Below are 72089 nucleotides of genomic sequence, written 5' to 3'. Positions count from 1 at the left end.
GGCTGTCACACTTTCTCAGCCATTTTAGCGGCCGTTGGCATCTTGTGGCCTATTGTGAAAATTAGTTGCTTATCAGCCATGAGCAAATCAAAGATTTGCTCAGCTTTAGAGATGTTGATAAGCGCCGAATATTGTATATTCAAGCGCCCTAAATTGCATTAGTTAAGTCCATCGTTTGATTATTTAAGTAGATTATCTTCATTTGTGTGTATGTATATATTTTCAGGTCCATTTGGAAAAAAAGGAGCAAAATCAAGGCTTTGTGGAGTTTTGGCCATCAAAAGGCACAAGGCTGAATTTCTGGCAGCAGTGGATCCTGAACTTTGCTTGCCATTTTGACCTTAAAAAATTGAGAACTGGACTTCCATCATAACATGACATATTTAGAGCTCTGAATTATCTTTTCAAATCTTCAAGTGGTTCATCATTCGGAGTTCGGAGCAGAGAGTTATGATCTTCTTATCATAGGTGCTCAGAACTGCCTGGCAGCAATGAATTTCTGCGTTTCTCTTCAATTTTGACCAGCCAGACTTGAGAATTGGATCTCAACTAAAACATAAAGTTTTTAGAGCTCTGAATTAGCTTTCCAAATCTTCAAACGGTTCATCATTCGGAGTTTGGAACAAAAAGTTATGTCCATTTTACCAAAGTAGGTTTGGGCAGAGCAAGGCAAGAATGGAGCATTCTGCTCCAATTTCGAGTGCTCGAGCCCTTATTTCGAGTGCTCGAAATTAGGGCAGAATTGCATCCGGAAATGGCCCATTTTCAGCCACTTGTATCTTAGGTTCCTCAATTCTAATTTCCCTCTTTAATGGTTGGTTGGAGATGTTGGTTGGTGGGGGTTTTTAGAGGCTTATCTCTAGAAGATAAGGGAGGGAGGCCACACATATCATTATGCTTCATTTTTACATAATAGAAGGGAGAGAAGAGAGCAAGAAAGGTGTGTTCTTGAAGCAAAGGAAGGAGCACGAAAATGAAGTCTTTCTTCAAGCTTCCTCCTTCCTCTAGTGCATCAATGGGTAACTAAACTCTATCTAGGGAGGTGATGAAGCCTCCCCTTGTTGTTCATGTTCTAGATTAGGTTCTATTTTGGGGATTTTAATGTATAGATTTTGGTCTTTTCATAGTTTAGAGCATATTACTTCTTGTAATGAACTCTATTATGTTTAAATGATTGATGTAAGTTATTTAGCTTGACTTGATGATTCTTACATTAATCTTATTGCTTGTATTCTCATGGTGACAATGGGGAGAAAACTATGAAATGTTTTCAAGGCATGTTAATAGAAAAATGGATAGTCCATTGCTTAGGAACTTCCTTTGATGGGTTATGCTAGTTTCCTACTTCATGTGCTTTTTCATTTGCTTGAATGCTTGATGGTCTTTAGCTTAAGATAATATATTTGACTCTACATCCTAGTTTAGGTAGTTCAATGTGTTAGCTTTTGAAGGATCATTCTTGTGCCAATTTAATGGATCTCTTAACAAATATATGGTAACTAAGTGCTATCATATATTTCTTGACCATTGCATATATTGTCCATCCCCAATTTAGACTTAATCTAGCATGTGCTTAGGGTGTAGTGTGAATTCATCTCCTTAGTCTTCTCTACCTAGATCTCTCTTTCTAAATTTCTTACAATTTTATTGTTAATGTATCTTTGAATTCCTAGTTTAGTGACAAACAAACAAACCTTTATAAACCCCCTTATCATTCTAAGAATGATTCTAGACATTTAGGTTGCCTTAGACTAGCGCAGTCCCAGTGATTCGACTTACCCGACCAATAGCCCTATTTTACAATGATTCGTGCTATTGCGAAGGTTGATGTTTAATTAACCAACCGATCAATTTTTGGCGCCGTTGCCGGGGACTGCAAACGGTTTAGTGACCAAAGTTCTAGGGTTAATTTTAGTTTGATTGTGAATATTGTGTCTTGTGAATACTCCTTGTGTATTTTTTATCATCTTCGTGTTTGTGAGATTCTAGGGACTCGAAACTCGCCGTGGGAACGCTAGCAATTTGTAAGTCTAGAGGCCCCCAGGTAAGTCTCGTGACTTCTAGTTTCACATTGTGAATATTGTGTATGTGTTTAATTTAGCTTATGAAGCCCTTGTCGAGGCTATTTTTGTTTTACTATATTGCAAAGCATCGGTCCTTGTCATGGCCATTTATTTCCTATCATGTTGATAATTGAGGAGAAAGGGATCATTGTATGTGGAGTTGATGATAAAGAATTGTTGTGTTGATTATGTTGTGTGTTGTTGATGTTTAAGTCCTAGATGGAGGGTAGTTATCTTCTAACTCAATTCTACACACCACATGAGTTTTGTGCATTTTGCTCTAGTCATACACATCTTACAAGAGAATGTCTTCTAACGAGACAATTCTCGGACTTCTATCTAGAGCAACCAAATGAGAATTTCTCTGAACCGGGTAGTGATCCATACTTCTTCAATGGTTATGACTCGAGTAAGGGAGATCACCAAAATTTCTTGTGGCATGACATGGAAAATTCAGCCCCACAATCTCATGGGCAACATTTTCAAGCCAATTTTTAACCCAATGATCATTATTTCCAGCCCTCTTCTCCTTTTCCACCGTCTCCATTGGATGAGCTAATTGTTGCTAACAAATAAATGATGGAGTCTATGCACACGCAAATGATGGACTCCAATAATCAACTATTGGCTTCCCTTGCTAGCATGCAATCCACAGTAGAGTCTATCAATCAAGTGGTACCATATCACCAGTCCCAAGTTAGTGCAATGATAGATGACCAAATATCTCAAATTCAACAAAGGATTAATGCTAAAAATCATGAAGAGGAGGAAACATTTTCATTTGAATTTATGGCCAATCCAAAAGAAAATTCTATGAATGATGAGATTACTTCTAGTAATTTTCATCACGAGAATGTTCAAGTGGTTACCGCATGTGAAAATGAAGAAATAGTGGGTGAAGATCAAATTGTAGCCACACAAAAAATTGAAGAATTTGTGGTTCAAAATGAGGAAATTAATGATGATGAGATTGTATCCTATAAAAATCTAGCACAGCCCCTACATAATCCCTTGCTTGATGCACCTCCTTTAATGGAGGATCCTCTAAAAACATGCTTAGCTCATTTTAATTTTGAGGATTTTGATGTTGCCAATTCTGTTTGCGAGGTCAATTCTTTGCTTGATATTCCTCCTATTCATTCTCTTCCTTTGTCAACATCAAATGTATCTCTTTCTTGGGAACTTGCATCTCATCCCATTCCCTCTCTCGAGTTGTCTCAAACTGTTGAGCCCGAACCACCGGATAAGTGTGGGGAGGATGTTGAAAGTTTGAAGGACAATTCTCCGGGCATTCCCGAGCTAAATATGATTTTTCAAAACCCTTTGCTAGGTGTGCCCTCACTTAATCCATCTTCCCATAATTCAAATCAGCCCCATAATCCAAAGTTCATCCTTGAGGATGAAGAGTGGATTGAGGTCTTTCCATTACCTCTTTTCAACTTTTGTCTTCAAGCTCTTTTTCCTCCACTTCTACAAGAATTATCCTATTTGGGGAAGCTTGAATCTCTAGAGAGACATGGTATAGGGTAAGGAGGACTAACTTGATCTCGGTGTGTCTAGCTATCGAGATTTTTTTTTGAGGATTAGTGCCTGCTCTAACTTCGTCTAGCTATCGACATTAAATTTAGCAAAGCAAGGGAATAAATTCTTTCGATGTTCCAAGCTTCCCTACCTTCTCAAATTGCTCATGCCTTGAAATTTTATGGGAAATGGTTTCGAAAAGCCAAAAATTTGATTTTTCTGAAATGGTCTTCAGTTGTGTTCCACAATTTTAGACCGGCTTCTTAGACCGTCTCAGCCCTAATTTTCATTCCCGAAAATTTCCATCGCTTCCTAGCAATTTCATCGGATCTTGGGAATGCTTCTCATGTGCATATTTTCTCATTTTTAATGGACAAGTTGGAAATTTTCTCAAAATTCTCCATGCATTAGAGAGAAGCTGCAAGGTTTGAAAATTTTCTCAAAATTTTCCATGCATTGGAGATGAAATGCAAAGTTTGAAAATTTTTCATCCAGGCATTAGAAATGTTGAGCAATTTGACAATTTTTCCAAAAATTTTCCACCCATGCATTGGAACGGACTGAATTTGCAAGTTTGAAAAATTATCCATGCATTAGAGAAAAGTTGCCAAGTTTAAAATTTTTTTAAATTCATCCAAGCATTGGCGCACAATTGCAAAGTTTGAAGAATTTTCAAAAATTAATCCATGCATTGGATTGACATTGCAAGTTTTAAAAAATTTTCTACATTCATCCATGCATTCATGTTGGCTGAAAAATTCATTTCCATGTTGCTCACATTGCACATTCCATTGCAATGAATTCATTTTCGAGCCTGCTGATCCAATTTCGAGCAATCTACCTTCCCTGTCGAGTGCTTGTTACTGCCTCCAATCTTGTATGCACCACTGTCCTAATTTCGAGCATTCAAGATCCAAGTTAGAGTGCTCGCAGCTGCACACCAATTTCAGCACATCATTCGCAGCTACTACCTCCATTTCGAGCCCTCGAATCCCAATTTTGAGTGCTCGAACCTCCTCCACATCTTGCCAATCTCTCTGGCCCAAGCTCGAGCACTCTAGCTCCCATTTGGAGTGCTCGAGCCTAGCCAACATGCCCACCATGCAACAAACCAAGCAACCTTCCAACCATCAACCAACCTCACCTCATGCATCCCAAGCTCACTGCCCTCCCTTCGAGCTCTCTAGCTTTCATTTCGAGTGCTCGCCAATCCCACACAACCATCATCCTCACTCTCTGCCTGTATTTCGAGCACTCAAAGCAGGCATTTCGAGTGCTCGAAATTTGCTCCGTCTCATGTAACCATATTCCTCCCAAACCAATCCACCATGCTCTCATCAACCCAACAACCATGCATTCCCACATAACCCACTTCAAACCAAACATCACCACACCTGCATCCACCTCCCAAACCCACCCTTCACCCTTTCGGCTACCACCTCCCCCATCAACCAACTCCAACCTCCTGCACACCACCCCCAATCCATGCAAGTCACCCTGCATGCCCCTCTCGGCAACCCATCCCTCGCAGTTGCTCGACACCCATGCAACCTTCACCAACCTGCAAACCAAACCCTCAAACAAACCTACCTTGGCATCATTCTCAAACCACTTTCATGCAACCCACAGCTATTCATGCATCACCCTCACCATCATAAACCCACTTCCCTAAACCAACCCACTGCAACTTCCATGCCACACACCACAACCCAGCCATCCCACTCCATCTTCCCTCATCAACTCTCTCTCTCTCTCTACAACACCACCATCCATGCATGCCCCTCTCAAACCAACTCAACCCCATCGGCATCAACTGAGCACCACCCTCCTTTCCCTCCTCTACATTCCCACGCCAACCCAAACCATCTCTGCTCAAGCCCCCTCTTAACCTATCCCAAGCTCTCTCACTCCCCACCCGAGCACTCAACCTCTCTCACCCCTCGGCTCCCAACCCACTGCCCCATTCTAGAGCACTCGAAGTCCAACTTCGAGTGCTCGAGCCAAGCTTACCCTCCTCTCTTTTAAACCCTGAACCCACACTCCACTTCCCTTCCCACTCTCGGTCACATTCAAAACCAACCAACCTCACATCTCTCTTCTCAGCATTCACCAAGCCACCCACACCACCCTCTCAACCAAACCACCTCAACCATCCCTCTCAACCTCCTTCAAAATCACCCCCACCTCAAAACCAACAACCCAATCTCACAACCCCTCACCTCTCAGCCTCCCTCTTCCTCTCTCTCTCTCAACCCCACCAACCACCATGCAACCATCTTCACTCTCCACCGAACCACCCACACCTCCCCACCCATGCATGCAAACCATGTATGCTCCATCAACCCTCACTATTCACCCTCCACCCTCGGCACCAACCCAACCCAGCCATGCATTCCACCTTCTCTCACCCCATACCACTATTACTACTAAAAAAAAAAAAAACAAAAAAAAAAAAATATATATATATATATATATTTACATATATATTTATATATATATAGGTATAATACTAACAATAATAATACTAAATAAATAAATAAATACATAAATTTTTAGTTTTTGTTTAGATTTTTATCTTGCCATCTAATTCATGTGACTGTTTTTATTTCTGTTTTGATTTTTCTTAAAAGCCTATGCTTTTACCTGTGTATATTAGTGTTGTTTTGGCAGGTCTTCGGGTCCAAGTTTGGGGGACGCGTTTGCGCATTTACATCGATGGATATTTTTGCATTCGTCACTCTACTTGGTAATATTGTTCTTTTACCTTCTTTGCTCTTTTTTTTGTTTCACTTGTCTTCACACATTGAGGACAATGTGTTCTTCAAGTTTGGGGGTGCATTTATGCATTTTTGGTTTCATAATTTTGCTAAGCAATGATAGTATAACTTGACACTTGTCGGAGATGAAGCATATGTTTAATACCTTATGTATAGAAGCAATTGACAATGTTGAAAAAAAAAAAAAAAAATTGAGTTGAAATGATCATGTAGATTCAAATTAGTCTGTATGAATGTCTCAATTAAATTCTCGCTGGATTTGACACTCTTTTAAGCTTCACAATGCACAAATGCACATTGGAAACTTAACTGTGAGTCATGCAACTTAATCGACCTTGACCTTGGCCTAGTTAATCTGATTTGATGAACCTGATAGATGAATATCTTTGGCATGATTTAAGTTGTCTAAAAAAGAAAAAATGAGAAAGAAAGAAAAAAATGACCAGTTGACGTTCGTAACCTTTCCAACTCGAGCTATTAAGCCCTAGGAGTGTCTCTACACTTAGCACCCTAAAGCCGTCTGGTTTGGGAGTTGTTGGCCTAACGCTTGCTACAAGGGTTGGTTAGAAAGCTTAAAGGACTTAAACATTGCACGGTTATTCAAAAAAATTGTAATAAACATGGTTCGCTAGAGTTCGTAGCCTTTCCAACTTGAGCTATTAAGCCCTTTGGAGTGTCTCTACACTTAACACCCTAAAGCCATCTGGTTTGGGAGTTGTTGGCCTAACGCTTGCTACATAGGTTGGTTAGAAAGCTTAAGGGACTTCAGCATTGCACAACCATTCTATGTTTCGCTTATGAGTTGCAATAAATTGTCAACAAGCAACAAAAGTTGTCTTGTAAATAAAATCATGCCTTAGGGACCTCATTTAAAGTGGAATTCAATGATTTGAAAACTTGTGCCTTGGAATTGGAAAAGTAAGTAAAAGCCGCATGTTGAGAATCCAATCCACTTTCACTGAAACTTGAGATGATTTCTATTATAGATATGACAATTGAAGTATTTATATAGACTATGATGCTAATGCATAAAAGTTGAAACTTGAATAACCATTTTGTTCTATCAATGCTTCATATACACAAGGTAGTCTTCATAATGATTCCATCTCCAGTGTTCTCTATATTCTAAGTTTTCAAATGAGCTTTGTGCATCTTCATGCACCATGTTTGATGTTTGTGGGTATCATTTCTGTTAAACCCTCACGAGACTTCACTCGTCCTCTAGGGATGCCTAGGGGTTTAAAAGGCTTGTTGCATATGCTAAATGCAACCGTTGCTCTCACGAAAGTGGAGATTTGTTGTCATTCCATTGAGTTTTCCATTTTCGTTTTGCTTAGGGACTAGCAAAATGTAAGTTTGGGGGTGTGATAAGCGCCGAATATTGTATATTCAAGCGCCCTAAATTGCATTAGTTAAGTCCATCGTTTGATTATTTAAGTAGATTATCTTCATTTGTGTGTATGTATATATTTTCAGGTCCATTTGCAAAAAAAGGAGCAAAATCAAGGCTTTATGGAGTTTTGGCCATCAAAAGGCACAAGGCTGAATTTCTGGCAGCAGTGGATCCTGAACTTTGCTTGCCATTTTGACCTTGAAAACTTGAGAACTGGACTTCTATCATAACATGACATATTTAGAGCTCTGAATTAGCTTTGCAAATCTTCAAATGGTTTGTCATTCAGAGTTTGGAGCAGAGAGTTATGATCTTTTTATCATAGGTGCTCAGAACTACCTGGCAGCAATGAATTACTGCCTTGCTCTTCTATTTTGACCAACCAGACTTGAGAATTGGATCTCCACCAAACATAAAGTTTTTAGAGCTCTGAATTAGCTTTCCAAATCTTTAAACGGTTCATCATTCAGAGTTCGGAATGCAAAGTTATGGCCATTTTACCAAAGTATGTCTGGGCGGAGCAAGGCAAGAATGGAGCATTCTGCTCCAATTTCGAGTGCTCGAGCCCTTATTTCAAGTGCTCGAAATTAGGGCAGAATTGCATCCAGAAATGGCCCATTTTCAGCCACTTGCATCTTGGGTTCCTCAATTCTAATTTCCCTCTTTAATGGTTGGTTGGAGATGTTGGTTGGTGGGGGTTTTTAGAGGCTTATCTCTAGAAGATAAGGGAGGGAGGCCACACATATCATTATGCTTCATTTTTACAAGATAGAAGGGAGAGAAGAGAGCAAGAAAGGTGTGTTCTTGAAGCAAAGGAAGAAGCACGAAAATGGAGTCTTTCTTCAAGCTTCCTCATTCCTCTAGTGCATCAATGGGTAACTAAACTCTATCTAGGGAGGTGATGAAGCCTCCCCTTGTTGTTCATGTTCTAGATTAGGTTCTATTTTGGGGATTTTAATGTATAGATTTTGGTCTTTTCATAGTTTAGAGCATATTACTTCTTGTAATGAACTCTATTATGTTTAAATGATTGATGTAAGTTATTTAGCTTGACTTGATGATTCTTACATTAATCTTATTGCTTGTATTCTCATGGTGACAATGGGGAGAAAACTATGAAATTTTTTCAAGGCATGTTGATAGAAAAATGGATAGTCCATTGCTTAGGAACTTCCTTTGATGGGTTATGCTAGTTTCCTACTTCATGTGCTTTGTCATTTGCTTGAATGCTTGATGATCTTTAGCTTAAGATAATATATTTGACTCTACATCCTAGTTTAGGTAGTTCAATGTGTTAGCTTTTGAAGGATCATTCTTGTGCCAATTTAATGGATCTCTTAACAAATATATGGTAACTAAGTGTTGTCATATATTTCTTGACCATTGCATATATTGTCCATCCCCAATTTAGACTTAATCTAGCATGTACTTAGGGTGTAGTGTGAATTCATCTCCTTAGTCTTCTCTACCTAGATCTCTCTTTCTAAATTTCTTACAATTTTATTGTTAATGTATCTTTGAATTCCTAGTTTAGTGACAAACAAACAAACCTTTATAAACCCCCTTATCATTCTAAGAATGATTCTAGACATTTAGGTTGCCTTAGACTAGCGCAGTCCCAGTGGTTCGACTTACCCGACCAATAGCCCTATTTTACAATGATTCGTGCTATTGCGAAGGTTGATGTTTAATTGACCAACCGATCAGATGTCAAAAGTGTAACTCCTAGAAGGGTCTGCCCCTTTGCACTTGGAACCAGAGGTGGCCTGTAAGTTGGCCGTAGTTAATTTTGGTTTTGCCAAGGCCTCACAAGTATAAGCCTTCTTTATGTTAAGCTTGGTTACATTTACTTCCAACTCCCTATCAATTTTGGTGGTATATACCTCATAGTTAGGATTATGATAGTAGGTGCCCTTAGAAGAGCTTTTCCTGTCTTGATCCTCATGGAGGAGCTCTCCATACTTAGCCACTCTATCGGCCAAGTCAAATAAGTCATAGAATTGTACTCCTTCAAACTTCTTACGAAGTTCAAATTCTAGGCTATTCATAGCCATCTTCACATATTCTTCTGGCGGCAAAGACAAATTACATTTGTACTTGGCCTCCTGAACCTGGAAAGGAAGCTCATTACCGACTCTCCAAGTAGTTGATGAAGTTTGGAAAGGTCTGCCATGGACACTTCAGGTTCAGCTCTATAGAACTGAGTATAGAATGAATCCTCAAATTGCTGCCAACTTTGGATGGAATTGGCTGGCAAGTTAGAATACCACCTGAAAGCATAACCAGTTAGTGTATTTGGAAACAAGCATACCTTCAGCCATGGATTGGCTGCTGCCTCTCCACATTGGACAGTGAACTAGTTGATATATTCTAATGTGGACTGTTCGCCCTCTCCATTGAACGTTGCAAACTCCGGAATTCTGAAATTCCTTGGAAATTCAATTTCTTCAATGAACTCTGGATAGGGCTTTCTGTATGTTGGCCTTCCACCCTTCGAGTTAGGCCAAATTCCTATTAAAGGAATTCTACAAATTGGCCTCTATCAAGTGCCATAGGCTGTAGAGGGTTGTTGTCGGGCCAACCTTGAGGTTGATTAGCCACTTGATACCCCCCACCCGCCATTAGCAGTGGATTGGCATCTGCATAGTTATTCCTGCCACGACTCCTTCCTCCTTGGTCAAGAAGTGGCTCCCTTGGAAAAGGTTGCCCCCCAACCACCATTGGAATGACCATTGGTGGCTTTGGAGGAGCAGGTATGGCTGGCTAAATGTTCATAGGTAGAACGTTCTGTTGTGCTTGAGGAATGGCCATGGTTGGCCAAGTTGATCATACCAAGTCTGCTGTGAGAATACAATAGGTGGAGGATTCTAAACTTGCTGAATGGCTGGCATGGGCACCGTTTGGGGAACAGTCATATGTGCCACTGGAGTGGTCACAGGTGCAGCTGGCATGTAAGATTGTACTATTGGAAGGGACTGCACCTGCTGCTGAGTTGGAGGGAATGGCCCTGCTTGTTGCTAAGAGGAAGTACCTTCAATAAATGGGGCCATCCTGCTAGCTTGGAAGGCTAACTGTTGAGACCCTTCAGAGTTGTTTGGCCGAGGGGCCAAACCTTGAGTCAATCCACCAAAGGACCATTCCAACATGGACTCAAACCTATGAGAGATTTGGTCCACCAATTCTGCTAAATTCCGTTCTTGAGAAAGAACAGCTTTAGATTGGTCTTGAGTAACTCTGGCTAAGTCTTGAGCGACTTTTGCTTGGTCTTGCATAAACCTATCTTACTGCATTGCCATCGTACGAATGTTGCCCATGATGGGTCCATTTGCTGTTATTTAAGCAAATTTTTCCACCATATCATTTTCATCAGGTGTGAATTATGAACTTTCCACTAAAAGTTCACTGACTTGCATCTCTTTTAGTTCGGCAGGGTCTTAAATAGACTTGCCTTACCTTTTTCCACTGGTCGTTGAACAATTTGTTAAGATGTCCCACCAGGCGTGCCAAGATGTTCAGCTCCTAAAAACTGTGGTCCTTTCTAAGTACGGAAATGAGGGTGAATGTCGGGCGTACTAGGAACTGCTGTCGTTCCAAAGTGGATATTCGAACAATTATCTAGTAAGAGATTGCAGGGATCAAGCGATTGTATGAAGGACTGGAATTACTACCTTCGGAGGTTCTTTTTGCCTGGAAAAAGGACTTCTAGACTATTTTATGGCTAGTGGAAAAGAAAGCAGTATTGAAAGTGCAGGTCTTCAAAGTAAAGTGTTGGAAAATAGGAATAATAAGTGCAGGACTTGAATTAAATATATTGAAGGTGCATTGCATGAATGTAAAGATACATGAATGTAAATAAATTGAAGTGATGTTGGGCTGTGTGATTTGAACAGGGTTTGCAAGTGAAGCCTAAGTGTTCTATTTATAGAGTTTTTCATACATGCACAACAGCCTTAGCAACTTCCACTTGTATTGATTTTAAACTACCAAGTGTCCCATGTTCTCTTGGCAATTATAACTCCTTCCTTCCATCTTCTTCTATCATCTTTTCCACTCTGTCTTCCATGATTTCTTACTCCCTTTCTTTTGCCATAAATATCCTCCCCTTTAGATATGATTTCATCAGCCTTACCATCTATGATTCACGATAACTTCTCTTCAATTAGTGGTGGCAGTTGCATGAAATACCACCTCCTTCAATTGTCGTATCTTTATTTAGCTAAGTGTCCCATGATTTTTAGTAGTCTTCCCCTTCTGTAGAACCTTCCTTTCATGGCATCGTGGTCTCTGATTTCCAGTGACTTCCTTATCGTGAGTAATATTTCATACATATATATATATATATATATACCAGAAATATTTACCCACATCCCTTAAACTTTGGTAACTTCCCATTTTGAGACTTTCTCTTTGAGCTTTGGAAATCATGGCGTCGTGAACTCCTGAATTTTAGTAACTTCCTCATCGTGGTTAGTTTTCTAGAATATATATATATATATATATATATATATATATATATATATATATATATATTTATCCAACCCACTTCTTTTTCTTCTGCAAACCACGTCTCCTTGAATTTTAGGCAACTTCCTTTCCTTCAGACTTTCCTGTTTAGTCTTGACTTCTATGGCGTGATGGCCTCAGGATTTTAGGATTTCAAGAGCTAAATTTTAGTACATATATATATATACACACACACATATATATATATCCAGAAATATGCATGCCTCTCTAAACCGTTACCCATTTCCTTCTTCAGCAAACAGATTGTTGTCCACAACTTCAATTATTGAAACCCCTAATGTTTCCTTCACCCAACACTTCAAGCTCATCTCTCTGGCAAACTTTCATCTCTCCGGCAAACATTTCATCTATCGGCCTCTTCTTTGTGAATATTTCCATCAACAAGACACCATAACTATAAACATCGCATCTTGTTGATACCCTATCTTCCATTTCATACTCTATGAACCAAATCAACAATGAAAATAAATTCGAACAAGGAAAAGGACAATACAAGTGCAAAAAGTAAATATGAAAGCTTGAAACCCAATTGATATAATGAGCATAGAACATCACCTGGTGCCATATACCCAATTGTTGCCAAGGTTATGGTTTGTGCCAAAAGATCCCTTTCACCAAAAAGTTTGGCAATGCCAAAATCAGTAACATGTGCAATCATATCTTCGTCAAGTAGGACATTCTCGGGCTTCAAATCACAGTGAACAATGGGTGCTACATGACCATTATGGAGATATCCAAGGCTGATGCGACATCTATTATTATGTTTAACCTTTGTAGGTCATCCAAACAATATTTCTGTGAATGTCGGGCGTGCTAGGAACTGCTGTCGTTCCAAAGTGGATATCCGAACAATTATCCAGTAAGAGATTGCAAGGATCAAGCGATTGTATGAAGGACTGGAATTACCACCTTCGGAGGTTCTTTTTGCCTTGAAAAAGGACTTCTGGACTATTTTATGGCTAGTGGAAAAAAAAGTAGTATTGAAAATGCAGGACTTCAATGTAAAGTGTTGGAAAATAGGAATAATAAGTGCAGGACTTGAATTAAACATATTGAATGTGCATTGCATGAATGTAAAGATACATGAATGTGAATAAATTGAAGTGATGTTGGGTTGTGTGATTTGAACAGGGTTTGCAAGTGAAGCCTAAGTGTTCTATTTATAAAGTTTTTCATGCATGCACAGCAGCCTTAGCAACTTCCACTTGTATTGATTTTGAACTACCAAGTGTCCCATGTTCTCTTGGCAATTATAACTCCTTCCTTCTATCTTCTTCTATCATCTTTTCCACTTTATCTTCCACGATTTCTTGCTCCCTTTCTTTTGCCATAAATATCCTCCCCTTTAGACACGATTTCATCAGCCTTACCATCCATGATTCACGATAACTTCTCTTCAATTAGTGGTGGCAGTTGCATGAAATACCACCTCCTTTAATTATTGTATCTTTATTTAGCCAAGTGTCCTATGATTTCTAGTAGTCTTCCCCTTCTGTAGAACCTTCCTTTCATGGCATTGTGGTCTCTAATTTCCAGTGACTTCCTTATTGCGGGTGATATTTCATATATATATATGTATATATACCGGAAATATTTGCCCACATCCCTTAAACTTTGGTAACTTCCCATTTTGGGACTTTCTCTTTGAGCTTTGGAAATCATGGCACTGTGAACTCCTGAATTTTAGTAACTTCCTCATCGTGGTTAGTTTCCCAGAATATATATATATATATATATATATATATATATATATATATATATATATATATATATTTATCCAACCCACTTCCTTTTCTTCTGTAGACTACGTCTCCTTAAATTTTAGGCAACTTCCTTTCCTTCAGACTTTCTTGTTTAGTCTTGACTTCTATGGCGTGATGGCCCCAGGATTTTAGGATTTCGAGAGCTAAATTTCAGTACATATATATATATACACACACATATATATATATATATATATATATATATATATCCAGAAATATGCATGCCTCTCTAAACCGTTACCCACTTCCCTCTTCAGCAAACACAGTTGACTTAATGAAATAAATGTTGAAGCCTCCTAAAAATAAGGAGAGAATCCAGCCCCACGTTCTCCGTCATCTGACTTGGTCAATTTCTGTGCTACCAATTTTGGTGAATCTCCATGTACTTGGGATTCTTTTAAAAATACAACACCTTCTATAGTAACAATTCCTACAGGAATTAATAAGTTGTGGTAAGTCCCACAGAACTCGCCATGTGTGGCCAAACTCATTCCATATAGGAAGATGTGGACCCTTAATTTTAAAGATGGCAAGTCCTAAAAGGACTCACCTATTTCCTTAACAAAAATAGGAAACCCCATACAATAGGATTGCATTAGCCCACTTGTCCAATTACTACGTAAATATAACTTCCAATAATAGTCACAAGAATTGCAATCCAGCGTGGTAAGTTCCACTGGAACTCACCACATACTTCCTTCTTATAGGTGGGCAACAAACTCAATCTTCAACAATTTCATACTATTCTCCCACTTTTGGATATTCAAAGTAATAATCCAATTTGGCAAGTCCATTGGAAATTGTCGCATGTCGCCTTTCCATTGGACCAAAAATAATGGAGTAAATACATTGAATTCTCTACGACTCATTTGACTTTAAAGTCATTTTCCTCTAATCAATTTTCATCCTTTGTTCCTATCAGATTGTTGTCCACAACTTCAATTATTGAAACCCCTAATGCTTCCTTCACCCAACACTTTAAGCTCATCTCTCCGGCAAACATTTCATCTGTCAGCCTCTTCCTGGTGAATATTTCCATCAACAAGACACCATAACTATAGACATCGCATCTTGTTGATACCCTATCTTCCATTTCATACTCTATGCACCAAATCAGCAATGAAAATAAATTCTAACAAAGGAAAAGGACAATACAAGTGCAAAAAGTAAATATGAAAGCTTGAAACTCAATTGATATAATGAGCATAGAACATCACCTGGTGCCATATACCCAATTGTTGCCAAGGTTGTGGTTTGTGCCAAAAGATCCCTTTCACCAAAGAGTTTGGCAATGCCAAAATCAGCAACATGTACAATCATATCGTTGTCAAGTAGGACATTCTCGGGCTTTAAATCACAATGAACAATGGGTGATGCATGACCATGATGGAGATATCCAAGGCTGATGCGACATCTATTATTATATTTAACTTTTGTAGGTCGTCCAAACAATATCTCTGCGAATATAACAACTTCTCAAGGCTCCCATTAGGCATGTACTCTAGTACCAAGGGCCCAAAATCCAAGTTACAAGTGCAACTGGTAATGATTTTTATAAGATTTTGATGGCGAATATTGCATATCACTTAACATTCGACATTAAAACTCTTGATTGTTCTTTCTAATTGCAAATTGAAAACCTTTGCAGCAATAATCATCCCATCTGAAAGCGTTCCTTTATATACTGAACCAAAACTTCCAACACCAATAAGGTTGGCTTCGTTGAATGCATCTGTTGCTAGTAAAAGCTCTTGGTATGAAATTATTCTCCATATCAGAGATGACAAATCTTCATTTATTAGAGGCAATGAATCTGCATTTTTCAGAGGCAAAGAATCTATATTTGTCGATAATTTGACCATTTGTTTTCGATATTGCATCAACACAAATATGACAGCCACCATAATAGTTATCGATGCAATATGATGTAAAATATATTTCAACAATGGTACAATTTTTGACCTCGATCTTTGGTTCTTGTTGGTTTTGCAAAGCGGGACTTGCAGTTGGGCTAGGCCACAAAGTGCTTCATTATGCATAAATAATTGAGCTGTAAAGTTCACAAAATGTCCTCCAGTAGGAATTTCTCCTTAGAGTCTATTGAAAGATACATTCAAATATTGGAGATACCTGAGCGTCTTTAAGGAGTTAAGAATCTCTCCAGAAAAATCGTTGTTGGATAGATCTGTGAGATATTATTTTGTATTTGGCAATTATCGTAAACAAAACAAGTCCATGTCGAGTTGTAATTCCAGCGACTTGTACTGCAAGTTATCAAGATCAACGGCAACTACAGAATTGGAAAAGTAGTTCAAAGTTACCATAATAGAGATCATTTGACGAAAAAGGTAAGAACAACACTTTAGGAAGAATTCTAAATAGGTTAAGACATTCTACACTTGGCATACCATTCAGACTTACCATATACAGTGTTTCAAGCTTAAAAGAACCATATTTCAAGTACAAGCCAACTTGAACCGGTTCAGCCCCTCTGAGTTTGGATTCAAAAATCCTTCTGCAAAACTTGAACCAGTTCAGCCCCTCTAAACCAGTTCATGTAGTCATGATCAGTTTCCTATTTCAGAATTGTTTCCTAGTTGGTCTAGAATTGTACCAAGTCCTATGCACGAATTTTCATATTTTCAGAGGGACTAGGACATTCTAAACTCTATATAAAACTTGTCATACACATAGGTTTATTTACGGCTTTTTGCATTATCAGTTTATTATTCTTAAAAAGCCTTAGGAAGATTTTTGTCTCAAAAATTCTTAAACAGTTTTCTGTTTGTCTTTCTAGAACACATACACATAAACACATAGTGAGTTTAGAGTTGTGGTGTTCGAATCCTGATCGTAATCATACAGTTGTATCTACATCGATCAGATAAAAGCAGATCTACTTCTACATCAAATTCAGACGATTGAAGAATAAAAGTAAAAGTGATGAGTGTTGTCTGATCTACCTGCTACTCTTCCAAAAAGATCAAGCATAAGCCTGAGGTCAAGTTGCTGTTGGACGGGGAGTCGTAAAGCCAGAGGATTGTCAGCAGTTGGTGTTTGGTAGAATGATAGGGTGTGAGCCAGAGTCAGAGTTCAGTGTACTTTGTTTCAAGCATAGTGGATCAGTTTACTTTGGGCTGCATAGTCCACGAGATGTTTCCCACACAAACAGTTGACGTATTTTATCAACTGGGTTTCCTCGTTAAAATCCTTGTGTCATCTCTAACTTTACTTTGCTTTATTTTATTGCATGATATTAATTTAATAATTACTAAAACAAAGGAAGTTAGAAAAACACAAGATCTGTTTTAAAAAATAATCAAAACTTTCTAAGTATATTTCGCTGCGTACAACTCATATATTGGTATCAGAGCCAATCTCTACACATTGAGCTGATCCATGTTGGAAAGTTTTGTTTTGATTTCAAAAAAATTGATTTTTAATCATGTCTTATGCGTTGAAAGAAGGTAGTTCTAATCAACGTGGTCCTTTGTTTGAAGGAGATAATTACAATTTATGGAAATCAAAGATAAGAGCCTATTTACAAAATTCTGGTGGTTAAACTTAGGCTATTGTTGAAACTGGCTATTCACCACCTACAGTAGATAAAATTGTAGATGGTAAAGAAGTCCAAGTCTTGAAAGATCCTTTTACATTTACTGCTATTGAAACTGAGCGTAATGATGTTAATGGCAAAGCGTTATATGCAATTATTAATTCTATTGTTCCATCCGAATATGCTAAAATTTCTGATTGTAATACTATTAAAGAAGCTTGGGATATTTTGCAAGTTACTCATGAAGGAACATCAAAAGTGAAGTCATCCAAAATACAGATGCTTTCTCATAACTTTGGGAACATCGTGATGAAGAAGATGAATCTTTTTCTGATTTTTATTCTAGTCTTCTTGAAATAATTTCTGAATTGCGTCACTTAGGTAAAAAAGTTAGTGATAAAAAAATCTATGAAAAAATCTTAAGGTCTTTACCTAAGAGATTCCTGATTAGAGTTGAAACCATCACTGAACATTGGGATTTGACTACCTGTAAAGTTGATGAGATGGTAGGTTCATTGAAAACTTTTGAGATGCAGAACTTTGATTTAAATCAGAAAGAGAAAAATCTTGCTTTAAAATCTACACAGATTGAGAATTCTATGGATGATAACTCTGATGATGATCTTGCATTTTTGTTAAGGCAATTCAATCAGATCTTGCAAAGACAATAGAGGAGATGGAATACCAACATAGCTAATCATCAAAATTTTGACAAGACGTTAAAGTTTAGGTTTAATGAAAAGAAAGTAGAAAAATCAAAAGAAACTGAATTCATATGCTAGAATTGTGGTGGCAAAGGTCACGCATCCAATATTTGTCCTAGTCCTAGGAAAGAACAAAATGATAGGAATAAAGAAAAAGAAATGAAAGTTTCTATGTCTGAAAATTCTACTTTAAGTGATAATGATTCTCCTCAGGATGATATTAATGATTTTTCTTATGTCGCTTTTCTTGAAAGAGGTCCTCATGTCATTACTTTATCTGACTCTAACATTTCAGATAATGAAGACAGTGAAGTTCATGATGAACAAGTGTGTAATGACTCGGATTTTTTGGATAAAATTTTTTACGTTGTCTTTTCCCTTCTGAGCTCTGTTTCGTATCGCTTAGTGTCAACTCGAGTGTTCGGAAATGGTTTTCGAGACTCTTTTCCGTGGATTAACAACTTCCTTTGAAGACCGAGTTAATTCTGCATTTTCACTTTTCGGACACTATGCGTCTTTCGTCCTTTTCCTTGTTTTGTCTTTTTCCCTATTTTTTCTTTTCCCCGTTTGTCACTTATTTGGCAAAACTTTACTTTTCGTGCTCGGAGTAAGTTTTTGACTTCACGTGTCTTCATCTTGAGTGGTTTCCTCGAAATACGTATCTTTACTTTTGCAAAAAAGTACTCTAGTTACTCCCAGTGCCCATAGGGGCATGGATGCATAAATCTTTGGAATTAATTTCATTTCTTGGGGTGTTTTTTGTAAATATCTTTTGAAGATATTTTATTTCAAGGGTTTTTAAAAAAATATTTTTGGAAGATATTTTCATTCTGGGCCATAATTGTAGTTTTCACTTTTTGTAGGGGCCATTGTGGAATTAATGAAAGTTATTGCAAAATATCTCGTCTGAAGCCTGGATCCTCGTACGGGATTCATTTTCACTTTTTGTTGACTCATAAATTCATAAAATTTCCTTCTGGTCGTTTTTCTCCAGTTTCAGGGTTTCTAGCCCCGGTTTGCGCTAAACTTGTTTTAGGCATAACTTTCTACTCAGGACTTTTTTTTATGCTGTTTCCTCCGTTGTTCATATTTTCCCATTTTGAATCTTTTTTGTTCACAAAGTTTTTCCATTTGAGCGCGTCTGCTCAAATTTTACTTTTTCGGACCCGGCGGGGCCCGTTCGGGGCACTTTTTGAGATTTCTATAAAAGGGGGGTGAGATATTTCATTTTTCATCTTCTAACCACTTCAAGCATGACCTGGAGCTCCCATGGCAGCCCAAGGGGTGCTGCCATATTCTCTCTCCTCTTTTGGTTCACTTTTCCTTGATGGAAAGTCTTCGGCCTTAACGTTTGTTGTTCCCCTCGCCGTGCTCTATCTTTCACCCTTATTGGAACCCATTTCTAGCCAAATTTTGAGTTTGGTTTTCAGATCAAGTTGTGATTTTGATGGGGCTTTCATTGGGGTTATGTGCACGGTGTAGTCCCTGACAAAACCTAGTAGTTTCGTCGGATTTGGAGCCATTACATTTTGATTGCTTTTGAGATTTTCATCTCAAATTGAGGTAGGGAATGTTTTAGGCTTTTGTGTGTGTTGTATTGAGTATTTAGCATGATTATACAACTTATATATATGCCTTGTATCAAATCTTGAAAGTTATTAATTTTTATTTCTTTGTATAAGATTTAAAATTAACTTTGATTTGAATTGTGGCATGCTAGAAAATCTAGTTTTATTATGTTTGTTGACATATATTAAATTGGGATTAATTGAATAAGAATTGCACTTTTTATTTAATATTTATCTTTTGTGAGAGATTAAATCCCATGGTCGTACCTTGCTTGAAATTGACTTGTAACATGCTTTTAAATTAAGTCTAGGCATGTTGTTTAACATACTTAAAATTTGAGAGCATTTGGATAAGTATGAAAATCTAAAGACTTTAATTAAAATGATTAATTAAAATCTATTTAGTGGTTCCTTTAGCTTAATTAAGTTTTGACTTGATATTTGAGATGACTGGGACTTGTATACTAGTATAAGTTAATATGGGACCATTTTATGTTGTTTTAGAATTTAGGGATTTGATTATCATGATTTAATTAAATTCCATTTTGTTATTCAATTGGCCTAATCAAGTTTTGGAATTGGTATATGCAATGACCATGCTATGTTGTTTAACATATGTAATTTGAGGCCATTTGGTGGAGAATTGCAACTTAGAGGAATTAATTAGTTTACTTGATTAAATTCCGTTTCTATTGCATTATGGATTTAAATCATGTGTTTGACGTTGATTGTATATCTAAAACTTGATTTTAGACTTGTAATGAATTTATGAGATTACGTTTCAATATTGGATTATCTTGTTATAACGTGTAACGAGTCGCACACTGAAGATTCGACATGTGATGCTATTATAGCGCGTAACAAATCGTGCTCTGAAGATTCAACATTTGTCATCCTATAGTAGTTGTGGATTTAGAGCACGTATTGTGTGGTTACAAACTACTTGTGCATGGGATGTGGTTTCGTATATATATAAGTTGTTAACTTATTTATTTTGGAGTCACTTGGGACATTGTTACTATGATATGGCTAAAGTTCGGCTTTAGTGCGGGAGGTATGAGTTCTCTCCAATTCAGATAGTGCGCACTTAGGGTGGTTTTCCCTGCGGGTTAGTACCCGGAACAACCATTGATCCCGGCAGAATTCCGAGTCTAGATGTCCAAGTCTTCCATTATTTATTTTCGCATTCAATTCCAAGTTAGCAATCAGGTTTATATTGTGACTTGTGATTTTGGCTATCGGCGATTTTGATGTTGTTAAGTACATCCATGCTTTATGATCTTTGTAGATTTTAATGTTGCTAAGTACATTCTTGTTTTATGATTTTAATAAATCATTTTAATGTTGTTAAGTACATTCATGTCCATGATTTTTAATAAATCATTGTGAGCTTTTAATGTTGTTAAGTACATTCTTGTTTTATGATTTTAATGAATCATTATAAGCTTTTGATGTTGTCAAGTACATTCATGTTGTGTTGTTCAAATGTAAATTAGGAATGATCCTATAGATTCATTTGGAATATAGACGTTAGGTGGTATGATCACTTATGTCGTTTTTGTTCTTTAGATTTCAAATTGATGACTTTGAGAATCTATGCTTGTTGCTTTGAATAGCATGCTCGTATGTTGTCGAATTGCATGAATGATGTGATTTATGCTAGAAATGATCTTAGGTAGCTTAGGATGCTCCCTGAGTCTCACATTGACGTAGACACTAGGCGGAACGAACCACAATGAATAAATCATGCAAACTTGTAAAACGTAGGTAGATGCATGTTCATTTCCTGCGAGTAGCTTTATGTTACTCACCCCTACGATACTGGGGCATATTTCAGGTACAGGATTCAAGGTTAGAGATTCTCACCATGCTTGGATGATTGGGAACTTGAAGGGTTCAATTCTTGTGAAGGTTGGCTTGAAAAGCCATTTGTAACCTTATATGCTACATGTGTATATTTGCTTCTAGACTTGTAATGTGTGCCTAAGCCCACCTTTTTATTATCATTTTATATTTATGACATGAGGCCAATGGCCAAACTCCTTTTGAAATTACATTTATGTCATGGATGTTAATTTTTGCTTTCAATGAGAACATATGGAAAACCATGCGTTTTAGTCCGGAGCATGCATTGTGTATGAACTTCTTCCATTACCATTCATTTAACAAGCATGAAGTGTGGCCAAGGGCCAAACCGCATTTCGAAACCATTTCGTGATTTTAGGTTTCAAGTTTTCATTCCAAACTTCATTTTTGGCATTTTGGCCATTGGGGGGTCATATTTTGCTTCGGCCATATTTTTGGGCCATGGACCATTGTAGCATATCTTACTAGGTAAGTTATGTTTGCGTGCATAGTCGTTTCCGGGCAAAGCTTCTTCTTTGGTGAAATGAGCCTCCTACGGACTCATTTTTCACTTTTGTTGCATATTTTGACCTAAGGGTATTTTGGGAATTTTCTTTGGGAAATAATTTCCGTTCTTCACATGGTCACTTAGAAAATGTGATTTTAGGGGGGATTTCTCTTTCGTGTTTTTCCATAAAATGCCATCTTGGCATCGGAAATCACATCCAAAGTTCAGCTCTCAGTTTTTAAATTTTGCAGCTTTTTGGACCCTCTGAACCAGTTCTCTTGGAAGGGCATTTTGGGCATTTTACAGTGAGTTTTTTTTTTATTTTTCTCATTTTTCATGTAGAAAGCTTGATTTTGAGGGGGGTTTCTTCTTTGAGTTTTTCCAGAAAATTTCATCTTGGCCCTCAAATTTTCATTTTTCCCAGAAAAACCCCTGCTGCCAGGTTTTTGGGCTGCCCATTCTGCCTCCTTCACATATAAACGGTTACGAGGGGTTTCGTAACCGGTTACATGTGCATGGGCAGTGTTTTTCTCATGATTTTTGGTTTCCTAACCGGTTAAGAAGGTCTCCTAACCGGTTAGATGTTCTTGGTTGTCCCCTTTTTGACCGTTTTGCCCCTTCTTCTTCCGTAAGCCATATCTTCTTCATCCGGACTCCGAATCAAGGGATTTTTGAGTCTAGGTTCATTGATTTTTTATTGTCTTTCCAATGGTGTGCTTGGTGGCACCCACTTTTAGGCTGAAAATTACGTTTTTTCCCCTAGGTTCATTCTTGTTCGTTTTTGAAACATTGCTTCCGCATTTGATTCCTTTGGGTTCCGTGACCTCGTTAAGGGTCACATTGGTTTCTTAAAGTCATGTTGTATCTCTAGAGACCATTGTTTATCTTTTGCTTCCGCATTTCGGATCCATTATCGGGTCATCTTTCGGTTCATCACTGACGTACCGGGTTGAAAAACTTGGGCCGTCACAAGTGGTATCAGAGCATCTGAGTTCGAATACCTTGGACGACGGATTTTGGGTGCATATCATGTTTTGTTGATGTACTTTGATATGTTCACATGCTTTTTGATAACATGTTTACGTGCCATTTGATAACATGCTCGGTGTGATGACATGTTTTCTGCACTTATATGCTTATGTATTTAAAAGCATCATCATTTGATACGTGCTTATATGTTTAAGTACCTAGGAGTTTTCATTATCTGTTTAGCATGTTGTATATGCTTATCTGCTTATGCATGACTGTATGTTGCATACATTGACGTGGTAATTATTTTATGCATTCATTGAGCGAGTTGCATTCGATCATAATAACTCGTGTTATTATTGATCTCGTTTCTTTTTCACGCATATAGCGTCACAGTCTTGACTTATGGAGAGTCTTCTCGTTAGGGCTCGGATGAGCATGGTGTTGTAGTCTCCTTTTTGGCGAGATGAGACGTAAGCCACGGAGGTACCGTTTCGTCTCATTTTCTTTTGTCTTTTTATAACGTAGTCACGGTGGTGTTGGAGGTGTCGGTGTCATCCCTTAGGACTTCGTAGTGGTCTTGACATCATGATGTCATTAAGGTCTTTGTTTCTAGCATCATGGAATGATGAGTCAGGATTGACTCGAATCTTTCTTTTAGGAGTTGGGAAGTTTCTTGTGAGCCTCAGGGCGAGGTTCTTGTGTCTTGCCTCCTTAGAGCGATGGTTTCGGGATTTGGATAGGTGCGTTAACCTAGAATCCTTCTTATGTTACCTTGGTTAGCTCTTACGAGCTACAGTTGGGATGTGAGCTGCTTTATGTAATTAATTGTGTTGGTGCAATTAATTACTCTCCCTTGTCTTTGGAGACTTGGGACGTTGTGTTAGGGTCCTGGTAGAATCCTGTAGAGTTCCTATCGGACTCATTGGCATCTTGGATCGGGGGTTTTCTTGTTGATTGTCTCGTAACGGTTAGCATTGGGGCTATCCATTTCGATGTTGTCTTATTTCGTGTGGTGTTAGGATTCCATTAAGGTATGAGCTGGTCTTGGGAAAGACTTGCTGACCCTATGTCTCGAGGACTTTAGTGGTCGTTTGGGGGATGGTTCCTTTCCTCTTAGTGAGAGATTGGACTCATCCAAGTTTTGTGTTACGTTTTCTGAGAGGTTGTCTTTTGAGAGGCATTCCATTCATTTCTTTTGATTTTACAAATTTGTCATTTGTATGATCACTCTTACATGTTTATAAGCCCCATTATTTTCGAGCATGCATTAGAAACATGTTTAGGATATGTGGCTATGTGGTAGTTTGTGTGAAGGTATATATGATACGTTTTCATATACTATATCCATTTAACATGCAAGTGCCATTAGTGGTGTATGGCATGTCATCATATGTTTAACCCCTATGTGATAGGTGGCATGTTTCATTTACCTTGTGTGTACTATGCTTAGTACTAAGATATTATTTGATTTATATCATTTAATTTTTGCGAACATGCACTATGTGAGTATTTGTTTTAATACTGCTTCATCTTTCCTCTACTGCTTCATCTTTCCTGCACTTATGTTGGGGTTTTGTAACCGTGGTTGTTGGGATAGAGATGAGTGAGCCACATTGTAGACTTATGTTTTGAGGATTTTAGTTGTCCACTATAGGGATTTTGATCCAGCGTTTTGCCTTCTGTATATAGCCTTACGGTAGGTCTACTCAGATCTGTGTTTAGGTTTTCAATTTTGCGGGTCCAATTCATTAGCTTGAGGGCACAGACTTGTCAGGCTGTGGATTCGGGACTAGTGTTGTTGTTGTTGCATTTTCAGATGTGGGGTTCGTTAGTACTCCAGCGTTAGGGATTTAAGGCCTTAAGCGTAACGGTGCCACTGACATTGTTGTTAGAGTTTTGGGATTAACTACCCCAACTCTTGTGGATGCCTGGTTTCCGTAGTGCTTTTGGTAATAATCATTCCGACATTGATGGCATTTGTATCGAAAAGTTTCTTTCTGTGGCATGTTGTGAACTAGTGCCTTATACTGTCATGCTACCTTACTGATGAGTAAGTGTGGGCGGGTTCTGGCCATTGTTCGTACTGCCGTGTCATTCTTAGCCATCTATCTTGATTTGACTTATAGTTGTCTTGGGATTCTCTCGATGATTGACGTTGAGTTAATATGCCGATTCGTTTGGGAAGTATCACTCAGTTCTTGAGTTTTGCGTTCCTTCGAATGATCTACAGGCTTTTGAAGTTGTCCTTTAACACCTTATAGTGTGTCCTTTAGTTTAATCTTGCTTTGATCTTGTTCGGTTCTCTTTTGTCTGTTCCTGATTTCGGGGACGAAATCCCTTTAAGGTGGGAAGGTTGTAATAACTTGGATTTTTCGGATAAAATTTTTTCCGTTGTCTTTTCCCTTCTGAGCTCTGTTTTGTGTCGCTTAGTGTCATCTCGAGTTCTCGAAAATGGTTTCCAAGACTCTTTTCCGTGGATTGACAACTTCCTTTGAGGACCGAGTCAATTCTGCATTTTCACTTTTCGGACACTATGCGTCTTTCGTCCTTTTCCTTGTTTCGTCTTTTTCCCTATCTGTCTTTTCCCTGTTTGTCACTTGTTTGGCAAAACTTCACTTTTTGTGCTCGGAGTTAGTTTTTGACTTCACGTGTCTTCATCTTGAGTGGTTTTCTCGAAATACGTATCTTTACTTTTGCAAAAAAGTACTCTAGTTGCTCTCGGTGCCCATAGGGGCATGGATGCATAAATCTTTGGAATTAATTTTATTTCTTGGGGTGTTTTTCGTAAATATCTTTTGAAGATATTTTATTTCAGGGGTTTTTAAGAAAATATTTTTGGAAGATATTTTCATTCTGGGCCATAAGTGTAATTTTCACTTTTTATAGGGGCCACTTTGCAATTAATGAAAGTTATTGCAAAATATCTCGTCTGGAGCCTGGATCCTAGTACGGGATTTATTTTCACTTTTTGTTGACTCATAAATTCATAGAATTTCCTTCTGGTCATTTTTCTCCAGTTTCAGGGTTTTTGGCCCCGGTTTGCGCCAAATTTGTTTTGGGCATAACTTTCTGCTCAGGACTCTGTTTTCGACACCATTTCTTCCGTTGTTCATATTTTCTCATTTTAAATCTTTTTCATACACAAAGTTTTTCCATTTGAGCGCGTCTGCTCAAATTTTACTTTTTCAGACCCGGCGGAGCCCGTTCGGGGCACTTTTTGAGATTTCTAGAAAAGAGGGGTGAGATATTTCATTTTTCATCTTCTCCCCTCTTCAAGCACGACTTGGAGCTCCCATGGCAGCCTAAGGGGTACTACCATCTACTCTCTCCTCTTTTGGTTCACTTTTCCTTGATGGAAAGTCTTCGGCCATAATGTTTGTTGTTTCCCTCGCCGTGCTCTATCTTTCACCCTTATTGGAACCAATTTCTAGCCAAATTTTGAGTTTGGTTTTGAGGTCAAGTTGTGATTTTGATGGGGCTTTCATGGGGGTTATGTGCACGGTGTAGTCCCCGACAAAACCTAGTAGTTTCGTCGGATTCAGAGCCGTTACATTTTGATGGCTTTTGAGGTTTTCATCTCAAATTGAGGTAGGAAATGTTTTAGGCTTTTGTGTGTGTTGTATTGAGTGTTTAGCATGATTATACAACTTATATATATGCCTTGTATCAAATCTTAAAAGTTATTAATTTTTATTTCTTTGTATAAGATTTAAAATTCATGATGATATATAACTTTGATTTGAATTGTGGCATGCTAGAAAATCTAATTTTATTATATTTGTTGACATATATTAAATTGGGATTAATTAAATAAGAATTGCACTTTTTATTTAATATTTATCTTTTGTGAAAGATTAAATCTCATGGTTGTACCTTGCTTGAAATTGACTTGTAACATGCTTTTAAATTAAGTCTAGGTATGTTGTTTAACATACTTAAATTTGAGAGCATTTGGATAAGTATGAAAATCTAGAGACTTTAATTAAAATGATTAATTAAAATCAATTTAATGGTTCCTTTAGCTTAATTAAGTTTTGACTTAATATTTGAGATGACTGGGACTTGTATACTAGTATATGTTAATATGGGACCATTTTATGTTGTTTTAGAATTTAGGTACGAGTTCTCCCCATTTTATAGTGCGTATTAAGGTAGTATTCCCAGCGGGTTAGTGCCCGAAATAACCGTTTAGGTCTTAGTTTTACTCCAAGATTTGATGTCCAAGTCTTCCACTATTTGATTTCGCATTCAATTTTAAGTTGACAACCAATGTTTAATTGTGACTTGTGATTTTGGTTATTGGCGATTTAATGTTGTTAAGCACATTGATGCATTATGATTTTTAATGAATCATCGCAGTTTTAATGTTGTTAAGTACATTTATGCATTATGATTTTTAATGAATCATTACAATTTTAAATGTTGTTAAGTACATTCATGCATTGTGATTTTTAATGAATCATTGCAATTTTGATGTTATTAAGTACATTTATGCTAAAATGTTCAAATGTAGCTTATGAATGATCCTATAGATTCATTTGGAACATAAACATTAGGTGGCATGACCCACTTTTTCTATTTTAGATTTCAAGTTGATGGCTTTGAGAATTTATATCTTGTTACTTTGTATAACATGCTTTTATGTTATTTAAATTGCATGAATGATGTGATTTATGCTATAAATGATCTAAGATAGCTTAGGATGTTCCCTGAGTCTCACCTTTGACATAGACGTTAGGTGGCATGACCTTTTAAATTGTTTCACATTATTGTGATAACCTTGTAAAATGTTAGGTCTATGCATGCACATTCCGTACGAGTAACTTGTTTACTCACCCCAAAGTTATCGGATTATTTTTCAGATAAGGATACCTTAGTTTGGGATACACAATATCCCTAGGTCGTTTCGATGGATTGAAGTTCATTTAAATGTATTTATGTTCACATGCAAGTGTTAGCATGTTTGAGTTTTACTTTTGAAGTTGTAATGTATAATTAGGTTAAAAATGTCATTTTTACCTTGAAACTTGTAATGTGTGCCTAAACACACTTTTTGACATTCATTTTATATATATGATATTTGGCCAAGGGTTAAACTTCTTTTGAAATCCATGTATATTCATAAATGTTGAATTTTGCCTTTAATGAGAAGAATATGGGAAAGTAGTGTTTTAGCATGTTATTTTTGCACTGCAGCGTGCATTGCATATGAAAATTGTTCTTTGGCATTCATTTACTATGTATGAGGTGTGGCCAAAGGTTAAACACCATTTCATTTTCATTTATATGCCATGGTGTTGTATTTCACCTTTTTATGCAATTTTATGAAAAATTGAGGTTAAGAGGTCATATTTTGCATTGGGGTTATTTTGAAGCCATGGGCCATTGGGATGCATCTTAAATGTCTTTTTACATTTGCGTGCATGTTCACATCTCATAACACTCTTAAGATTCAACTTTGGAGCTATTTTTGGGTGATTTATGAATTTTTATGAAAAATTCATGCATTGGAGTATGGTTTGAAGTTTCCTTTTGATTTAGCATGTTATGGATGCTTGTATGAGGCTAGAGAATGTTTTTAAACTTGTCTCGGGGCATATAGGATGCATGAATAGCATCAGACTTGGACTGAGCACCTTTCATACACTTGACAGTAGCAAATTTTACTATCATCAGGTGCATCGGTCGGTTGACAACTGATATCAGTCGGTTGATAGCCTTTCGAGATCAATTCCAATGAGTTTGTAGCTTAGACAGGGCATTTCGGTTGGCTGGTCCTTGCCGTCAGCCTGCTGATGATGCAGTTTCGGCAGGCTGATCCTTGCCGTCAACCTGCTGATCCTCCCTGAAGCCTTCCCTTTTCAGTATTTCTTGGACAGCTTTCTTGCACCAACTTCAGAGGGCCATAACTCCTTCATTTCTGATCCAAATCAGGTCATTCTTGAGTCTAACCTCAAGAGCTTGAAGTTAGCTTTCCAATGGTTCTAGCTATACAAAAAAAATCCAACCTTAGTGAGAGTTATGATGGTTTTAGTAAGATAGGGTCGTGGTATCTCTTAAACGGAGGATACCACTTTGTTCTATCTTCATATCTTTTCCATCCGGACTCCGAATCAGGCGTTTTTTGTGAACGGTGGCACCTATTTTAGTTTGAAATGACCATTTTACCCTTGGTTCATTTTTTATCGGGTTTGAAAGCTTTACTTCAGTACTTGGCTCATTTGAGTTCCGTGACTTCATGGGGAGTCATTTTGGTGCTCATTTTACCCTTCATTCATTTCTTGTTTCTTCTTTTCACGCAGACCTTCTTCCTTCTTTCTTCTTCTTTTCATTCGTTACAAATTATGTAAAGTAAGGGCTAAATAGACAATTCCAAACAATAAGTAAGGGCTAAATGGACAATATGCCGTATTATTATAACCTATACCGTATTATTACACAAATATACCATATTATTATACAAATGTAATACAAGTTCAATAGTGTGCAATTAATTTTTTTTCACCCACTTTTTTAAGCAACGTGGCCATTTCTCCTCCACTTATTCCCAAAAATGGAGGAAATGGCACACTGTTGGAATGGAGGTGATTTTTGGCCCAACTTTCATCCTGTGTATTAAATTGATGTGCCCACAAGAGTGACAAAGATAAAATGAAATTGTATAACATCATAAATAGGTTTTCTTTCCATGATATTTATTGAATTGAATATAATTCAATAGAAAATGTCATTTTACAAGAGAGAAACAAAATCTCATAGGAAATGATTGCTTGCATAGTACTTAATGACATGTTTACAAAGTATGTCTGATCTATTCTCAACTGGTACTTTGATGTATCTATTTCGCATAGAATTTGCAAGGGAATAAACCTTCAAAAAAAAAAAATCATAAAATAGAACAACAAAAAAGAAAGATGGATACTCTGTTGGAAGAACTGTCAAGCTGCATTTACCATAGTTGTTAAAGACTCAAGGCGCACAAAAGCGCAAATGCCTCCTGGAGCCTAAGGCACAAGGCGCAAGGTGAGGCACGCGCCCGACTGAAGCAAGGCGCACGTTGGAAAAAAAAAAAAAAAAAAACAAAACCCACCCAATAAAGTATTAAAGATGCAAATCATGCAATAGTATATAGAAAGATGTAAAAGTCAACTAAATGAATTACTTAAGTTAAATATTCAACATAAAGATGCCAAAACCAAGTAAATCAAGTACTTGAGTTCAAAACAGTGAATAATCAAACATATTAACATAAAGATGCAAAAGTCAACTAAGGAGAAGTATAAGATAAAACTAAAACAAACATAAACATCATTCTTCCTAAGAAGACAATACCAATGAATCTAAATATCATCCTCGTCATCAATAAGCATAACATCATTTTGATCGTCACTAAATGATTCATAATTCTCAGGATCCTCTTCTATCTCATCTGAATCATCCTCATCCTCATCCACAAGTCGAACTGAAGAACTTTCTGCTCCCTTTGTTGGTAACCGTGAACTAGAACTAGATTTTGATCTAGTAGACCGTTGCGGCCTGCTTGCCTCTCCAATACCAGCAAAATTAGCAACATCACCCCATGTCAAGGAATCATCTTCATAGACTAGATCATGTTCTGCATCAGAATCATCCATCCTCCCCGTCAACAACTCATTGCTCTCATCAATGTCATCGAGTAAAATAGGATCAAGAGTGTCACGCATATTATATCGATGCCTCAATGCTCTATTATATTTGATGAACACTAAATCATTCAACGTTGTTTGAGCGAGCCTATTTCTTTTCTTGTTATGAAGCTGCAATAAATTCAACTTTAACTAGTAAGTATAAAAAATTAAAATTTTAATTTTCAACAATTAAATTACAAACCTAGTTAGTAAATAGTATATACTTACATGCTCAAACACGCTCCAATTTCGTTCACAACCAGAAGAACTGCAAGTAAGGCTTAAAACCTTTATAGCAAACTTTTGGAGAAGTTTTGTTGACTTGCCATAAGCTTCCCACCAATTAGCTATTAAAAAAAAATTAATAATGATGTTTAGCAACTTTAGCTTCATCTTTCTATCGACTCTATTGTCAAAATAATTTTAACACTTAGCTATACTAACTTAATATACTTTACCACTTTACCTGGTCCTCGTGTACTTCTCTATCTAATAGCAAAGGGATTACCAAAGAGGCCCTCAGCTTTAGAATATAAGGACAGCTCCTCGGTAATTTTGTCTTGGTCTTTGACATCTGGGACTAACCTTGCAATGCATGCATACAAACCCTTTGCAATCTCTTTATCTTCTTCAATTTTCGAATTTGAATAAAAGTATTCTGGGTTCAAATAATAACCTGCTGCATGCAAAGGGCGATGAAGTTGAACATTCCACCTCTTATCAATTATTTCAAAAATATCTAAGTATTTATCTTCTACTCCCCCAAATGATTTTGCAATGGCTTCTTTAGCCCTATCCATAGCCGCATAAATGTATCCCATGGGAGGCTTTCTCTCGCCATCAACTAATCTCAAAACTGGAATAAGAGGACCGGAAACCTTAAGGCTAAAGACAATGTTGTTCCAAAAGGAAGGCATCAAAACATAAGAAGCAACTCTTTTACCGGCTTCCTCTTTCGCCCATTTACTACGATTCCATTCTTCTGAAGTAAACGTCTTTCTCAAGTTATTCTTTTGCTTGTGAATACTTGATAATGTGATGAAACATGTAACAAATCGAGTCTTAGCAAGCCTAAGTAACTCCTTTTTGTAAGTAAAGTTCCTTATAATGTTCAACAACTTTGGTCACATATAAATATAACTATTCAACTCCACTGCCCTCTGCATTGTTCTAGAGATGGACGGTATTTTCCCAATGTCTTCCAACATCAAGTCTAAGCAATGAGCAGCACATGGGGTCCAATACAAATGTGGGTGTTCTTTCTCTAACATCCTCCCTATTTGAAACCAAACGGAAAAAAGAAAAAATGATATAAAGAGAATGAGTAAATCAAAATTGATTTAAATTATATATTTGTAAAGAATGTAAACTCTAAAAGTTATAAACATTGAACATTCTTACCGGCATACTTATTGCTTGACTCACTATCTGTGACGACTTGGACGACATTTGCTACTCCAATGCGGTTCACAAATTTATTAAGTAAGTCAAACATCTTGTCACCATCCTTTGAAAAAGAAGAAGTATCTATCGACTCAATAAACATGGTTCCCCTTGGACTATTTACTAGGAAATTAAGCAATGTTCTCCCTCTCTTGTCTGTCCACCCATCTGCCATTAATGAGCATCCAAATTTTGACCACTCCTCCCTATGGTCATTCATCAAAGCATTGGTATTATCCAATTCCTTCCTAAGCAAAGGAACTCTCACCTCATGATAACTAGGTGGTTTCATGCCAGGACCATATTGTCCAATTGCTTCAACAACCTCGGCAAAGCTATCATACTTAACAGCATTGAATGCAATTCCTGCATCATACATCCACCTTGCAAAAGCAGCACACGCTCTTCCTCTCAACTCTTTCTTGCATGCATCATTAATGGCTGTTTGTTTTCCATCCTCCTTTCTTTTTTATACCACAATTTCCGATCTGGGAGTGAAATATAAATCAATCGGTCCCTTTTGCTTTTGCATCTTTGAGGAATTGACACTAGCACTGCCACTGCCTGCACTGGCTACCCTTTTTCCTCGATTGTTAACTTCCATAATGTCATCCTCATCCTCTCCATCAATGAAATTAATTTCATCACTAGGTAACAAATTCATTTGATCTTTTTCTTCCTTTTTCTTACTCATGTACTCTTTGATTTCTTTTCTAACACTAGATGGGCATCTTGGGCATGCACTCACATTTCTATACCCTTCAGCTAAGTGTTGTTCAACCCGATAAATACCTCCTTTTGTAACTTTTGCACAAAAGTTACAAGTGACGGCATTTGTATCTTTCGGATTCTCCAAATGTGAGTAATTCCATGCCGGATCCTTTCTTGAACCATCACTAGGCATCTTTTAAAGTACAAACTACAATCAAATTCAAGATAACAAAATAATAGCAGCATGTAATCAGTGTCTGCAACAACTCTGGCAAATAAATAAATAAATACAGGGCTTCAAAGCAATTAGCAATATTAACATTTCAATTTAAAAAAATAAATACAAAGCTTTGGCAGAATGCAAAAAACAAAATATTATTCTTTAAGGTCTCATACTCTCATTAGAATTTGGTCACTAGCTTAAATTGGATGCATGCTATGATTTTATTATTATTATTAAATGGTAAACTCTGAATGTGCAAATCCAGATATTGAATAATTTATTAACTTTTCATTTGTTTTTTTGGGTGGGTAAGGTAATGTATTAAGTATTAACAATGTGACAGCTTCATTGGCAAGAGCAATCACTTTCGCTTGGGTGCCTTCTTTCCTTTCATTCTCTCTTTGTTCCAAACTTCCACGTTGAGATTGATTGTGATTTTTGATTCCACAGTTAATCAACACATCTTATGAGTTATGATCACTTTGCATGTATACATTTTAAATTTTTTAATGAGAATATGATTCCGGATACACCATAATTTACATGTTTCCATTTTCACCGAGCAGACGAGCTTAAGTATAATTTAGTGAAGAGCAAAAGAATTTGGAGAAAAAGCAGTCCGTGACACATGATTACTGGCCTCACCCAAAATATTAGTTACTTTCTATTCAGTAATTTCAGCTCTTCATGGATTTAACTCAATCATTACCTTAAGAAAGTGGTACATATGCAAAGCAATTTTTTATCTTCGATTCTTCTTTGTACATAATGGTCCTTAATACTCGAGAATATTAATTATCACAAAAGTTTAAGCTGCCAAAAATTTCGATCCAACAATGTATATCAAGATTTTACAAAATTAGAGTACACTTAACTAATTATTAGAGTACACTTAACTAATTATTTCATTTTAACAAAATTAGATAAAAATGCATTTCCTCAAACCAACAACATGTTAGAATGGAACAAATACAACTGTTCACACAAATAAATCAGGTTAATATAAAGTACCTCACACAAATAAATAAATAAATAAATAAATAAATGAAAAAAAATAAAAAAAAAATTGGAGTAAGAAAAAAATAATAATAATAATAAAAAGAAGAAAAAAAAAAAAAAAAAAAAAAAAAAAAAAAAAAAAGTCTGCCAGGAGAGAGCCGAGACTGAAGAGAAGAGAAGAGAAAAAAAAAAAAAAAAATCTGCCAGGACTCAGGACTCAGGAGAGAGCCGAGACTGAAAAAAAAAATACTGGAGAAACAAATAAATAAATAAATAAAATAAAAAGAAGAAAAAAAAAAAACAAATTTACCAGGAGAGAGCCGAGACTCAAGAAAAGAAGAAAAAAAGAAAAAGAAGAATAAAACTGGAGGCAAAAAAATAAAAAATAAAAAATAAAAAGAAGAAGAAAAATAGAAATAAATAACATAAATATCTAGCAAGAAAGAGCCGAGAGGCCCTAGGGCCCAGACTCGAGAGAAGAAAAGAAGAAGAAGAAAAGAAGAAAAAAAAAAAAAAAAAAAATCTGACCGAATCACCAATCCGACAGATCCGAGAAGAGAAGGAGAGAAGAAGAAGAACTAACCTGGAGAGAGCTGACGCAGATCCGAGAGTCCCGAGTGAGTACTTCGCTGCCTCTGTCAGTCTGTGTTCTTCTTTCCTTTGCTTCTCTTTTTTTTTTCGTTTTTTATGTTGCAAACTTGCAATAGGCTTTGGCTTTGAGCTTTCAAGTTTAAAATAATACAATACAAAATACAAATAATATAACAATACAGAGTTACAGACTACAGAGTCACAAACAAAACAAAAAAAAATAAGGAAAAGAAGTTAAAAACAAAAGTTTCATGCGAGCGCGCCTTTATAACGCCTGTAGCCTGGCGCCTTGATCATAAAGGCGCACGCCTTATATAACCCAACCGCCTTAAGTACACTCAAGGCGCCAACCTTGCGCCTGGAGGCGCCTTGCGCCTCAGGCGCCTTTGACAACTATGGCATTTACATCCCAGATGAGGAGTTATACAATGTCAATTTAGGACCGTGTAATGCATCAATTACTATAGAGGGCTTTTAAAGTTCTTTGCTTTTTATGTTTTTTTATATATTAAAAATAATAAATATAGGGCAATTTGGTAAATGTATAATGACATTGGACGAAAAGTGGTGGAAGGTGCCCGGGTGCAAATTGTTCATTTTTGAAACTACAGTGATTGACTTGCTCACTTTTATACCACATGGAGGTATTGTGCTCATTTGGTGAAACCTGAGAGGGTTTCCACTTTTGCCTTTATAGTGTTTAATTTGACCCCTCCGAATTTTCACTTTTGGCACCGCCTAAACGGAACTAAACGAAACTGATCCCAATAGTTCCTAAAGAAATAGAACTGGAACAAAAACCGTTAATGTTTGGAACCGAATCAAACCAAATCGTTAAAAATTGGTTTGATTCGGTTCTAAACAACGGTGCTCTTTTGATAATTATCATTATGGCAGGAACAGCCTCAGTAATAATTTACTATCAACCATATGGATTTGACTTACCAAAGCAAATACAAATTTATACCATAACTGAGCAATAATAATAAACCTCTCAACCAAGAAATAAAACATACATGTAATCTAAAAGCATGGGCTATTATTCCTTTTTTTTTTTTTTTTTCCTTTAAACAAGTATAAAATTCAAAAGTACTAAAAAAATTAAAGAGGAGGTTTTTTTTTTAACCTTGGAAACACAAAGAAAAGCAGCACAAATCAAAACAATCAATCCTAAGCTGCTAGAACAAGAATATCAATAGGAATATGGACAAGAGCAATATCTCGCGTGCGCGGCATAGGAGTGTTGAATATGCATATTCGAACCCCTAAATATATGTATGTATAAAGATTGAATCTTTGAAAGAAAATGAGAGTTTTGGACTTATTAATAATTTGGTATGCCCACCACAGTCAATTATCATCCTCGTCATTTTCCAACATGTCCATGTGTTTTTGAATTATTGTGGAATTTTATTCATATTCTTACATTAATTGTCCCGCTCACTCTATTTAATTAAATTTGCTCCGCCAAGGTGACACAGTGGTATCTTTCATACCTTCCAAAGTAGTTAGTGAGTGTTGAAATCTCCAAAAGAGTAAAGGGGATGTGTGCAGGGGCGAAGCCAGAAATTAAATTCAGGAGGGTATAGTGTTAAAAAAAAAAAAAAAAAAAAAAAAATCAATAATCACGACAATAAATAAAGATTCTATAAATTAAGAGACAAAGAAAAAAAATTACTCAAAATAATATGTCAATCAATGAGTAATTTACGAAAGATAAATAGTTAACAAAAAAAATAAAAAAGGAAAGAAAAATGAGAGAATTTTGAAAGGGAAAAAAAAATTGGAGTTTGATTCAAAAAGTAAAATTTGACTTTTTTTAAAGGAAATTAAATGAATTTAAAGAGTAAAAAATAGAAGAAATACAAAATTTATGAGATAATTTTAAAAAATAAAAATTTTAGGGGGGACATTATATGAATTTTTTTCATATATACATGTAAAAATATATAAATTTAGTATATATATTATATAGTAAGCAGTGCCAGGCCAGGGGGCATATGCCCTCGGGCATACACTGGCTCCGCCCTGAATGTGTGTGACTTTCTTCCTAATGATTAAAAAAAAAAAAATTAAAATTAAATTAAAATTCGCTCCCGCTTAGATCAACTGCACTCGATTGGACCTCTGGGTTTGGATTATTTTAGCAATGGGTAACTAAAATAACCTTTTTTGTTTTTGCAATTGGGTTATTTTAGCAGATGGGTAACTCGATTGGACCAAGGGCCTTGTTTTTGTTTTTGCAATTGGGTTATTAATATTCCCTTGTTGGGCTACTCATATATGCCATTAGAGCTTGTTGGGTTATTAATATGCCCTTGTTGGGTTATTAATATGCCCTTAGTTTTTGCAATTGGGTGTTTAATATGCCCTTGTTGGGCTACTCATATATACCATTATTTTAGCAGATGGCCCCTTTTGATAATAAGCCTCCTTATTCTGTACATACTCATCTAATACACATTAAAAAATAATTAAAAAAACAAAAAAAAAAACATTTTGATGTGAATTTTGTAATTTATAGCTTTAGGCATTAAAAATATATATATATTCAGTTAAAAGACCTAAATATGATTTAATACATTTTACTCCGTGTTTATATTTATTTGTCTGTTGGTAAAATTCTAAGAGCTGAGGCTGGTGGAAATTTAATGTCAAAGATTATGTTTATACTTTGTTGATTTTACCTACCACTCTTGTGGTTAACGTAGACTATAGTAGATAACTCAACAAAGATTTCCATAGATGCAGTTAAATCACGTGTTATTGTATTCTATATTGATATCCAGCCTCAGAGTGGACTTATATCACCCTTCTTAATTGGTGCAATTAGTGGTCATCTTTGCACATGACCACACTAGATAATTACTCTTGTTGGTTGAGGATACAGGTTTCAGCTCGTCTTCAGCAAAACAATTTGATGATGATGTATTTATCTTACAATAATAATAATAAATGAAATACAGTTGACCGTGAAAGTTTCTCATACCTTGTGGTATTCGCGCAGGTATTCATCATTGGACCAGTGAAGCAGGTGAGGAAAGCAGAGGCCATGTTAAGAGGGAGAATGCTAGAAATGTATTAAGAACTATATCCTGTATCGCCTTTGTTCATCCTGTACTCTACAATAAAAAATATTATATTCTAAAAAAATTGAGTTTGCTGTTTAATATCCTTGGATCCTCACCTGTCCATATAGACATAGATATCGGTTAGATGAGGGGATACTGTTTTAATTTTTTTAATGCCATTTTTATTTTGCTAGGGTTTTGCCCTAGGCTTCCGAGAACTAAACTGGTGCTCGAGTATGTGATGAATTTCAATGATGTAAAATGATTAAAAATAATTGTGAATTTTGAAGGGGAAAAAGAGAGGAAGATAATCACCTAATTGATGCCGGTTAGCACTGGTTCAAAATTGGTCCAATTGGTATGCACCAGTTTAAAGCTCAGGCAAAACCAGGGGTCCAATTAGCTCAGTGCATGCCATAAACTGGGCACAAAGAAAATCTAATCAGAGTAGGATGAGAAAGATGAAAAAGACATGAATCAATGCTCAAAAGAGAGAGATAAATATCCAATAATATGAAAAACAGGGTGAACTGTATAGAAAACACTCAATTGAACTTTCGACTGTTTATAAATTACTAGTAGAAACAAACTTGAACTTTCATAAGAACTTGTAAATACCCTTTGATGGCCGTTAAAGCAAGTGTTGCATATTATTGACAATGACCATTATACTTAGTGCCTTATTTCCCATGACATTTCTGAAATAATCAACATAAGCAGGCTCCAATTCATAAAAGCTATTGATGACTTGGGCAAAGTTGTTTTGCTCGGCTCTCATGGATTTCCCGGGAAATTCAGTTCCTCTTCTGGCGAAGATCGAAACCTTAGATCTCGTTAATTCGATCCGATCGGGAAGACCCTCGAGAACGAAAGGCTCTGAATCAGAACCCACCTTCAGATGAGGCTCGTGTTTTTTAATAATGTCTTCGCCGGAGGTGGATGTTGTGGCCGGAGCTTTTGTCACGGTTGATGACCTTGTGGAAGACGACGGCGTCGTTTGGCATTGCGAGTATGGTGGCTTTGACACCGTGAGAGGCAAATAGTCTGGCGAGGTCCATCATTGGGATCAAGTGACCTCCACCCACAAATGGGAAGAAGAACATCTCCAGTTTGCTAGATTCCGAGTCCATGGCTTCCTAGAGAGAGAGAGTGAAGATAGAGAGAGGCGATAACTGATGTTGTGTATAACTGACAAGCGGATGTCAAGCCTACTCAATATCGGAGTAGTTTGGTAGTTTCAAATACCAACGAAAGAGTGTTTTAGTAATTTTAATACGAACTTTAGTGTATTTAAGGGTCCGTTACACATAAAGAATGTTCGTATAAAATATTTTTAAAAGTAAGATAAGTTCGAGTAATTTTTCAAACGAAAAAAAAGTCCCTATAATTATAACAATCCATAATAAAAGTTTGTATAAATTACTCCAAAAGAAAATATTTCAAACATTTTGTTAAGCCAATCTTTAGTACAAACATAATATGAACATTAACTACCTCTTTTAATGATTAGGGAACCGACAAGTGCATTTGTAATCAGATTAGTTTGCTTCAGTTTTGATAAATTTATTTTTAACTTTATTTGTCCAAGCTACTCTTAATATTTTTAAGTATTATTTATATATATATATATATATGTAAATAGCAATCTGGTACCATTTTTGCCAAATCATCAAAAAAGTAGGTACAAAAAGTGATACATTTGTATCCAAGAGTGGTACTTACACTCGTAAACGTGATACTTCCTCACAAGAATGCTACTTACCTATTTAAGTGGTACCTCTAACCTCAATATTGGTACTCATATACACAAAAATGGTATTCATATACACAAAAGTTATACTCGGATAATTTGGACAAATAATATTTGTTCATTTCCACGTTGGACTTTTAGCAAAAAAAAATTAATTTTGACTCCAGAACACTACAAAAACCTTTTAAAAATCCATATTTTTTAATTATCTCTATACTTTTTCCTTCCTACAAAAGAAGCTTTATTAATCTATCATGTGAGAGTCGCTTAATTGATAAAAGGATAAGATACATTGGCATGATTAAGATTTAGTTATTAAAACTTTTCACCTAAATACATATGTATTTACAAATCTTGTTGAATCTTTTTCAGTATATCAATTTTTATAAACACTTCAATGTTTTCCATCTCTCTAGATTACACTGTCAGTTTTGTAGAATCTTTCATCTCTACGCAAGACTATACTTTATTATTTCTAATATAAGAAAAAAAATAGTATGTGTGATCAAATTAATTTTTAATGATGATTTTTTATTTATTTAGAAGAAGTATTGCTAGTATATCCAAACATTGATTTCTTTTTTGTCTTTTTATGCGGATTATTTTTTTTTTTTTTAAAAAAAAAAAAACCAATGATACTTTTACAAGCAAATTTTATCTGACATTGTTCTACTGACACCCACAATGAGACTGTGACAAACCTTAGAAGTTGTATGCCATAACAAATTTATCTTTTTTTAAAATTAAAATAAAAGGCTCAAATAATATCAGAGGAACTTTGACAGAGGAATAAATTCAAAGGCATCGAGGATGGTAATTAGATAAAAGTGAATAAAGTAGATTTATTCAGCAAAAAAAAAAATTATCCAACATAAACTACGTAAGCGCCAAGAATCAAGATAAATGAATAAGTCCTGTAGAGAAAATGTGATGAATGGCGTCAAACTCTAATATTATGACTGAGCATTTATACATGTAATTGTTTACTATTTCATTCCTAAAATAGATGTTGATTTTGAAAATTTGTGATCACACCTTCTAAAATGAACATTTATTTTGAAATAAAGGGATTATATAAAAGAGTCATAAAAAATTAATAATTTGTTAACACGAATTAATTGCATGAGTATATGAAGGAAGATAGGTTTGGCCGGAAATGTTTGTCTTCATGCCTCTTGGTCTAAATTTTATTTATTTATTATTATAAATAAAATTCAAGCAACAAAACCGAGAACCAGTGCAATTGTTAGAAAAAAAAAATGTAATAATAATAAACAAATAATTGCTTATTGATATAATAATAATAAATGGTGTGCTTTTATATATATATATATATATTTATATAGAGAGAGAAATATTATAGATAGACAAAACATATTTGATGTCAGATGAAGACAGTTAGCTAAATATTTCAAATTTGCAAATTTGCTAAGGTGAAAATGGTGTCTTTCGGGTGTATGTATTCAATTCCCTATTTCATTCAAACTTGTGCCTATTACTAGAATTTGGTTATGTTTCTTAATGTAGTATTTCGCTAAGGGTAAGAACATCATAATGTAATTGCTTCTAACAAGCTTTATTAATCTATTTGGATACTCACTCGCAATTACCTACTTTTGACTCTACTTATATATAAGCAATGTGCTCTCCGATGGAAGGTTAACATATATTATAATTAATGGTTAACATTTGGTTACTAGAATTCTTATTTAAATTCATGCATATTTACAAATCGTATTCTTATGAAATCATTTTTAATCTATCAATTTCCATAAACTTTTCAATGTTGTCCATTTCTCTACGACACTTGTCAATTTTGTAGAATCTTTCATCTCTCTACAACACTCTATATTCCTTTATAATTTCTAATATAAGAGAAAAACACAGTCTACATGTGATCGGATTTTTAATAATGCTTTAAGTATTATATCAGAATATTTATACGTTCGTATTTTCTCATTTTTGTTTTTTTATGCCGAATTTTGTAATTTTTCTAAACAAGAAGAGCGAATTATAACGGTACATTTACAAACAAGTATTATTTTTTTTACAATATTTTACAGTGAGTCGGAATTAAGTGATGTGTACGAACCAAACGGGCACCCACAAAAGACCATAACAAACCTTAGAAAATGTATTTCATAACAAATTTATTTAAAAAAAAAATAAAAATAAAAATAAAAGACTCGAATAATATCGGAGGAACTTTGACATAGGAATAAATTCAAAGACATTGAGCATGCCTCTCATCAAGAATTGTTTATCGAGAAATTTGTTCATTTGGTCTTTTTAACTGCCATTTAAATTGAATTGTTGTTTCTGTCGGGAAACGTGTAAGTTTTAAAAGCTTTTCGAGAGATTTTGATTCATAGATCTTGATTCATCACATAGAGACAAGTTTTATACAAAAATAAAAATATGATGTATCATTCAATTAATGGATTGAATACTTACATCAAAGGTCTGAGTAAACCTTTAAATCTTTCCTCTAAAATGAATGTTCTCACTTATTGTAGATCCCTTAACAAGATGCCTTCTCCTTCGATCTCCATCTTCTTGGTAATTGTTTTGCCTTTAGGAATCACTCATAAGCCTCCATGAATGACCTTGGAAAACTAGGCTTGTGGGAGCCTCCATTAGATGAGAACATAAACCCTAATTTTCTAGAGAGAGAAAATAGATTCATTTTTCCTTCTTCCAAAAATCACCCTAAAATATATATAGACCATGTATATTTATTGGCAACATAAAGATAAAAAAAAGAAAACAACAAATCATTCTCAATCTCTAATTCACATGTCTCAAATCTAATATGATTCCAATATCAAGTTGGGCTATGAGTGAGAATCCTTTGAGTTTATTATTTTATTGGCTATAATGAATTAATAATTGGCCCGATCCATGGACCCAATTCAATTAATTCATAAATTAATTTCTACTCCACTAAAAGAAATTAATTGAACTCCAATTAAATAATAAATAACCTCTAAGTCAATGTTGCACTTTGACCCCTCTATGCATAATTAATTATCGGATAAATAAAACCATCAATCCGACTACTTAATTAATATATTTATTTTGGTACCATTGATTATTTCTGGCTCGATCACAATAAAAAATTTGTTTGACAAAAATAATAATTTAAATAAATAAATATATAATAAATCATTTTGTCTAAAAACATACGAAGGCCTTTGAATTTACTTTGTGATCAACCATAATCAATATAAAATAAATACAAGTAGTAATGATGCAAATATTGAAAATATAACCCTCTAACTATTAATTACATAACTACCTAAAGTGTCGGTCTAAGGATTCCGAAGATCCGCCGAATAAATCAAAGTAATTATTAATTAATAAAAGAGTCTATACTTTTCTCGTGCTTAATAGTCAAATGCCATGACGGTGATAGGGAGCGATTGCATACGACGGCTCTCGCAATATATCTCAACCTAACGCGGATCCAGTTCAAGTCTTAATTAATTATGAGTCCATCCATAATTATCGACTATGAACCATTTATAATTACTATTTATATATCATGCTTTGATTGCCATCACATACATATATATAAATATCTCTTGTAATCAAATGGACACTATCAATTCTATAATAAATCGAAATATAATACATTGAATTAACCAATTGTACAAAACATAAATATTTCAGAAACGTCAGGAACATATGTCACTTTAATCCAAACAAAAATTTGCTATGCCAAGGCATATAAATCCCAACAATTTCATATCATAATTGACCTATACTATATGATGCTCTCTCTAAACACACACATTTCATTTTGCAATTCTGTTTCAGCCCTATAAACTTTACTGAGTTTTTATTTGGATAATTTATTTTTAACATAAAAATGGAAAACCTTCATATATATATATATATATATATATATATATAAAATGGCGTTCTTAAGCTTATACCCATGCTTGTTGTCCTCAAGCATGAGTTTGGCGATCTAAAAGGCATTATTTAGATTATAGTCAACTGAAATCCAGATCAACAATCACTTCCTCATAGACCAAGGGAATAGTTTTCAATTAAGGCTCCATTTGTTTGATCGTAAAATATTTTTCGTGTAAAATGTTTTGTATGTAACACTTTTCATGCATAATATTTTTTTATTTTTTTATTTTTTTGTGTCTGGCTTCTAAAATTATTTTTGAATTAAAATTAAAATTTTTATTAGAGTCATTGATTATTAATTTTTGGTCCAATTATTTTAATACCAATAATAATAATTATTTGACAAGAAATATAAAAAAATAATTAATTGATTTTAAAAAAAATGATAAGTAAACAATGACTAATCAATAAATGAAAATCCCAAACTATATACAAGTATATATACATTTAATCAGACCACATCCAAAGAAGATACAAAACATGAAAACCACTTTATGTTAATGATTGGGATTGGACCATAGATAAGACGAGATAGAACATGACTAAGATCGAAAATGAAAAATTCCATAATCATATGCAAGGCTAAAACTACAGGCTAAATAAAATGATTTATCAATAAATGCAAGTGTTTATATGTCTCATCATTCGTTAAGTAAACCAAAAAAAAAAAAAAATGCCATTAACATATTGCATTCTTTATCTTAACAATTGGGATTGGATCCAAGTTAGAGAAGTTAAAGTTGATTTTGTAAACTTGTGTACTATTATCATTTTGATAACTTTTTTTCCTTCTATGTTGGGACACTAACACATATATATCGTGTATTAATGCTTTATTTATACGAAAATTACTTATATATTTTATTAATCCTTCATATGAATGAAAACACTGCTGTTCATGAAAACAGGACTGAGGCAATCATTGAAGGCCTCACACCAGTCCAAATGCCAAGATATCCAAATTATTACCAATGGTACAAAATAGCAATGAAGTATTGAATCGCAATTTATATATATATATATATATACACACAAAATAGCAATGAAGTATTGAATCGCAATTTAAATATATATACATTCAGTACCCAGCAGTAACTCTCGTTCCTTGTGAACGTCTAATCACTTTCTCCACGTCAACCATCCTCTTCTTTTGCTGCATCGAATTCCCTCATGTTTTGGAATCAATAGTGACTTTTTCATAACTAAAAATTCACCTAAATCACCATATAAGATATCATCATCCTCTTCCTCCGGATAATCATCATATTTTGGCTGGACCTCTGGGGTTGCATCATCTTCTTCAATCAAAATTTGTTTTCATGCTTCCTGCACTAAGTCGATTATGCCCACGCTCTCCACACTTGCAACACGTTAGCCCAAGGTCTCCACCTTGACTTTGGCCTACCGGCCTTCCATAATTTTCGCCGTTTTCCAAAGTGGCAGCCTGCTCTCTAACACCATCAACAACTGGCAGCTACTGTCCCACATGTTGGGCCTCGTTTTGCACCGTTGTAGAGGCTGATTTGCACTTAAAAGCGGACTGCAACCTTGTGGAAGTGCTGCTGGAGCGCAAAACCTGCTTGTTTTGTTGTTTCTCCACACCAAAGCTCGTTGATAAACTCATAAAATTCTGTAGTGTAAGCTTCCACATTACGGTCTCCTTGCCTCACAATATGCAAACGTTGGTGCATCGATTCTATATAATTGAAAGGCAAAAAATGTTTCTTCAACTTTTTCTTCATCTTCTCCAATTCTACAATCTTTGGTTTACCTCTATGCTTTTGGGTAATCCGTAATTTCTCCCACTATGTCGATGCTTTACCTTTTAAACGTATAGCTACGAGCTTGACCTTCTTGTGATATGGTATCATGTGGTATTCAAAATCTCTTTTAGTGGTCTTTAGCTAATTGATAAACTCCTCTTCCTTAAGAATCCCGTGAAATTCAGGAATCTCAATTTTAATATTTGCCTCCCAACAATGGTCGATCCAATCACCGGATGATCTATGGTGACACGAAATATAAAACGGATGTTTCGTGACAGTTCTGATGTTAGATAGGTCTTCCTCCATTAGAAAGTTGTCATCAATCGGCAAGTTGATAACATGTTGAGCCAATTGTTGGTTCAACATCTCAACTTGTCTCTGCAAATTCTCGACTTTGTTTTTGACTTTGATGGGGTAAGGGTCAGGGTAAGGGTTTGGTTGGACCTTGCATCTTACGACGTTCTCTTCTCGGTTGTTGTCGTGAAAGCATGATTACGCAATCGGAAATCCAAACCTACATTTTGATACCACTGGTGCCGCCTTACCAAAAGAGGACAAACAATTGTTGTCTAAAGCAAGGGAAAATTAAACGAAGAAGGAAAGGAATGCTAGAACAAAGAGAAAAAAAGACAAGCAAACAATCTTGCTACAATTCTATTAGGAATATTATTCATCACTCCTCTTTCCAGTACTCTAGCCACCCTTTATATAGTCTGCTATCAATCCTACTACAATTGGCTTTATTATTTATTATAATAAAGAAAAATTACTAAAAATCTGAAATTACTTAAAATCAACAAAACAAAAGAGGAACTTATCTTCAAGAGGAAACAGAAGGTGATACCTTGTTAATTAAATAGCTCTTCAATGCAAAACAAAAGAACAAAAAACAAAAAAATTAAAAATTCTAATAATCAGCTTAACCAATATGAAATTGATTAGTCAACAATAATCATCCATAATTAGAACTTTTCAAGGCCTTAAAAATATGAATTCATGTGCCACTATTACAATATGTTTGTCATTTGCTAAATACAGTTATATGCCTTAATTAATCATCCAAGAATGTGTTACTATAATTTCACATTTCATTTGTTCCCACAATGAAAAGAAAATGAAACCAGATGTCAAGGTCCACCGCAAAGTCATGTATGGTCCCATACATCTCAACTTTTGTCAAAAGAAAGGGGGCAAAGAAATCACTCGTTAGGTCCACATCAAATTCTTCTATGGCAATAACAACTTTGTTTCTTCATGTAAATTTCATCATTGTATCACTCGAATTAAACAAAGGAGTCATAACATGAACCCATTCATCAAAGAATCACTAAAATTAACCGAAGGTATATATTATTGCTTTTACATTCTTTGAAGCTATCCGAAGAGAAGATGTCTTAATAGTCCAATGGATTAGTACTTTCGTTAAACTTTGAAGTATCGAGCTTCGACCCTAAAGCATCCGAAGAGAAAAAGCCTATGGGAGGATATTGTTGGGATTTATATGCCCTGACATACCAAATTTCTGTTTGAATTAAAGTGACATATGTTCCTGACGTATCTGAAATATTTATACTTTATACAATTGGTGAATTCAATGTATTATGTTTCAATTCACTATGTAATTGATAGTGTCCATTTGATTACAAGAGATATTTATATATGTATGTAATGGCGATCAATACATGAATATAAATAGTAATCATAAATTGTTCATAGTCGGTAATTATGGATGGACTCATAATTAATTAAGACTTGAACTGGATTCGCGGTAAGTTGAGATATATTGCGAAAGCCGTCGTATGCAATTGCTCCCTATCACCGTCATGACATTTGACTCTTAAGCATGAGAAAAGTATAAACTCTTTTATTAATTAATAATTACTTTGATTTGTTCGGCGGATACTTCGGGATCCTTAGACCGACACTTTGGGTAGTTATGTAATTAATAGTTAGAGGGTTATATTTTCAATATTTGCATCATTGCTACTTGTATTTATTTTGTATTGATTATGGTTGATCACAAAGTAAATTCGAGGGACTTCGTGTGTTTTTAGACAAAATGATTTATTATATATTTATTTATTTAAATTATTATTTTTGTCAAGCAAATGTTTTATTGTGATCGAGCTAGAAATAATCAAAGGTATCAAAATAAATATATTAATTAAGTAGTTGGATTGATGGCTTTATTTATTCGATAACTAATTATGCATAGAGGGACCAAAGTGCAACATTGACTTAGAGGTTGTTTATTATTTAATTGGAGTTCAATTAATTTCTTTTAGTGGAATAGAAATTAATTTATAAATTAATTAAATTGGATCCATGGACCGGGCTAATTATTAATTCATTGTAGCCAATAAAATAATAAGCCCAAAGGATTTTCACTCAATAAACCATAGGTCATCAAGAAGGAATGTCCGGGTGGCGAAGGTCTCGCCACTGGCATGGTGACCTGTGAGGAAAACTGCCATGTGATCGGTTGATCAACTATACATCAACCTTCGCAATAGCACGAATCATTGTAAAATAGGGCTATTGGTCGGGTAAATCGAACCACTGGGACTGCGCTAGTCTTACGGCAACCTTAGTGTCTAGAATCTTTCTAGAATGATGAAGGGTTTATAAAGGTTTTGTTGTTTGTCACTTAAGCTAAGAATATTGAAATTGCATAAATTAGAAACTTGCAAGAATTAAAAAGAAATGAAATACAAGTAGAGAAAAACTAAGGAAATGAATCCGCTCCAACCCTATACAAATTCTAGATTGAGATTAAATTGGGAAAATCAACGTAAATGATGGTCATGACACATAACAACCCTTGGTTGCTATACTATCCTCAAGAGGTTCATTAAATCAAAAACAAGAATAATCCATCAAAGATTCACATGCTTGAACTACCTAAACTAGGGTGTAGTCTTCAACATGCTCCCTAAGCCAAAGATTATCAAGCCCTTAATTAAATGATGAGAGCACACAAAGTTAAGAATCAAGTATAAACCATCAAAGGGCATCCTAAGCAATGATTTATCAAAGTTCTCAAACTCCATGCCATTAAAACCATTCTATGATCTAACTTCCATTGTCACTATGGAAATGCAAGCAATATGATTAGGAAGAGAAACCATCTAAGACAAGATGAATAGCTCAAAATAATCATGTATAGACATTAGAATTCATTACAACACATATGATGCTCTAGATCATAAAATCACCAACAATAATACATTGAAATCCCAAAAGTAAAATCTACACTAGAACATGCTTACAAGGGAGGAGCTTCATCACCTCCCTAGAGAAGATTTAGTTACCCATAGGAGCAATGGAAGAAGGAAGAAGCTTGAAGACCTCCTCCATTTTCGTGCTCCCTTCTTCAAGCTTGAAGAACTCCATCTCCTTGCTCTCTTCTCTCTCCTCTAATCTTCTAGAATATAGGATAATGATATGTGTGGCCTTCCTTGCCTTATCTCCTTCAACAAAGCTCTCTCTCTCCTCCAAAAAACATCCCCAACCACCTCATAAAGAAGTAAGTAGAAAATGAGGAAACCAATGCACAAGTGGCTGCCAAAATGAGAATTCCCGAAGGCAATTCTGCCCCAAATTCGAGCACTCTAAGCAAGGCCTCGAGCGCTCGAATTTAGTGTAAAAATGCCCATGCTTCACTTGCTCCGCCCAGACCTACTTTGGTTAAACAGCCATAACTTTGCGCTCCGAACTCCGAATGATGAACCGTTTAAAGATTTGGAGAGATGATTCAGAGCTTTAAAAACTTCATGTTTTGATGAAGACCCAAATCTCAAGTCTGGTTGGTCGAAAATGGGGAGAAAGGCAGTACTTCAGTGCTGCCAGGCAGTTCTGCGCACCTCTGGTAACAAGGCCATAACTCTCTGCTCCGAGCTCCGAATGATGAACCGTTTGAAGATTTAGAAAGCTAATTCAGAGATCTAAAAACTTCATATTTTGGTGGAGATCCAATTCTCAAGGATGATTGGTCGAAAATAAAGATCAAGGCAGAATTTCATTGCTGCCAGGCAGTTCTGCGCACCTCTGGTAACAAGGCCATAACTCCCTGGTCCGAGCTCCGAATGACGAACTTCTTGAAGATTTGGAAAGCTGATTCAGAGCTCTAAATATGCCATTTTATAATGGAAGTCCAGTTCTCAAGTTTACAAGGTCAAAATGGTGAGCAAAGTCCTGACTCCACTGCTGCCAGAAATTCAGAATTGTGCCTTTTGATGGCCAAAACTCCACAAAGCCTTGATTTTGCTCCTTTTTTGGCAAATGGACCTGAAAATGCATAAAAACATAGAAATGAAGATAATCTACATAAATTAACATACAACGGACTTTACTAATGCAATTTAGGGCGCTTGAATATATAATATTCGGCGCTTATCACACCCCCAAACTTACATTTTGCTAGTCCCTTAGCAAAACTACAATGAAAAATTTAATGAAAAGACAACCATGGGCTTGCTACTGCAAAAATATCATCCATGGTAAAATAAGATATATATATTGCTCAAAAAATAACTTGAAATAGAAAAAGAGCTGGAGATGGGGTCATTGGGAAGACTACCTTGCATATATGAAGCGTTGATACAAAAATTGGCTAAATACATTTCCACATACATGCATCAACATCAAAGTCTATATAAATAACTCAATTATCATCTCTTGAATGGAAATCAACTCTAGCTTCAGTGAAAGTGAATTAGATTCTCAACATGCGGCTTTTACTTTCTTTTCCAATTCCAAAGCGCAAGTTTTCAAATCATTGAATTCCCCTTTAAATGAGGTCCCTAAGGCATGATTTTATTTACAAGACAACTTTTGTTGCTTGTTGACAATTTATTGTAACTCAAGCGAAACATAGAATGGTTGTGCAATGCTGAAGTCCCTTAAGCTTTCTAACCAACCCTTGTAGCAAGCGTTAGGCCAACAACTCCCAAACCAGATGGCTTTAGGGTGTTAAGTGTAGAGACACTCCATAGGGCTTAATAGCTCAAGTTGGAAAGGCTACGAACTCCAACGAACCATGTTTATTACCAGTTTATTTTTTTTTGAATGACCGTGCAATGTTTAAGTCCTTTAAGCTTTCTAACCAACCCTTGTAGCAAGCGTTAGGCCAACAACTCCCAAACCAGATGGCTTTAGGGTGTTAAGTGTAGAGACACTCCTAGGGCTTAATAGCTCGAGTTGGAAAGGCTACGAACGTCAACTGGTCATTATTTTATTTCCTTTTCAGTTTTTTTTTTTTAGATTCATGCCAAAAGTATTCATCCATTAGGTTCATCAAATCAGATTAACTAGGGCAAGGTCAAGGTCAATCAAGTTGCATGCCTCACAGTTAAGTTTCCAATGTGCATCTGTGCATTGTGAAGCTTAAAAGAGTGTCAAATCCAGCGAGAATTTAATTGAGACATTTATACAGACTAATTTGAATCTACATGATCATTTCAACTTAAATTTTCTTTATTTTCAAAAATATCAGCTGCTTCTATACACAAAGTTTTAAACATATGCTTTCATCTCCAACAGGTTTCAAATTCCATTATCATTGCTTAGCAAAAATGTAAAACCAAAAATACATAAATGCACCCCCAAACTTGAATGTCACATTGTCCTCAATGTGAGAAGACAAGTAAATCAAAATAAGCGCAAAGAGGGTAAAAGAACAATAATACCAAGTGGAGTGACGACGACGTAGATGTTCAGCCATGTGAGTGCGCAACGGCGTCCCCCAAACTTGGACATGAAGACCTATCAAGACAGAACTAATGTACACAGGTGAAAGCATAGGTCTCTTAAGAAAAAAAATCAAAACAGAAATGAAAACACTAAGACGAATGTGATTGCAAGGTAAAAATCCATACAAAATACAAATTGGCACACATGAGTCATAAGTGTAAAATGGAAAACAAAACAATGCCAAAAGCCGTGCATTTAGAGAGATAAAGTTGGCTTAGGCAATTCGTCAAACACGTGGTGTGCAAGACAAAAAGGAAGAGGGCCAAAGGTTGATTAGAGATGAGAAAATCCAAAAATTTGGCCCTGCAAATGCAATACACAACTCCCAAACAATCACAAATCCTTCACACAAGCAATCCCATCCTCCATTGATCAAAAATTGAAAGAAAAAGAGGGTAGACACTTACCCAACAATGGAGAACACAAGGCCCATTATTTGTGGTTAATGGAAGATGTGGATGAGAGGTTGATGATGGTGCTTGGGTTAGAGGAGAGTGGGGAAAAAGGTAGAGGAGGTGAAGGTGGGTTTGCATGGGGTGGTGAGGTTGAGGGTGGTTGGGTTGTGAAGTTGGTGGAGGAGAGGGGTTGGCAGCTGAGGAGAGGAGATGAGGTTGAGTGAGAGTTGGGGTGGTGGATGGAGATGCTGAGATGGTGGGTTTGATGGGTTGAGGTTTGCCGAGAGAGATGAGGAAGGTTGGGGGGTTGATGGTGGTGAGTTATGGGTTGCATGCATGGTGGGATGAGATGAGGGTGGTGAAGTGAGGTTGATGGTGGTTGAATGGTGTGAGGCCGAGAGGGATGGTGGCTCACATTTAGAGCACTCCAAATGGGAGCTAGAGTGCTCTAAATGAAGGCAGTAGCTTGGGATGAGATTGGTTCACATTTAGAGCACTCTAAAATGGAATTAGAGTGCTCTAAAGACAAGCAGCAGCCTCGGAATGATGGTGGAGAAGTTTGGAGCAATCCAAATGGAAGCTAGAGCACTCCAAACTTGGGCAGTGAGCATGCAAAATTGGTGTGGTAATTTGGAGCAATCTGAATGGGATTTGGAGGGCACGAAATTGGCTCAGTAGGCTAGGGGGTGAGCTCGGCTGTGAGGACTGAAGCAATGAGTGAAAGGGAAAACATGCAAGACAGTGAGCACCATAGAAGTTGAATTTGTTGCAATGGAATATGGAATGTGAGCAACATGGAAATGGAAGTTGTTCAAAATGGAGTCCATGCATGGAAATTCCATGCATTTGCATTTGCAATCTCATTCCATGGGAGACAGTGAGCACTATTGCATGCATTTTCATGCATTTTGATGCATTTGCAACATCATTCCAGGAATTTTGCAAGTTGGCGACTTGGAAACAAAAAAAATTTTGCATGTCATTCCCATGGAATGGAAGAATGTCTGAAAATTTTCAAATTGTCTCATAATGCTTGAATGTACTGAAGAAAATTTTCAAATTGCATCATCTTTGGAAAATTTCCAGACTTTGAATGAATTTGAAAATTTTGGAATTTTTGAATATCTCTTCAATGCAACATCACACAATTCATGGAAAATTTTTAAAACTTGCAATGTCAATCCAATGCATGGATTAATTTTTTGAAAATTCTTCAAACTTTGCAATTGTGCACCAATGCTTGGATGAATGTAGAAAATTTTTAAACTTGGCAACTTTTCTCTGATGCATGGAATTTTTTTTTAAAACTTAGCAACTCCATTTTAATTCAATGCATGGAAAAATTTAAACTTTGCACTTCATCTCAAATGCATGGATGAAATTTGGGAAAATTTTGAGACCTTGCAACTACTCTCTACTGCATAAATGAAATTAAGAAACTTTTCAAACTTTCGCAACATCACACAAATGCATGGATGATTTTGAGCAACCATGATCCAACAATGCATTGAAGATGAGAGGCTATGCATGTGAGTGCCATGTCGAAAGTCCGAGAAAATTGTCTGATAGAGCCGGAAACTTGCGGGAATGAAAACAGGAGTTGAGAAGGTCTAATAAGCCGGTCTAAAATTGTGAAACACAATTGAAGAGCATTCCAGAAAAATCAAATTTTTGGCTTTTCGAAACCATTTCCCGGAAAATTTCAAGGCTCAGGCAATTGAAATGAGGGAAGCTTGGAACATCGAAAGAATTTCTTCCCTTGCTTTGCTAAATTTAATGTCGATAGCTAGACGAACCAGGATCAGGATCCATTGGAGAGATGGATCCTTAACGCTCCGTATGCAACTTGCCTCCTTCATATGGTCTCAGACTTGGATCAATGAATGGTGAGGGATATTGATCCTTCCGAAGAGAAACAAGGTTGGCCTTAGAGGATTTGAGCATCGCTTTTAATCTCACTTCTTTTATTTTCAGATTTAAGCAAAGGTGTTGCTTGTTCGAGATTATGGAGGCTCGTTGAATGTCATTGTTTTGACTAACAATGGTAGGATCATGACCTTTCATATTTGCAATCTCCAAGTCATATACCTCATTGTACTCAAATGGTTTGTTCACAGGTTGAGTATCATGGACAATGATTCTAGATTGGGCTGGAATGATTGGAAGAATTTTCAGCAACTTGTCAACATTTTCCTTACCTTTGTCCGGTGGTTCACCCTCAAAATGTTGAGGTAACTCCGGTGAAGAAATGGAAGGAGATGGACAATCCCACGATAGAGATGGATTTGGTGCTTCCCATAAAGGAGAGGAAAATGGTGATGGAATATCAAGCAAGGAGTTGACTTCCCGAATGGATTTGTCCACACCAAAATCCTCAAAATCAAAAGGGACCAAGCAAGCATGTAGGGGATCCTCCGTTGAAGGAGGTGGCATTGGATTTTGAATGTGTTCATCAGCAATAGTGATTTCAAAACACTCATTGTCATCTGAAGGAAGTTGCACAACATTGAAGATATTGAGCTTAACATTCATATTCCCAAAAGAGATATCCATCAATCCGGATCTACAGTTAATGGAAGCATTAGCTGTAGCTAGAAAAGGACGTCCGAGAATTATGGGAATGTGTTTTCTTGGATCATGGACTGGTTCCGTATCAAGAACCACGAAGTCTACCGGGAAGTAGAATTTGTCCACTTTTATGATCACATCTTCAATAATTCCCCGTGGTTGCTTAATAGATCGATCAGCAAATTGCAACACTATCGGAGTTGGCTTTAGATCTCCCAAACCAAGTTGTAGGTAAACCGAATATGGAATCAAATTCACACTAGCTCCTAAGTCAAGGAGGGCCCTCTCGATTTTGTTGTCACCAATGACACAAGAGATTGTGGGGGCACCCGGATCCTTATACTTCGGAGGAGTGCTGTGCTGAATGATCGCACTAACATTTTCGGTTAACCTCACTTTCTTTGGTAAATGACTTCTGGAAGTGCGCTTTTGAGTGCACAAATCCTTAAGGAATTTTGCATAGGGAGGAATTTGCTTGATAGCATCCAAGAGAGGAAGATTGATCTTTACTTGCCTAAAGACCTCCCACATGTCTTGAATTTTGCAATTCTTATTCCCAAAATGTGTCGACTCTTGAAGACGTTGAGGGAACGGAGCTTTTGGCTCATAAGTAGTTTCCACATTTGGGGTGACATGCGTGGGACTTCCGTGAATGGTATTTGGACAAGAAGAACTTGGATTTGGACTTGAAGAGCTTGAATTTGGATTTTTCAACGGAGGGTTTTTCTCACTTGTGTCTCCATCAACCTTGTTGTCAACCACTCTACCACTCCGAAGGGTGGTGATAGCTTGAACTTGTTCATGAGTCGGCCCACTCGGAGGAGGGGTTTCATCAATCACATGCATTCCTCTAGGATTTTCAAATGGTTGAGCGGGAAGCTTACCCTTGTCTTTTTGAAGAAGTTGGTTCACTTGGTTAGCTATTTGTCCCATTTGATTTTCGAGCCTAGCTATGGATTGAGTATGGGAGTGAACCATTTGGAGAGTAGGTTGCAAGGATGTCAAGAGATGATTGTTGGAATCTATGATTTGCTTGTTTAATGATTCCATCATTTGCACATTTAATGATTCCATCATTTGCTTGTTTGCAGCCACTATCTCATCAATTGGATTCACAGGAGGTTGAGTGGAGACATTTGGATTGTATGGAGGTTGGTAGCTTGAAGAGGCTTGGAAAGGCCTACCTTGATATTGAGAAGAGGGCTGATTTTGAGGCCCTTGATTTTGAAGTTGGGAATTTTGTGGGGCTTGTTGCCTCCACGAAAAATTCGGATGGTCTCGCCAACCCGGATTGTAGGTGTTGGAATATGGATTGTTCCCGGGCCGTGAGAACATGGCATTAGCTTGCTCTTGGTTGGGATTGGGAAATTGCTCCGGTGTGGGGCAATCTTCCGAGAGATGAAATGGACTATTACATGAGGCACAAACCGAACTTGCCGGATTTTGAGACACTGAAGGAGGAAGATGTGGTGCCATCAATTGGTAGAATTTATGAGCTATGGCATCCACTTGAGATGATTCCTCCCTTATTGATTTTTGTTGACAAGGATTGGTGTTCTTTGGAGTGGTTGAGGTCGGAGCCCTACGAGAATTGTGTTAAAGTGAATTTTCACTCAAATTCTCAAGTAAGGTCCAAGCCTCATCCGCATTCTTGGACATGAACATCCCACCACAAGAAGAGTCAACCATAAATCTATGGGTGTCGGTCAAACCGGCATAGAAAGCTTGCACTAATTGCCATTTTGGGATCAAATGATGAGGACATTTCCGAAGAAGATCTTGTAGCCTTTCCCAAGTCTCATGGAGTTGTTCTCCATCAATTTGAGAAAAGCTTAGAATGGAACGCCTCATTTGGTTGGTTTTACTCACCGGATAATACTTCTTAAGGAATTCTTGTTGCAATTGAGCCCAAGAAGTAATAGAGTTGGGAGCGAGGGAGTTCAACCAATATTTTGCCCTATCCTTTAGGGAGAATGGGAAAAGATGGAGATGAAGTGCATTGTCCGGAAAACCTCTCAACCGGATGGTCGAACAGATTTCAAGGAACTCATCAAGATGCTTATATGGATCTTCATTATCAAAGCCATGAAATGATGGAAGCATTTGAATGGTACTAGACTTGATCTCATATTGAGCGGCATCGATGTTTGGCATCACTATGCAAGATGGAGAAGCATAGGTGGTAGGGATGAAATGATCTCTAAGAGTCATTGGCTCGATATTAGGAATTTCAGCCCTTTCATTCCCCGGATTTCCTACGTTATCCCCCATTATATTGAATTCAGTTCCAAGGTCCCTTATAAGAGTGGGTTCCCTAAGGTTCCGTCTAAGAGTTCTTTCAAGAGAGTTAATATCAATGGGAGAATCGATTGTGGGTAAGGAAAGTGACCTACGACCGAACATCAACAACAAAGCATATACTCAACAAAGCAATTCATCAACCACAACTCCACATACGATGTTCCCTTTCTCCTCAATTATCAAGACAGAAAATGTAAATGGCCACGACAAGGACCGATGCTTGAATACAAAATATAAACAAGTTAAGAGCCTCGACAAGGGCTTCACAACTAAATTAAACACATACACAATATTCACAATGCAAAACTAGAAGTCAAGAGACTTACCTGGGGTCCTCTAGACTTACAATTTGCTAGCAATCCCACGGCGAGCTTCGAGTCCCTAGAATCTTACAACACGAAGATGATCAAAACATACAAGGAATATTCACAAGACACAATATGCACAATCAGACTAAATTTAACCCTAAACTTTGGTTGCTAAACCGTTTGCAGTCCCCGGCAACGGCGCCAAAAATTTATCGGTTGATCAACTATACATCAACCTTCGCAATAGCACGAATCATTGTAAAATAGGGCTATTGGTCGGGTAAGTCGAACCACTGGGACTGCGCTAGTCTTAAGGCAACCTAAGTGTCTAAAGTCATTTTAGAGTGATAAGGGTTGTTCATAGAGGGTTTGTTTTATGGTCACTAAACTAGGAATTCAAAGTGCATAAAATAATAGTGTTAGTAAATGAGAGTTAGAGATAATAAAAGGGGAAACTAGAGAAGTGAATCCACCTACGCCCTAAATACATGCTAAATCAAGACTAAATTGGGGATAAACACTATATAAGCAATGATCAAGAATTATGTAGCAACACATAGTTGCTTCATAACCAATAAGAAGTTCATGAGATTAAAACAAGAATGGTCTATCAAAAGACAACACATTTGGACTACCTAGACTAGGGTGTAGTATCAAATACATTAACTTAAGCAAAAGACCATCAAGCATTCAATCAAATGATGAAGCACATGAAGGTAAGAATCAAGCATAATCCATCAAAGGAGGTACCTAAGCAATGGAATATCAAGTTTCAAAATCAACATGCCTTGAAAACCATTCATAGTTAATATCTTCATTGTCACTATGAAAATAAAAGCAATAAGACTAATGTAAGAATCATCAAGACAAGCTAAATAACTCACATCAATCATTTAAACATGAATATTCATTACAAGAAGTAATAAGCTCTTAAACTATGAAAAGACCAAAGTTTATACATTATAATCCCCAAAATAGAACCTAATCTAGAACATGAACAAAAGGGGAGGCTTCATCACCTCCCTAGATGAGGTTTAGTTACCCATGAGTGAGCTAGAAGAAGGAAGAATCAAAGCCTTGACCTCCATTTTCGAGCTCCCCTCTTCTAGCTCCAAGAACACACCTTTCTTCTTGCTCTCTTCTCTCTCCTCTATCTTGTAGAATATATAGGATAATGATATGTGTGGCCTTCCTTGCCTTATCTCCTTCAACAAAGCTCTCTCTCTCCTCCAAAAAACATCCCCAACCACCTCATAAAGAAGTAAGTAGAAAATGAGGAAACCAATGCACAAGTGGCTGCCAAAATGAGAATTCCCGAAGGCAATTCTGCCCCAAATTCGAGCACTCTAAGCAAGGCCTCGAGCGCTCGAATTTAGTGTAAAAATGCCCATGCTTCACTTGCTCCGCCCAGACCTACTTTGGTTAAACAGCCATAACTTTGCGCTCCGAACTCCGAATGATGAACCGTTTAAAGATTTGGAGAGATGCCATAACTCTCTGCTCCGAGCTCCGAATGATGAACCGTTTGAAGATTTAGAAAGCTAATTCAGAGCTCTAAAAACTTCATGTTTTGGTGGAGATCCAATTCTCAAGGATGATTGGTCGAAAATGAAGATCAAGGCAGAATTTCATTGCTGCCAGGCAGTTCTGCGCACCTCTGGTAACAAGGCCATAACTCCCTGGTCCGAGCTCCGAATGACGAACTTCTTGAAGATTTGGAAAGCTGATTCAGAGCTCTAAATATGTCATTTTATAATGGAAGTCCAGTTCTCGAGTTTGCAAGGTCAAAATGGTGAGCAAAGTCCTGACTCCACTGCTGCCAGAAATTCAGAATTGTGCCTTTTGATGGCCAAAACTCCACAAAGCCTTGATTTTGCTCCTTTTTTGGCAAATGGACCTGAAAATGCATAAAAACATAGAAATGAAGATAATCTACATAAATTAACATACAACGGACTTTACTAATGCAATTTAGGGCGCTTGAATATATAATATTCGGCGCTTATCACCATGTTGGCATATGAAGGCCTGAATAGCCTCGGATATGTGTCCTGAAGCTCTGGGGGACATCTATGTGGACAGTGGCAAGAGCGGGCTAAAGTGTCCACTGTAATGGTGATCGGATGGCCATCGATAGAAGTGACCATCTCGGCTGTGGTACGTGGCGATGGTCGGAGGTTCTGGTGGAACAACCGAACCAGCCGTGGGTAGACTGGCTCTGTAACAGGGGCAAGAATAGCGGCTAGGCCCCTCTGAATAATATCCTGGTAGGCGGATCGGGTCAGCACTGATCGAAAGAAGAAGGCCGTGTCAAACTCTGACTCATAGTCGAGCGTCATGTGCACATATCGAGGCGTGAGCCTATCACACCCCAGATGAGCTCGCTGAGCAGGCTGAGGTGGTATATGTGAATGCTCAGCTCCAGTTTGCGGTGGAGATGGTGATGGAGTGAAAGTAGGATGAGCCACAGAAGTGGATGGTATGTGGTCATCCTCAGGCTCATGAGATGGTGACTGAGGCGGGGTAGCCTGTGCTGGCTCCCGCTATGCATAAGAGGGCTCTGCTGGCTCCTCTGTTCGTGGCCTAGTATGTCGGGTGGGCCCGTGTTTCCTGTTGGCAACGGTCTTCCTCTTTACCATGGCCTGCAAAAAGAAAAAGAAAAACTTGCAATGGGAGTTAGTGCCAGAATAAGAAATTTAGAAGCACGAAATAAAATCATGTATGTCAAATAAAATAGATAAAACAAATATGACATGAATTTATGCAAGTGGTAGAATATGGAACATGCTAAACAATGTAAGTATGAAATGTATCCAATATGGAATATCACAGGCATTGGGCATAGATATGATAACATGAACATAAGATATGATGAATGAAGTGTGTGTGTGAGATCTGTGAAGTTCGATCGATCATAAAAAGAAGTGAGATCGATCACAAAAGTTGGATCGATCGAAAGTAAGTGAGATCGATCTCACTACTTCGATCGATCAAAGATATGAGTTCGATCGATCTTTCATGATTGATCGGAGATACTAGTTCGATCGATCAAACTATGCGACGTTGAAAACTCAAAGGTCACAGATCTATGACTTTGGAAGCATGGGGCCTACACGAACGTGTTCGTAGGCCCAACAACACATCAAATCAACAAATATCCATCATAAATCGAGGCCCAAACTCCCAAAGATAGATCAAAAACACATATATATACATAGAAGCATACACATATATATACATATAGAAACTCAAGGCTTCAAAGCTTTAAAAATGGAGATTCAACCATCTAAGCAACCTAAATCGAGTATGTAAATCATTGAATCATCAAATTGAAGATCAAATCTCAAAGTGGATTTCAGTTCTTACCTTGAACGAGTGAGAGAAGTGGATGCGAAGAGGGGAAGATGGAATCTGAGATGAGAGAGAGATGTAAAGCTTGGAAACTCGCCGGAAAGCTTCGCTGGAGATGGTGAAGTGGTTAGACAGTGACGGCGATAAAGAGAGGTTAGGGTTTTGAGGATGAGGGTGAGTTAGATAATCTTTATAATCGATCTTGCAAACCCTCGGTTCTATTTTTAAAAACATTCCCGACAGGGTTCGATCGATCGAACTCAACTGCGATCGATCGAACTTTGATGAACTCTCTTCAAAGTATTTTTGGATTTTTGAAATTTTTTGAAAATTGCAAAATGAAAATTAAAAATTGGGATTAAAATTAAAAAAAAATTGGAAAATAAAATAAAATAAAATATTTTTGGGTTTTTTTTTTTAATTAGATTTAATTGAATAAACATTAATAATTAAAAATTAATTAAAATAGAATATTTTTGAATTTTTGAAAACATTTTGAAAAATAAAATGAAATGCAAATGCAAATATTTTTGGGTTTTGGAAATTTGAAAAGTCAAAATAAAGTAAAAATAATGAAATGAAGACTGAGATCGATCGAAACAAGAGTTTGATCGATCAGACAGAGAGCAAAAATATGCAGGTTTTCGGCTCAGAAAATTGGCTAAGTGTTGGAACATGAGATCGATCGAACTTGAAAGTTGGATCGATCGAAGGTTTCTTGATCGATCTAAGAGTTAGTTCGAACAATGGGACAGAGAGGTGATTTGGATGCAGGTTTCTGCAAGTCGAAAATTTTTCTAAGTGTTGGGTGTAGAGAGGAGTTTGATCGATCGAACTCAAGTTTGAGATCGATCGAACTATGTAGAATGCTCAATAATGACATGAAAGCTTATGCAATCCTCACCAAAGTTCCTTGAAATGCATATAAACCAAAAACAAGTATCTAGACTTCGCAAGAAATGAAATGGAAGATAAAAATGGGGGAGGAATAGGGTTTTGACACCCTACGAATGCTTTTGCTAGTCTTTAACGTCTCTAGCAAGACATTGGGCTCTTTTAGCCCAGATCAAAGATCTTATAATGCATTCCCTCCTTGTTGGGGTGATAGATGCTTTGAACTCCTCCCAACAAATGGTTCTTTGAAGAACTTGTTAGATTAAGCTCAAAAGAAATCTTTGGTCCCTTGTCTGTGCAATTACAACCTTTGGGCTTCCATGCCCTTTCAAAGCTAGAGTTTGGAACAAGACTTTTAGAATGCAAGGTTAAAGATGATCCTTTGGAAGTTTTGGTTTTACACAAAAGCTCATTTCCTTGGCATTGAAGATTATGACATTCATCTACAACATTAACTTCTCCTTCATATTTGTCAAATGAATTGGGTGTGGGATTAAAGATATTCAACTTCACCTTCATGTGGCCAAATGAAATCTTCATTATCCTCGTCCTACAATTGATGTTGGCATTAGCGGTTGCCAAGAAAGGACGGCCAAGGATAACGGGAATTTGACTCTTAGGATTGGGAACCGGTTCCGTGTCTATGACAACAAAATCAACCGGGAAGAAGAATTTGTCAATCTTTATCAAAACATCCTCAATTATACCCCTAGGCTCCTTAATGGATCAGTCGGTAAGTTGCAAAACTACCGACGTCTGTTTCAATTCACCTAAGCCCAATTTGACATAAACCGAGTATGGAAGAAGGTTAACACTTGCTCCTAAGTCAAGAAGCGCCCAATTAATGATATGATCACCAATAATGCATGATGTAGTGGGTGAACCGGGGTCCCTAAACTTTGGAAGAGTGTTATGTTGCAAAATTGAGCTTACTTGCTCGGTCAAAACCACTTTTCTTGGTGTTTGGCTCTTGTTCTTCCACTTTTGGGTGCACAAGTCCTTCAAGAATTTGGCATAAGCCGGAATTTGCTTGATTGCATTCAATAGTGGAAGATTAACTTTCACTTGCCTAAACATTTCCATGATTTCATTGGTTTTTGCCTTTTGCTTGTCTTTTGAAATGGATCCTTTTAAGGCATCCAGAAATGGAACTTTTGGTTCAAACACTTTTTCAAACTTTTCTGTTGAACTCTCCTCAACATAAAAAGTTTTCAAATCATTTTTTAACAAAACCTTTTCAACATCATTTTTCAAAACTTCTTTTTCAAACACATCTTTCAAGACTTTCTCATTTACAACGTCATGTATATGCAATGAAGGAGGAATGGGATGTGAAACGGGATGGGTGACAACTTAAGGTTGCACTGGTTCACTTTCTTCATTGGACATTCCAACTTGGTTGTCCACAATCCTACCACTCCGCAAGGTAGTCACCACATTAACATGTTCAATGGTGTGGCCTTCCGATGAGGAATGGGTTTCCACAACACATTGTTGCTTAGGTGGGGCATTTATAGGCATCTTTCCCTTCTCTCTTGCATTAAGAGTGCTTGCTATTTGCCCTACTTGGGTTTCTAGCTTCGCAATAGATTAAGAGTGAGAATGAAGCAATTGAGTGTTAGCCTCTAAAGTGCCCAAAGTATTCAAAACTTTCTCTTCAAAGGTGGGACTTCTAGTATTACCTTGGGAATAAAATTGGTTGGGAAAATGAGATTTAGCAAATTGATTCCCTTGTGATTGATAAGGTCTATAACCTTGGGATCCTTGGTTTTGAAGTGGAGGTGGAATGTACTTCCCTTGAAAACTGCCTTGGGAAGGGTTTGAGCCCTCTCCTTGGTTTTTCCAAGAGAAATTCGGATGATTCCTCCAACTTGGATTATAATGAGTGCCATAAGGATTGTTCCCTTGGTTCACAAAAGCCGCATTGACTTGTTCATTAGGTTCACCTTGCACTTGTCCATGAGGACAATGAGAAGTAGAATGAAGAACACTAGAACAAGTCATACATATTTCATTTGATGCACGATGAGAATGGTTAGGGAAGAAAGATACTTGGTTCGCCGAGTTTTGGTTAATCAAAAATTGATCAAACCTTTGAGATAAAGACTTCATTTCGGCAGCTATTTCATTTGAATGGTTGACTTGATGTAAGCCAACACTCTTCCTACCTTTTGAATTTCTACCATTCTTGGATGATAATGTTCTATGCAGAGAATTTTCACTTATGCTCTCATAGAGACGCCACACGTCATCCTTATGCCTATTAATGTATGAGCCACCTATGGAAGCATCAACCATACCCTTATAGTTGTCTGATAAGCTCTCAAAGAAGTATTGAACTAATTACCATTTGGGCATATCATGATGTGGACACTTCCTAAGCAATTCATTGAAGCGTTCCCATGCCTCATGAAACGTTTCTCCATCCCCATGTGAAAATTCTCGAATTAAGGTTCTCATGGCATTGGTCTTAGAAACCGGATAGTACTTCTTCAAGAACTCTTGTTGCATTTCTGCCCAAGAAGTGATTGAAAAAGGCCAAGGATTGTTAAACCAATACTTTGCCTTATCTTTTAAGGTGAATAGAAAAAGTTTGAGTCTTAAAACCTCTTCTGGCATGTCCGTATATTTTACGGTGGAACATACTTCAAGAAACTCATCCAAATGCTTGTTAGGTTCTTCACTTGGAAGTCCATGATAGTTAAGAAGTATTTGAATGGTTTGTGGCTTAATTTCATAATGATGTGCTCTAAATGGAGGCAATTGGATGCATGTAGGTGCATTATACTCATTAGGCATATAATGGTTTCTTAAAGCAAGAGGTGGATTAGCTACTTGAGGTGCAACATGAACACCTTGGTTTTGAATTCCTTGATTGTTGATGGGAGGTTGTGGAGCATACATTGGCCTTGGCATTCCATATGGAACTTGGCCTTGTTGTTGTGGTGGTTGTGAATGAATGTCCTAGGCATGCCTAATGGTATTTGTATGTTCTCATTGTGCACATTGGGATGAAGGATACCTTGTTAGTCTATGTAACCAATGTCCTCAACATGATCATCATTATGGTCATCCATTGAAAGATTGGCTCTATTTGAACTTCCTCTTCCCCTAGGATTTCTAACGATAGATTCAAGATGTAAATCAAGAGGGATAAGAGTTGGTCTCAATGAACGACGTTCATGCATGCATAATGCAAAACACAACAAACACAAAGAATGACAAACACTATGCCTTCACAACAATGCAATTACACTTCTTCCACAAACATTTAATTCATACTCCCATGCTTTAACAAAAATGATGCAAGACAATTAAAAATAAGCCTCCATGCAGGCCGACGATTTAATTAAGGGATTGAGTAAAAAATGTCTCACAAAGGTCCTTTAGCACTTCAACTCCAAATTTAAAGCTTAGCTTAGCAAATTTTTAAATTTTTTTAGCTTTTTGCTTTCTTTGCTTGCTTGAATTGAATGCTCAATGGCTCCTTTGCTTGCTTCTTCTCCAACAATGCACCTAGTCAAGTAATCAACACAATAAGTAACCAACAAGAAAAATAGAAGTAAAGTAAAGACATGATCAAAAGAGTACTAATCCTAATCAATTCCACAATTTCGACGTTGCCTAATCTAATCAACAAATCCCGGCAACGGCGCCAAAATTTGAAGCCTAAAACGTCGTTCCTACACGCCAAATTGATGTAGTGAATGTGCGGTTCAAGAAAAGCCTTTTGGGTCAAGTTTAAATTTATAAAAACCACTATTAACACTACTACTAAAGTAGCAAGAGTGAGTAAAGATCGTCCCAAGGGATTATGAGGATTAAGCAATGTCGTGGAATCACAATTAGGGCTAGTAGGTCGAGTGATCAAGCAATTGGTTCGTTGGTTGATTAAAGAGCAACTAAATTAAACTAAGTGATAGCAAAGAATGCAATTAAGAGTAAGTAAGAGAGAGAGATCTTGGGGTTTAGAGATCACCACCAAGCAATGCATTTCTATATCATTGACAAGTGATTAATGAGGGCAAATGGTGTGTTACAATATTGGTGTATCTGTGTTTGGTTGATTCAACAAGTAAAAATGACTAGTTAAGCATGTATTGTCTAAACATCATGTGAAAGGCACAATATATCTAAGCAATGAAGCATATATTGTCTAAACAACATGTGAAAGGCACAATAGATCAAAACAAGTCATTAATCCTTTCATTAAAGTCACAATCCAAATTCAACACAAGGATAGAGATATATGCTACTTGCATTCAAAAGCTTGGATCATCAAACAACAAGCATAGATTATCCTCCCATTTAACACTACACTACAACTACACTACATCTACACTACTAGCATGGAAATAAACTAGGGGAGAGGCACAATCCATCAAGGCATAAGCATGAACCATCAAGAGAATCATAAGAGCATTCCTTTAAGCACTATGTTTTGACAATCTCCAAATCTATAGCATCAATACACATAGACATGCATCAATAACACAAAATCTAGAGACAAGCACATTAACATCTATACTAGCATACATAGACATATGGATAGAATGAAATGATCAATTGAAAGCATTAAACCACATAAATCATTGAATAAACAAGATTTATATATATCAAAGTGTCAAAATATTAATTACAACACTAATCCCTCAATAATACACAAGATTAAGATATAGAAAGCATGCTTAGGGCTAACTCTAGCCCCAAGAGGATGTCTAACCACTCATGGTGATGATGCTCCAACCCTCAAGGGCTAACTCCATGGTTGAAATATGCTCCTTGTTGATGAAGAACTCCAATGGTGTCTCTAGCGTCTTCCTCCTCTAAGCTTGCTCTCCAAGAGATGATATGAATATAATGTTGGCTCCCCTTTGGTAAAAAGCAATCCTTATCCTTATATAGGTAGATCAAAATGACACCCAAAATGAGCTGGGGTCGTGCACACACATTCCTTAATGATTGGATAAAGGACAACTTTCAATGAGATGGAATTTTAACTTTTTCACACTGGAGGAAGTTTGATCGATCGAACCTTGGTCTTGGATCGATCGAACTGGCTGAGATCTATCGAACTTAGGCTGGATCGATCCAACTGGCTAAGCTTTTTGGAAAAAGACAAATCCGAGATATTTATGGGAGATATTTATGGGAAAAGGACAAAAGTGGTTAGTGGGTGGTACAGTTGTGGATAGGATCAATCATTTGAATAAGGACAAAAGTGTTCGATCGATCGAAGGGTGGTGTTGGATCGATCAAACTTTTAGACTTTATGCTTTTTGGGCCAAGGCTTGGATTTATCTTGAAGTGCTGAGATCGATCATTGTTCGATCGATCGAACCTTGAACTTGGATCGATCGAACTTTGCTGCTTGTCATATTTAGCTTCATTTGCTTCCCTCTTTCTCCACTTTGCTCATTTCTTTGTTTAATCCCAGAATTGCTTCAATTAAGCTCTTATTTGGCTGAGTTAGCTTATTTTCGGGATAAGTGCCTAAAAATGAAAATAATACGAAATCAATCTAAAATGATAAAGTAAGATAGATAAAGGTACTAGAATGCCTAAGCTTAAGGGGTTTAAATACTCACTTTTCAGCGCTCATCAAGTTCCCCAACTCCTCCTCCCCACTTTGGCTGGGTGGAGGCTCTTGTAATTGCTATATGGGGCTTGTAGAACGGATGGGAGCTTTTCCCTTTGCAGCAGATTTCAGCTTCACAGAATAACATTCCTTAGCTGCAACCTGGTCCCCATAAATGTCAATCACCTTATTTCCGTTAGGCCCCAGGCATCTCATCACTTGGTGCAGAGTTGAAGGAACACCCTGAACTCTGTGAATCCGCCCTCTACCCATCAGAAGGTTGTAAGATGGATGGATCTCAACAACCACAAAGCTCTCTATCAGAACCCTTTCTGCAGCCTGTACTGTGACTTCTACCATACCGATGGGTTCCACCTGTTTTCCATCGAACCCTAGCAAGGGATTTGCCGTGGGCTTGAGCCTCTCGGGTTTTATTTCGAGCCGATCGAACGTGTTCCTCAGCATAACATTCGCGCTACTTCCAGGATCAATCAAGACTCGTCGTACCAGGCACTCCGCTACTGTCAAACTGACGACTAACGGATCCTCACGAGGAATTTGAACGCGTAACAGGTCGGTTCTGTCAAACTTTATCTATGTTGATGCGCTCTGCTCGTGCAGAGTGTTTACACTGCCTATCCTCCTCTTCATCTGTGCCTGGCGGAGGCGTGTTCGAAGTAGTTCATCTGACTCCTTAGTGGATTCTGGCCGACCATGAATTGCATTGATTACTCAAACTGGTTGCGAGTTGTGGGAGCTGGGCTTCTGATTCTTCTTCACGTGCTCCATCGGTCGGTTCTGTTCTACCGCCGGGCCTTGAATATAACTTGCGAACTCCCCTCTGGCTATCAGTATCTCTACCTGTCTTCTTAAGTTCCTACATTCATTAGTCTAATGGCCAAAGTCAGAATGGAATGCACAATGCTTAGACTGGTCCCTCTGTTCGAGGGGCTGTTTGATTGGTAAAGGAGATCGGAACTTATCTTTATTTTCTTGGTATAGCCTTGCTAAAGTGACTTTTAATGGAGTAACCAACTCTTCCTCTCTGGGCCTCTTCTCAGATTTCCAGAAGGTCTGACGTTGTGGTTGAACCTATTTTTGCCTGATCTTTGTTTTGGTTTTCTCTTCTGTTGATATGATAGATGTCTTCCGAGCGTTAGCTTCCTTTTCTTCTTCTAAGCTCACAAAACCATCAGCTCTTTCATTGAGTTCATCCATAGTCTTCGGCGTATTCACTACCAAGCTTGTGTGGAATGGAGTGCCACGAGTTATGGCCAATTTAAACGCTCAACCTGCCATAGAAGGATGACATTCAATCACCATGCTCTTAGTAAGGTTAAACTTGGTAAGAAAAGCTTGGAGACGCTCGTCCTCGTACTACTTCATTATGAATAGGCTCAAAATGTCCTTTGCTGGACGTTTATTCCCATAGTACTGGCTTATGAACCGATCGCATAAGCTTTAGAAACTATCCACTGAGCCCCTCGGCAGGTTCTTGAACCAGTTGAGCGCTTATCCAGCTAGACTTGTAGGAAAGCATTTTCACATCAAAGAATCGTTCTCAGTGTTTAAGGCCATTTTCAACTGGATGTGATATACATGATCAATCGGATCGGTCGTCCTGTCAAACAGAATGAAAACGGGCATGGAGAATTTCCTCAGACTCGGAGCATTCAGAATTTCATCGGTAAATGGCGAGTCAACCATTCGAGCCGCTGAGCGGAGGGCTTCATTCTCCCTCTGGAACCCTGCGGTAGCTCTCTGATCTATAGATCTCCTTTCTGAACTTCGATAATCGAACGTTGCCGTGGAAGGCCGATAAGACGGATCGAATGATCTTTCCTCCATAAACTCCTTGTACCATGGCGGTATAGCTTTGTGGCAATCAAACTCCATTGCTTCTTCTTGGTTGAGCATTTCTTGATATGGATCGAAAGTTATGGCTTCGTTTCGCTTAATCTATTCACGCCATGGATCCACATGAGTTGATCCTTCATGATCATCAACACGATGAAGATTTGGCGGCAAATCATTTAGCCGGACCTCCTCGTGGTGAAGATCTGTCCGGTTGTTCCCTACCTCCTCACCATGATGTGCAGCACCGGGACGTAGAACTTCTTCTCCTGCCGGGAGCGATTACGGAATCACCGGAGCTTTTTGACCTACATTTCAATCCTTAGCTCTGCATTCTCTCTCCTAAGAGCTTCGGTCATGTTCATCAACTCTTTAAGTTTCATCTGCTGGACATTCTCTACCTGATTAGAGTTCTCACCCCCAGTCATCATTCTGGAATGGAGTAAAGGCATGAATTACAAATTCTAAATCAGATCTGAGTTTCACTAACGTGAATCACGTCAGATCTGGACTCAAATTTTATGAATTACGTTCACCATTTGCTAGATCTGAGCTTTCATGGCTTTGAACGTGTCAGATCGAGCCATAATAGAATGAATCACCACTGCGTAAATCTGACGCCAAATCTCAAAATCAATCAGGAATCTAGAACTTCTCAATAGTAAACCGCAATCTCTCAGATCTGGATTCAACTTCTAGAAATCAAGCTTCGTCTTCACGAATCAGTCTGAATCAACATGATGTAGATCCAACATGAATCAATCTTCAACGATTCCCACAGACGGCACCAATTGTAAATGCAAGAAAATATCCCTCTCAATTTTTTTACCACTCTTGTCTATTTATAGGCAATTACAAGCATTATTGGGATGTCATAACTAATTTCTTATGCTGGGCTCCCAGCTTTAGGCTTCCTTCCTAATGGGCCTGACTTTGCTAGGTAGATCTCAGAGGTTTGGCCCATTCTGCGGTGCCTCTATATGGGCTAAAACTAATTGCTTGATCCGATGCTCCTTTCGCGGGTCATATCCGGATCGTATCCGGCCCATGTTGCCTTTAGTATCTTCGTAAAGGATTATTAATTGAGCATGAGTTACATATAGCAAAGAAGCCTTATCAGTAATCATGTTTAAGAAACCATATTTTAAATGGTACATAAGAAAACAAACATGAAACAACAACCTATGTTATACTTTTATTTCGGATTGCCTTGCATGCCACAACCATCCGTTATACAAATAATACTCTTAACACAACTAATTCCAAAACGAGTAACGTAAAAAAATAACAATAATAATAAAAAAATAAAAAAAATAATTATGAAATTATATTTATCAAGAAATAGAGGAAGACTGCTGCAGCTAAAGGGTATGCAAAACTTTGACTTTGCCCTATTGGAACTTGTAGCATACACCGAAAATGCAAAACAATAGAACAATGTAAGCAACCAGTTTAATCAATGAGAAATTGACCAGCCAATATTAGTTTACAAATAGAGGAACTATGTATATATATATATATATATATATATATATATATATATATATATAATGTTAATGTTGCACTTTTGATGAATAGATTTGCTGTGACGACCTTGGATTTTTCAACCCAGTGTGTCCTGTGATGACCCAAAACGGATCTAAAATGCGGAAGCAAAAGATAGAGCAACAGGCTCTAGAGATAAAACACTCCTCTAAGACACCAATGTGACCCTCAATGAGGTCACGAATCACAAAGGAAGCAAATGCGGAAGCAACGTTTCAAAAATGGATAAGAATAAACCTAGGGGCAAAATGGTCATTCCACACTGAAATGGGTGCCACTGTGCACACCATTGGAAAGATAACAAAAAATCAACAAGAATAGACTTAAGAATCGCATGATTCGGAGTCCGGACGACAAAGATATCAAGTTCTGAAGTCGAAGGAAGGGAAACCCTATCCCGATTCGAACAAAAAACAGACACTACCTTACTAAAACTCGAATATCTTGTGCTATAAGAATAATTTGAATCTGAAATTGGTACCATTGGAACACTTACTTCAACACGGTCAATTTAGACTCAAAAATCACTTGATTCGGAGTTAAAACGAAGAAGATATGATAATTTGAAGTCGGAGGTGTAGTGCTGAACCAAGACACACACACACATACACCCATGAACAGTATCTCGAGCGCTCGAGCAAGGGCTTCAAGCACTGGAAAATTGCCCCAAGAGTTCTGCCCAAAGTTAGAGCACTCAAACCCCCCCCTTTAGAGCGCTCGAACTGCTGTAGGCTGCACCTGAAATGCCAACTTGAAATGCAATTTTGAGGACTTTCTGGGCCTTTTTGAGAAAAATACAAAGAAGAAGCTACCCTCAAAATAATGTTTTCTAGCCAACCATGCCAAAATAAAACTTTATTTTTCAAGTGAAAACCCCAAAATTCCCTTATGCTCAGTTTAGGCTCAAAACGGCAAAAATGTGAATTTACACCAAACATACATTTGACCCCAAATGCACTTCTAGGTTGAAACGAATATGCACGCAAACGTAATAAGTGATTTTGAGCTCACGAGAATGGTCAGCGGCTCCCAGAAATGGTCGAGTCAAAATCCAACCCCCTAACGGCCAAAAGGCGAAAATGAATTTGAAATGGGTATTTTGAAAACCAAAATTAGCAAATGATTGGAAATTACCATTTGGCCCTTGGCTACACTTCATGTATGATTAATGAGATCCTACGGAAGAATCAAAATAGAATTCCCACACCCGATGCAAACATAGTGAGACAAAACTTAACATTTTTTCAATATTTTCATAATATTTCATGAAGTCAAAACTACATAGAATGCAAATACATGTCATTGGCCTCCAGCCTCATCTCATACATGTCAAATACATTATAAGGAGTGTATTCATGTACACATTACATCTATGGAATCAAATATACACATTTTGTCAAATAAGACTACAATTGACATTCTGAGCCAACCTTCACAAAGATGGAAGTCTTCAAGTCCATAAGTCATCCAAGCATAATGGGAGTCTCAACTTTGATTCTTGTACTTGAAATATGCCCCAGTATCGTAGGGGGGAGTAACATAAAGCTACTCATAGGAAATGAGCATGCATCGACCTACGTTTTACAAGTTTGCATGATTTAGTTATTGTAGTTCATTCCACCTAACGTTTATGTTAAAGGTGAGACTCAAGGAGCATCCTAGCTACCTAAGATCATTTCTAGCATCAATCACCTCATTCATGCAATTTTAGCAACATAGGGTCATGCTTACACAAGGCAACAACATAGGAGCATGCTTACACAAAGCAACAACATATAGATTCTCAAGGTAATCAACTTGAAGTCTAAAATGCAACATCAACTAAATATAACAATTTAGCATAATTAGAATATCTAATACCACACATCAAGACATAGGTTCTCTAGGTCATCAACTAGAAATCTAAAAGTGTGTAATCAACTAAATATAGCAATTTAGTATGGATGTATTTAACAACATCAAAATGATTCACAAAAATCATAAAACATAGATGTACTTAACAACATCAGAATGATTCATTAAAATCATAAACATAGATGTACTTAACAACATCAAAATCACCAATAACCAAAACCACAAGTTACAACATAAACATAATTGTTAACTTGGAATTGAATGCGAAAACAAATAGTGGAAGACTTGGACATCTAAGCTCGGAATTCTGCTGAGACCTCAATGGTTATTCCGGGCACTAACCTGCAGGGAAGA

At 36.9% G+C, this 72089-nt stretch overlaps 3 protein-coding genes, 1 long non-coding RNA gene and 1 other non-coding gene across 5 annotated transcripts; 1 reads left to right on the top strand and 4 right to left on the bottom strand.

Annotated features, from left to right (window-relative positions):
- Positions 1 to 12536: 12536 nt before the first annotated feature.
- LOC132269356 (LRR receptor-like serine/threonine-protein kinase FLS2) lies at positions 12537 to 15945 on the bottom strand. The gene is made up of 5 exons (XM_059770522.1): positions 15682 to 15945; positions 15259 to 15388; positions 15043 to 15142; positions 12834 to 13030; positions 12537 to 12718 (listed from the first exon to the last, which is right to left on the bottom strand). The coding sequence occupies exons 1-5, from the start codon at positions 15943 to 15945 to the stop codon at positions 12537 to 12539; spliced, it is 873 nt and encodes a 290-aa protein (XP_059626505.1).
- Positions 15946 to 30890: 14945 nt separating this feature from the next.
- On the bottom strand, positions 30891 to 31380 carry LOC132290814 (uncharacterized). The gene is made up of 3 exons (XR_009475771.1): positions 31328 to 31380; positions 31090 to 31208; positions 30891 to 30990 (listed from the first exon to the last, which is right to left on the bottom strand). It is a non-coding gene; the product is annotated as an uncharacterized LOC132290814 (long non-coding RNA).
- Positions 31381 to 31970: 590 nt separating this feature from the next.
- Positions 31971 to 32777, bottom strand: LOC132290661 (uncharacterized). The gene is made up of 2 exons (XM_059790139.1): positions 32263 to 32777; positions 31971 to 32137 (listed from the first exon to the last, which is right to left on the bottom strand). Exons 1-2 carry the CDS (start codon positions 32681 to 32683, stop codon positions 31986 to 31988), a joined length of 573 nt encoding a protein of 190 aa, XP_059646122.1. The 5' UTR covers positions 32684 to 32777; the 3' UTR covers positions 31971 to 31985.
- LOC132269347 (uncharacterized) lies at positions 32774 to 33208 on the bottom strand. The gene has a single exon (XM_059770510.1). The coding sequence runs from the start codon at positions 33206 to 33208 to the stop codon at positions 32774 to 32776; it is 435 nt and encodes a 144-aa protein (XP_059626493.1).
- A 30052-nt stretch (positions 33209 to 63260) lies between these two features.
- Positions 63261 to 63367, top strand: LOC132284197 (small nucleolar RNA R71). Its single transcript, XR_009472215.1, has one exon. It is a non-coding gene; the product is annotated as a small nucleolar RNA R71 (small nucleolar RNA).
- The last annotated feature ends 8722 nt before the right edge of the window (positions 63368 to 72089 follow it).

Source organism: Cornus florida, unplaced genomic scaffold, assembly GCF_030987335.1.
Source record: "Cornus florida cultivar Cherokee Brave unplaced genomic scaffold, ASM3098733v1 CherokeeBrave_3.0.0_Hap2_Chr01, whole genome shotgun sequence".
Lineage (NCBI taxonomy): Eukaryota > Viridiplantae > Streptophyta > Magnoliopsida > Cornales > Cornaceae > Cornus > Cornus florida.
Note: the sequence above shows the minus strand (reverse complement) of the source record. Positions and strands in the feature narration are given on the sequence as shown.

What these genes read in the sequence shown, in the direction of transcription:
- LOC132269347 (XM_059770510.1), bottom strand. Translation starts at nt 33,208, where the DNA reads ATGCCTAGTGATGGTTCAAGAAAGGATCCGGCATGGAATTACTCACAT.
- LOC132290661 (XM_059790139.1), bottom strand. Translation starts at nt 32,683, where the DNA reads ATGTATGATGCAGGAATTGCATTCAATGCTGTTAAGTATGATAGCTTT. An exon ending in GTCAAGCAATAAGTATGCCG is followed by an intron (nt 32,138 to 32,262) that starts GTAAGAATGTTC and finishes GGTTTCAAATAG; the next exon opens with GGAGGATGTTAGAGAAAGAA.
- LOC132269356 (XM_059770522.1), bottom strand. Translation starts at nt 15,945, where the DNA reads ATGGTGGCTGTCATATTTGTGTTGATGCAATATCGAAAACAAATGGTC. An exon ending in AATTGGGTATATGGCACCAG is followed by an intron (nt 15,143 to 15,258) that starts GTGATGTTCTAT and finishes TTTGGTGCATAG; the next exon opens with AGTATGAAATGGAAGATAGG. An exon ending in AAGAGGCTGACAGATGAAAT is followed by an intron (nt 13,031 to 15,042) that starts GTTTGCCGGAGA and finishes ACATAATAATAG; the next exon opens with ATGTCGCATCAGCCTTGGAT.